The sequence below is a fragment of the Castanea sativa genome, chromosome 11 (assembly GCF_040712315.1).
Source record: "Castanea sativa cultivar Marrone di Chiusa Pesio chromosome 11, ASM4071231v1".
Classification (NCBI taxonomy): domain Eukaryota; kingdom Viridiplantae; phylum Streptophyta; class Magnoliopsida; order Fagales; family Fagaceae; genus Castanea; species Castanea sativa.
In genome coordinates, this window is record NC_134023.1 from 16,032,866 (window position 1) to 16,093,813 (window position 60,948).

Below are 60,948 nucleotides of genomic sequence, written 5' to 3' on the forward strand. Positions count from 1 at the left end.
AAACACTGTTCATTCCAAAAGTTACTGTTCATTGGCCTAAAATCACTGTTCATGGCCAATGAACAGTAACAAACACGCGTTGAAAAAAAAAACAAAACAAAACTTGGACGTGGACGCACGTTTGGGCTATCCAAATGCCCTCTACATAGCGTAACATGGGATAGTCTATTCGAGTAAGTTACGTTATTGGGATGGTTTTGTTATCAACTTGGGAAAAACTGAGATTGGGAAAAGGTAAAACCATCTCAATTCTTATCGTTCAATCTAAGCTTTTGTATATTATTTACATTTTATTTTTCAACTTCCCATTTTCTTGTTAGATTTTTAACTGCATTATGATTTGTTTTTTTAGATATGGAATTGCATACACTTGATTCTCAAGGACATTCTAAACAAAAGTGGACTTCCGTTGAATATTTGAAACTAGTGGAGGCTTTGGTAGAATATCACGATGAAATTGAAGGTAAACCTAAAAATAAGTTTAAAACCGGATATTTAAAAGTCTTGGAAGGAAAGCTTTCCACCAAATCACCTAATGCTAGGTTAAGAGCAAAACTAGATATTGAATTAAGATCGAAGACTTTAAAAAGATTGAGTATTTTACTATTATTCAAGTAAGATTGTATATTGTTGGTCAAATTTTATAATTGTGGGACACTTGATTGAAGACCCACAATATTTTTTGAAAGACCAATTGATTACTAATGTAGCTACTTCTAAATTTAATATAATAAAATGAGAGCAATTTTATTTGTGGGTTTGTTGGAGGCACTTCATTCAAGATTTGGTTCATTAATCTAATCCTTATCGGAAGTGAATTTGTAATTTTATAATAATGGTATTTTAGAAAATTTGATTTAAAATGCTTTTATTTTATTGTTTTCAAAGTTCTAATATTGTGTTATTACTAAACAAATAAATAGTAATAAGCCTCTGTTTGGGAAGCGCGCAACGTTGCGTTTTTTGTGTAGGTTCTATGTACTATTCATAGGACCCACAAACTACTTTTTTTTTTTTTTTCAAAAAATCAACTTTAAAACTGGGTCTCACGGTACTATTCACATATTTAAAAATTATTTTACTACAGTGTTTTCAGCTTTCAATTTTCAACAATAAGCTGTATACAAACAAACCCTATGTATTATATGACATCATCTTATATTTTTTATAATGCATATTTCTAACCCTAAATATACTTTTTGTTTTCTAAATTGCCATCACTAAGTGCACCTTGAGCATTTTCATTAAGAATTGTAAAAAAATTAGCATTTAACATCTCAAAAAATTACTTTATTCATTTTAACATCTCACTTTACAGTACACCCAACATCAAAGGTTTTATTATTTTACCATTTTATTTAAATATTCTTTTTTTATTCTTTCTTTGTGTTTTCATATAACTACCATTCATACAATATTTTCTGTACTCAACAACTACTATTAAACAAATAATTATTATTTTTTTACAATCTTGCTAGATTGCAAAATTAATAAAATTTACAATTTTTGATAAAGTTACAAATTTAATTTAAAATTTAGCATTTATAACATTTACAATTCTTAGAGCACTTGCAGCAGTAGAGCTAAAATAGCTATATAGCTATTTTAGCTCCACCAAAACACCAAAAAGAAGCAAGCAGCAGTGGAGCTAAATCTATATTTTTTTAGCTCATTGCTACAGTGCACATCTATAGATAGATGTGCACTGTTCATGAGAGCTAAAAAAAAATTAATTTTTTATTTTGTGTTCACATTACCTTTTTATTGTGGTGTTTTTATTGTAGTGAGATGTATTATTTTATTGTGGTAGATATATTATTTTATTGTGATATTTATATTATTTTATTGTGTTGAAAGCTAAAATAGATCTACTGCTGTAGTATGTGTGTAGGTAAAATAGATAAAGTAACTTTTAATAGAGTTAAATTGCTAAATTTTTAACTTCACTGCTGTAGATGCTCTTAACTACAATGATCTTAACCATGCATTGTGCCGTCAAAGCTGTACATGTATATAATATGTGATACCAAATGCATGTTTGTCACGTGTTCTAATCCCCTCAAATTATTGTGCCTAACTGTGGACAAGACAAGAGGCCTACTGTACGAACTGCCCGAATCCACACATTAAATTGGTTTTTTTTTTTTTTTTAAATTATAACATCTTACTTAAATTTTAAAAAGTAAACGAAGTTCAAAGAACCTACTAACCTAATAATAAACTAATAATGACATTTTTTGTACTATGTCATCAACGTGATTGGAAGTTTGAATTCCACCCGCTCTCCTCTAGTTTTTTCTATCTATAAAAAATAATTTTAAAAAAGCTAAAATTATTTTAAATTTTACTTAAAAAAACTTACCAATAATGATAAGAGTATTGTGGGGAGTAAAAAGACCCAGATGGAGATGTGGGTCTTTGGGCCATGCTAAAGAAGGTCGACCTGCTCTTGGGTTTAGAACTTGTTAGTACTACGGGTCGGCCCATACGCCGAGGATCCGAGGATCCAGCCGAGGGTGAATTTCTCTTCGGACGGACACCGGAGAACCCGGGACTTCATGGTAAAGGTTAGGGAACGACACGGTCAAGACCAATGGTTAAAGGGGGTAAACCCTTAAATGTCCTAGAAGCACCGATGTTAGAAAAATACCAAAGATAAAGGCTGCCACCTCCACATTAAAGACCCTGCACCTACCACCCTGGCCGCATTAATGGGGAAGTGACACCTGAACAGTGGAAGGGAAACTTCTGGTTACTATTCAAAGGCACTGAGAAAAGAAATATCTAGGCTAAGGGGGAGTTGGGGCAACACGTGTACAAAGTATCAAAAAGAGGAGTATTTAAGGAGCAACTTAAAACAGAAAGAGAGGCTCCCTTCTTTGTAATCTAAAAAGAAAAAGAAAAAAAGAGAAAGAGGGAATATAAGAACATCTCTCGGCTTACGTCCGAGCAGGTTGATTTACAATATTCCTTGTTGTTTTCAAGTGTTTGCAATCTTTGACTTGTCATTTAATCCTCAAACACTTCTAACCTGAGTTTCAAGCCCACACTCTACAAATTCATATTGTTTAAGGTTCATTGGACCTGAGCCCGTAACTGTTCTTGGGGCCAGGTGCAATTGTGCACTTACAAGTATGATTTTTTTTTTTTTGAAAAGATGATAAGAGTATGATTGGTGTCATTTAAACATGACAATAAATTAAGAGTAATGTTAAAAATACTATAAATTTTACAACACAGAAATTACAAACTGATATATTACTAATAAAAAAACAATTCAAATATCATTTATTAGATCGTTGAAGCCTAGTAATAAAATATAATGCAACATCAATATGTAAGTTTTTTACTTTTTATATAAAAAATTATAATTCAAAAGTTTTGGAGCATAAATTTGAACCTTAAATGATTTTGTTGAAAACACTTGAAAATATTAGTTGAACTAAAAGTCTATAAAGCTCTCGATAGTTTATAAGTTTTACATTATATAAGAACAAAGTTTAGTTACAATATTTGTCGTAACCTAAAGTTATAACCTTACTCAATATCATAAACATTACTACATATTTCAAAAATCTAACTGTTGGATTGTATGTTCTTTACGCTCTTAATATACATGTCAAATTTTGTGTTAATCAGATATTATTTACTATACGATTTATCATATTATATTCTATATATAATTTTAAACTACAAAAATTTACAGTTTAAATAAGTTATAGATCACGTAACTATTGATCTTTAATTTTTTTAGAAATTTTGCAAATATAAAAGATATAATAAGAAAATTTAATCTAATAATGGATTTGTAAAAGTTCACCTTCAATAAAAAAAAATATTGAGTAAGATTGTAATTTTAGGTTATAACAAATTCTGTAACTAAATTTTGTCCATTTTATAATACCTTTAACATTTTTCATAAATGATATTTTAATTGTTTATAACAAGTAACATGTCAATTTATTATAGGATTTTCTTAAAGGATGTTCTTAAAACATTTGTTAATGAACCATTTTAGGAAACTTTTAATCTCATTTTTATGAGAAATATAAAAAATTGTTTAAAAAATTAGTTATTTTTCTTCTTCTTTTTTTTTTAAAAAAAAATTTAAACTAATATCCTTAGGGTATTACTTAACTTTCCCATTTATTTCATAATAAATTATATAGTATTTCTAACACTATTTATAAAAGAGTAAGGAGTAAATAGTATTTACTTGCCTATTTAAAAATTTGAGCAAAAGCCATAAATACCAACATCCTCCAGCCCAGATTCCCATTAATGAGTATGAAACACACATACATGGTATTTCATTAAATGTTCTCCATACATGTGCTCTCTCTCTCTCTCTCTTTCTCACAAATCGTGGATTGCATCAATAATCTGAAAATCAACCTCAGATTCTACATCACAATCCAATCCAATGGCTTCCAAGAGACAACCTCAGAGCTCTTACCATGAAGCTCCCCACAAGTTACACACATCCCACTCCACTCTCTTCCCCATATATAATATATATAAAGTGATTTTTTTTTTTTTTTTTCATTTGATGCATTAAAATATATGCACCAGGTTTACTTTACTTTACCACAATTTTAATGTAGTATTTTAATATGCAAACTTGGCTTTCATGGGTTTCTATGTCAACAACCACTGTTGATGTGTTACCTAGTACATACAACGCAAGCTGCCAATTCCTGCAGAAGAAAAGAAACAAAGATGTTCTTCAAAGTTTGCACCTTCAACATTGCTTGCTGGTCAGTGAGTTTTTTCGATTCTTTTATTACTCTTCTCTCTATTTGCTTCACTATGTATATATGTATATTTTTATGCATGTGTTAACTTTTTTGAGTGCTTGTATGAGTGAAAGTATGCTTTTTGCTTTCTGGTTTTGCTTTTTCTCTAGTATTCTTCTTCTGGGGTCTCTCATGAACAGCTTGTTAACCATCGGCTATGTGATTTTTTTTTACCTTCCTTTTGGTTTTTTTGGAGATACCCAGTTTGAGATTAAGGCTTATCTTTTGGATAAAAGTTGTAGAAATTTTTTAAAACACTGGTGTGGAAAAAAGATTGTATATTTTCATTAAATACAGAATACAAAATGAAGAGCCGAAGGGATAGCACTTGGTTTGTGATTGGTCTGTTTTGTTGCCGAGAAATCTTAGGAAAATGTAAGATATGTGAGACATATGGTTTGCTATATTGGCTTTGATTTGAACTGCAAAATGCTGGGTGAATGTGAGTTTTATAAGCTATAAAGTAGAAGATGTAAGGTTTTAGATTGATTCTTTTTCAGATTCTTTCGTCAGATTTCTCAATTACCAAACAAGTTGGGGCGCATTATTATGTCTTTTCAGGTTACTTTGCTTAATTATTTTTTTATTTTATTTTTCCAATTAGATAGTGCATAAAGTTGCCATTTTTGGTCTTAAAGCATACTTTCTCTTTATTTTCAGTGGAAGACATCATTATTATGGAACTTTTAAGGTGTTTTATTCCTGTTGTTAGTGTGGGAGGATGTTTAGTAAATTCATTTACTGTTTTAAGATTTCACCTTTGAGGAACCCTTAGTGATTTTACTGTCACTTTTGATGGATTCTCGTATCTCTAGTGTGTACTTACTATTAGGTATTGCAATCCCAATCTGCCCATCGTGTCGGATGCCAAATTGGATTTTGTTTTCATTTCTGACAAGAACCAAAATGTATGGTGTTTTTATCCACTTCTCCTTTTTCTACTTTAAGGCACTGGCGGTAGTTTTAAATGCAGATATATGCGAAAGTTGTGTGAAATGAATTGCAGTGTTGAAACTTCTGCATGCCATAAAACTTGAGATATGTCACATTTGTGTTAAATTATTTGGAATACATCCTAAAAAGGTAAATTGAGAATTATTGTTGTAGTGGGATAAATGCATGTGGTAGCTGTTCAACTTTTACTAAATCCCACGAATTTGGGTAATACACCCTGAAGTCTGAACTCAAAGATCATGTATGATTGGGAATCAACTTCTAGTAATTTGAGGTGAAATTTGTTAAAATGGTTTGCAGGTGCTATTGGTAGCTTCTTTTTGACATCGACTCCTCTGATGTTTCCTTTGCCCTTCATTTTATTTTTCTTAACCTTCTTTTCTTCTGTAATTGAAAAATAAGTTTTGTTTTTGTTCTTTCTTTGAAGAGCCTATATAATTCTCAGCTTTGTTTTCATTTTGAGTGCATTGGCTGATGCCTGGAGTTAATGTTTTGTTCCTATAATTCCACTTATTCTGTTGAGTCTATTTTATAATTTTGTAGTCCATATTCAAGCTTCAATATTCCGTCTAGAATTATTCTTATTTAAGCCGTTCTTTATGTATGTATCGAGCAAGAGAATCAAAATTTTCTTTGCTGCCATTGTGCACCTCTCATTTTTTCTTTTAATTTTTTCTGTTTTTATCTTTTCTGCCTGATTTTCACCTTTAGATTTTAGATTCTTATATCATCATACCTCAACTTTGGTTTCTTTCACTGTTCATCATATTTTTCTAGGTAAACTAAAATATGGACCGGACTAGACATAATATGAGGCTTCGTTGCTCTGGTTCAACGCCATCAGAGGAATCAGCTCTGGATCTTGAAAGAAACGGTTGCAGTCATTCTAATATGCCTTCATTAAGTCCGCCAACACTCCAACCCTTTGCATCAGCTGGACAGCACTGTGAGAGCAGTGCTGCTTACTTCTCATGGCCTACTTCAAGCCGATTAAATGATTTTGCTGAAGAGAGGGCAAACTATTTTGCTAATCTGCAGAAAGGGGTGCTACCTGAAATTCTTGGCCAGTTGCCCAAAGGGCAGCAGGCGACAACATTGCTTGAACTCATGACTATAAGGGCATTTCATAGCAAGATCTTGCGTTGTTACAGTCTTGGCACAGCAATTGGATTTCGTATTCGACGGGGTGTGTTAACCGACATACCAGCTATTCTTGTTTTTGTTTCCAGGAAAGTTCACAAGCAATGGCTCAGCCCCATCCAGTGTCTCCCTACTGCCCTAGAGGTCAGGAAATGACGTTCATTTCACATTGCTGATCAAATCCTTTTATTTAGTTATTATTTTTCTTAAAACTGTTTTTGTTTCCTCTTTTTTTTTTTGGTGGGGTGAGTGGTTGATAATCTGTGTGCCTGCTTGACCTGAGTTTACTTTTAAACTAGCAGTTATTAAGGCTTTTGAATCTTTAAATCAGGGACCTGGTGGTGTATGGTGTGATGTGGATGTTGTAGAATTCTCCTATTTTGGTGCACCTGAGCCTGCTCCAAAAGAACAATTGTACACTGAGATTGTAGATGACTTGCGTGGTGGTGATCCGTGTATTGGTTCAGGTTCCCAGGTATTCTTATTTTCCCAAGCAAGCATACACTTTTTTCCATGTAGCATCTAGACAGAAACTACTAGTCCTATCTTTGTATACAAGTTGCCCAATCAGTTTTTTATGGGCTAATTACCACATAAAGTGAGGTTACTTGGTAATGTCCACCTCTATCAAGGTTTTTTGTTCTGTATTCTTTGAAGTAAAGAAATTACTTTCTGAGCAATATTGGCAATCTAGCAAGGCAAAATCAGTAGCCTGCTGGGCTTGTGCAGAGTCATGAGCTTGTGAATAGTAAGTCTTAATTCAAAAAACACTTACGTTTAGGTGCTTGGATCTCTATGCTTTTGCTTGGCTTATTGGCCAAGACTGGATTTATATGGTGCATTAACTTTGTTTGACATTCTTCATATGTACTTTTGCACAACATCCAAATGTCTAATCTCTGTTGGTCTCTTCTGACATTAAATTTATGTACTCCTTGTTCTGATGAAAAACCAGAAATAACTGCATGAAATTCTGTGCTTTCACTGCTATCAAGACATACAACTAGCAGAACTTATATCGGCCCTGTCTGACTAACTGCATTTTGATATTTTATTTTATATTTTCCCCAATTTTCAGAAGTTAAAGGCTGTGCATGCGCCTGGACAAGTTATACCCCTTTTGTTATATTATTTTTAAGCTATGCCAGCATTATTGGTAACAGCATAAAGTTCATGACCCAATCCATGAAACATAAAATCTTTTAGGTTTTAGTGTTGACCCATTCCATGACTTTGTTTGTACTAAATTCAAAGTTTGTTGGTAAATTTTAATCATTATAAGTTTGGTTATATTCTGGTTTGAAAGATGCTTGAAGGCTTGTTGATTGAAGCAGCTCACTAGAACGAGACTGCAGCTCACTCAACCAAAATGGAAGAGGGTGCTCAAGTGAAAATAGAATCTGCTCAAGTGGGTTACTAAAGTATAAATGCTGACCCTACCTAAATGCCTGCTTGAGTGAGTCGAGGAAATCAGATTATCAGATCTATTTTTATCCCTAGTTTCAGCCATCACATAAATCCTACTTTGAGCACCTATAAAAAGGACCTTGTGCATGATTTTTTTTTTCACAGATTGAGTGGCTGAAAATTTAGAGCTATTGAGAGAAAAATCTATGCCTTTCTTCCTTGAGCTTTATAAGAAAACCATGTTGGTTTTTCATCCATACTTGTGATCCAAAGTGCTTGAGAGTTTGAAACCATAGAGTTTGCTCTTCTAGTGAGGAAATATAGAGAAATCTTCAAGGAGGTGCCTTGGAGTGCACCAAAGGTTTTGTTTCGTGAAGGGATTCATATAGAAGAAGTACAAAGGTTCTGAAGCTGCTGTGGTGGCATTAGTGAGTTGTCTACTGAGTCATAGAGTCTAGTCACAAAGGTTTTGTGAATAGTCTGTAAAACTCCTTATATAGTGAATTGCCTTGTTGGGGTATGTTATCCTTGGAGTGGTTTTTCCTTTGGAGACATTTTTCATTGGTTTTCTGCTTTGTCACCAAGTCCTGTATTTTCTGCTATTTTTTTCTTGCTTTATGATTTCGTATGTGCTGAACTGTGATGAATAATATTGTGGATCACTTAATTGAGGTAATTCAATAATTAATTAATAATTCTGCTGTGTTTTTAACAAGGGTCAAAACTAGAATTTTCAAAATCAATTATGATGTTCACTACCTTAAGCATCATCTAGTTTCATATGAAGGAGTTTTAGTTCTCACCTTTTTTCCCCTGTTTTTTTATTCAAATATTCCTTTGTTATTTTGAGGGCAATTTCAAGTAAGTGTTGAAAGGTCATTTAAATGTTTGAATAGTCTTATTAATAAATCATTGAAGAAACAATCCTAGGAACATGAAACCAGTAGCTTCGTATAACTTTCATGCTCAAAAACTAAATACATCTAGTGTAACTTTGACAAAAATGTGAGACTGAAATGGAAACTTTTTATTCTCTCTTGTTCTCTATTTTTCTTGCCAATATTATGGTTGCTTATTTCGGCATAAAATTGGTTGAATAAATAAAATTTATTGGAACGTTTCTTCTAGCTGTTTTGAAATTTGCATCCACACTAACTGGTTTTGGTTGTTTTGGGTTAACATCAACTTCAGCTCTTATAAATAATCCTACAAGCCAGCAAATGTGATCTGGAACAGAGCATATCAATTCCTTGTATTCTGAGTACATGCCTCATTGAACAAAATTTAATAGGTCCATGTACCTTTAATCTAGAAAAACCTCCTAGGTAAAACTTTGGTTGAAGAGAATAAGTTCCCTAAAAACACAGGGAAAAGAAACATGTTTATGTTTTGGTCACTATCACACACACCGAGTGCTATTGTACAAGCCGGAGACAGTACAAGGGCAAGAGCATGCCTGGAAACAATGAAATCAAGGTTGTGAGAAAACATATTTAGAGCCTAAGTCTTAAAATGGAGAAGTGGCTCTAGATATAGTAGATGACCAAAAAGAAATCATCTACCTGACTCTAAGAATCTTGAATAGAGCATATTTGATCTGTGACTTCAATTCAATAATATTTGTGGTTTCTAAGTAAAATGTGGTGTAAAATATTTGCATTGCTGGTCAATTAATATAGCTTCATAGTAATTTAAGCCTTCGAGCTTTCATCACAACAGAATTTCAGTCTCTTCACCAAGGAATCATGAAAAGCAAGAATTGCAAGAAATGCAGTTCTATAATGGGAGTCTCACAAATGTCAAAGATTCCAGCATTTTGTGCTCCAGATTATCCTGTGATGGTGTTTTGTACTTGTATGTCTATATAGCCATTTCGGACATCATGGAATGTGGAACAGAAAATCAAAGAGATTGAGTTCATATATGTTGGCAGCGTCTATACATTTAGTAGCATCTATCAGCTTATAGATGTTACTCCATGTTTTGAATTCTATCCCTTTTTTTTCCAATTGATTTGTGCTTAGCTATATCTCTAACACTGCCTGTTATATTTTTGTATTTCATTCTATCGACAAGAAGAGCCACCTTAAGGGAAGCTTAAAATTTGATCTGAAAACAATAGAGCATAAATCAAGCATTGTCACAAATTAAAATAAATACTAAAGCTGATATACTGCTAGTCTGGTACTTCGGTGGTAGTAACTTTGTTTTAGTTACTTTCATTTTCTATATTAAATATTCTCTTCAGGTGGTTCCTTAAATTATCTTGCCTTCCATTTAATATAATGCTGACAATTACACCATCTATTTTGCTTATTTTAGGTGGCTAGCCAGGAAACATATGGAACCTTGGGTGCTATTGTGAGGAGCCAAACAGGCAATCGACAAGTTGGTTTCCTTACAAATCGTCATGTTGCAGTTGACTTGGATTACCCAAATCAGAAGATGTTTCATCCTCTGCCTCCAACACTTGGACCTGGGGTATATCTTGGTGCAGTGGAGAGAGCTACATCATTCATCACTGATGAGCTTTGGTATGGTATCTTTGCTGGAATAAACCCAGGTAATGAGGATCCAGTACTAATCTGATTAATGTAAGTTGTGTAGCTACACAGTCCCAGACTCTATGGACCTACATACATACCACCTTGATTTGGATTTTATATCTGAGATTTTTTTAATAGTCCACTAAACTAGGGTCAAGGTGTTATCTAATTAGCCTGCATCATGGCATGCATGTCTATTTGTATCCATGTGAGAAAGGAGAAAATTATGGTGTAACCTAATAAGAGTAAGATCCTGCCTAAATTTTGTTGAGTTTCCACCATCCTGCTTCAACTTAAGCTAACCTGATGGTAATGTGCCATCTTGCCCAGCACTACATTCAGCAACCATTTTGCTTTCTTTTATTGTACTTATCACAGCTTGGCATTATGCTTGTTCAAAAAACTGAGCTTTGTATTAGATTTGTTCCCATTATTTAGTCATCTCATCTAAACTCCATTGATCGACACTTGAACCAACTTGGTAGTTGCTCCTCAAAACTGCTTGCCTAGCCTTGTTATTATAAATGTAGAGAGAGAAACTTTAAGCCTTAGTAGCTTCAACTTGAGTCAGTATTATCTCAATTTCTGTTCCATATAATTTGTGACTCATCCCTTAAAAACATTTTTCTCCTCTATGTTGGATTCTTTTTCCTCCTTAGATACATCTCTTAGAGCCCTTAATTTTTCTTTTATTCCTTTTGGTTGCAGCTCTTAAATATTTCTCTCTTTTTTTTTTTTAATAGAAATTTTCTCCCTTTGTTGTTACATTATCTTACTACAGATATCTCATTAATTTAATAACCTTATCGTATCCTGATGCCTACAAATATTCACATTGCTATTTGGTGCCTCTGCAGAGACATTCGTAAGAGCAGATGGCTCATTTATTCCATTTGCTGATGATTTTGATATGTCCACTGTTACTACATCAGTTAAAGGTGTAGGAGAAATTGGTGATGTCAAAATTATAGACTTGCAGTCTCCAATCAGTAGCCTTATTGGGCAGCAGGTGATGAAGGTTGGAAGAAGTTCTGGCTTGACGGCAGGAACTGTATTGGCCTATGCTCTCGAGTACAATGATGAGAAAGGTATATGTTTCTTAACCGACTTTCTTGTTGTGGGTGAGAACCAACAAACATTTGACCTTGAAGGAGATAGTGGGAGTCTCATCATGTTCAAGAGTGAGAAGCCACGGCCAATCGGAATCATATGGGGTGGAACTGCTAACCGGGGCCGACTTAAACTAAAAGTAGGCCAACCTCCCGAAAATTGGACAAGTGGGGTCGATCTTGGGCGCCTTCTCAATCTCCTTGAACTTGATCTAATCATATCTGATGAAGGACTTAAAGGTTTGTGCCCTGACAGATGCATATTTTGTTGGTACCAACATGTTTATTTTGTATCTGATCTGTCTGACTATGGATTTATAATTATTGGACATAACTATTCTAATTTTCGTCATTCTTGCCCCTACCATCAAAAGCTGCTAGTGAACTTCTATGCAAATCAGAAAAACTAAGATATGCTTTCATTAGTGAGGATTTCATTATTTAAAGTTAACAGAGTTGTTTTAGGGGAGGTCAATGTGATTGTGTTTTGGTATTTTAGAAAAATTGGAAAGAAAGCTTCATCTAAGAATATAAGCGTACTTCATTTGGCTCATAAAGAAACAAATCCAGTGTAGTAGCAGAAACATAATTGTGGAATCATTAATAAAAAATAGAAAAAAATACATAACTGTAGGATATACATGAAAATCCCCATTAGGAGTGCAGCCTAGTAGTTGGAGGCTTGAGATGAGCTGTAAACCCAAACATCCTAGGTTTGACTCCTATTAGGGGTTCTCTTGAATTACCTAATACACGATTTTGGCAGATGGGGTCATGTATCTGTGGTTTACTCCCCAAGGGGTGAGTTCAAAGGGCAATGCCTTGATGTGATTCCACATCATCTAAAAAAAAGAAGGATATATATGTATATCCTCCTAATCCTAGCTACAAATAAAAAACACACACGTGCACATGCACACACGCAAACGGATGTACATAATTTAAGGATAAATGAAAAACCAGAAATATTTCAGGCATAAATAGAATATTGAACTGGTTTATAAATTTTTGTAAGAATATAGACAAATGCCTCCTTTATATTACCCTATAATGATTCCATGGGTGTGCTTTTGTTATTTAAAGCGGCAGTGCAAGAACAAAGAGCTATGTCAGCGACAGCAATTGGATCTACTGTTGGAGACTCCTCAACTCTGGATGGAATGCTGCCAAAGGACAAACCTGAGGACAAATTCGAACCACTGGGTCTTCAGATTCAGCACCTCCCTCTAGAAGTCGAACGCAGCAGCCCAACAATGAACCCATCACTATTGGAAACAGAGTTTCATCTGGAAGATGGGATCAAGGTGGCTCCTAGTGTTGAACATCAATTCATTCCAAGCTTCACCAGACAGTCCCCACTACATCAAAATATTATACAGGTTAGGGCCATCTCGGAGAATCTCTCTTCATTGAGGAATGGCTGTGACGAAGATATTTGTGTTTCATTACATTTGGGTGACAATGAAGCCAAGAGAAGGCGTTCAGATGCTTCAACTAGTTCAGAAGAACCTAAGTGAATCAAATTTTGCACGCGGATTGTATAATGTTGAAACTTTCTAACCATTGATCATACTTATGTTTTTATAAGTAAAAATTTCAGCTCAAACAACAGAAATCTGGAGGTGAGCTTCCAAATTAACCGTTGTAATGATGTTCTTGAAAGATTTGTGATTCCAGATTCCCTTTGTTGAGCTCTTAAAGTAGAAGATTGGCCATATCTTTCCTCTCATTAAATAACATCAAATCCCCACCTCTTTCCTTAACACATCTTCCATGGACATTCCCTAAAAACCTTGTCCTGTTCATAACACTTCCATGCAAAGTGTAGTTTTGCAAGTTAGTGAACTTGGCTAAGAAAATTTTTTTTGGAGAGAAATAAATAAACTTTTACTGTGAATATCAATTAGAACTTTCATTCAAGGAATACATTAAACCATATTTTAATATTTTTATTCTTATTGCTGCAATAACTTCTGCTGTTGTCAGTTGTTCAAAACCTTTCTTTTTTTTTTAATAAAAAAAATTTCCCCCTAATTTAGTTGTCCCCTTCACATTTCTTTGAGAGGGTCCTTCCTCGCATTCAAGATGAAGCTTCAGTTGTTAATATATTTTCTTTCTACTTATCAAAGATTAATTGATATTACTTACCGTTAAGTTGTGAATCTTTGTATTGTTTTAGTTGGTTTGATTCCGTGTCAATTTTCTTTTCTATTTTTGATAGGTTATTCCGTGTCAATTTGATTGTAATTTCAGCATTTTTTCCCCTGATTCTTGTGGGATTTAATGTACATGGGTTTAGTCTAGAGTTGGTGAAGAATTGTACAAGGATTGTGATTATGTACTTTTAAATCAACAATTGATTACTGTTAGTAATTATTGACATGGCCATTAATTAATTTGGTTTCCAAATAAATTAATCATGACAGATTAGAAGAAAAAGTACTGAAAAAAATGGTGCTAAAGGTTGAAAAACTATATAGAGAGGGAGGGAGAGGGAGAGAAATCTGGCGTCACATAAGAGAGAGGGAGAGAAATCTGTTCGATTTAAAAATAATAATAATATTAATTGAGCTAAGGTACAAGGCCTCAATAGATCAAGGCTAGGTACTGTAGCTTTCATACAATTTGATGAGCTATTGGCGAGTTCGTTGGAGGCATGGCTTTGGGTCTGTCTAGCGAAATCTTGAAAAGTGAAGCTTTTGGAGAGGCCGTTGCTTATAAATTATTGTTATTTATTTATGTTTTTTGGAATTTGTTTTAGCATAATATCCAACTTTTTCTATTTTATATTCTCGCTTTCTAAAACACCCCAAAGATTATCTATTTCATTCTCAAGATACTTAAAAAATAATAATCAAAATGAATAATATCAGAATAAATTTACATGATATGATCTGATGTTGGTGAATTTTGAGTTTAATTAGCTAAAATGTGGCCATTTTTCTATTACAAAAATGCTAATGCGAGTGCTCTCAGCTCAAGGTCTCCAAGGCATATTTCCAAAAAGACAAGATGCAAATACGGCATTGGAGGAGAAGATCGTGATGCAACATACTAACGCATAACTTCTTGAAAAAGAGAGGAGACATATCCAGACATTCTTTTGAATTATATACCATGATGTGATGTAACCATACAACCAACTGTGTTGTACACCAATCATATTGTTACCCATCTCTTACACAAATTCATTCTACCTTGCAACAAACAGGGCTAAAGTCAAAATGTCATAAAGTGTTTCAACATTAATTCTCTCAAAAATTTTCAACTAGATCATTGAAATAGAACAAATCATCTCAAAATCCCACTCTTTACCCCCATACATACAGAGGAAGAATGTAACAGGGCTCATCAACAAATTCTGCCCAATCACAAGAATGTCATCAATTAAAAAGGAAGCATCCAAAACAAGGGCAATTAACAAAATCTCATATACTTCAATTCCTGCATTTTTTCAAAAGTTGAAATATTTCTTCATTTCTTTTCTTTTCTTTTTTTCCTATTCAAAAAAGAGAAGCCTACACAATAAAAAGGAATTTATTTACACCCTGTTGGGCTTCTTCACACCCCCTTCTTTCTTAACACCCTCTGCACCTTTTTTCTTATCCTTTCTCTCCCTCTTCTTTAAAGCTGTCATGTGGGCCTTGAGGATAGTTGCGTAAGAAGCTTGGAAGCGCTGATGATCCTTTGCTCCAACCTTTTCCAATGAAAACCAATTAATATTGTTAGCCAAGCACAGAAAGAAAGACATCTTCCACCAAAAATGTTAGAAAATAAATTGAAATTAATCTCACACCTAAGTGAAATTGATCTTAAGAGAAAAACTGAAAGATGAATAAAAAAGTGAAACCTAGGAAATAGGCAGTCACAACTAAGTTTCCGAAGCAATTATACTTGCAAGGGAGAAGGAGGAGGCTTGAGGATCGTTGCATAAGAACACCCTTAGAAGAAGCTTGGAAGCATTCTCAGAAATATGTACACTTCATTAACCTATAATATACATACACACACACAACTGCACAACCATTTCTTTTGCTGGTGCATTCACTAGTGCAATCAAGAATCATGGCTACATCAACAAGGAAATTATGGTACGTTGAACGTCCTTAACTCAGAGCTACTTCCATTTAATCAAGCAAAAGAGGCAAGCAACCTTCTTCTTTTTGATAAGTCAAGAGGCAAAAGACTTTTTGGGATGACTTCTTCATGTTGTCAAATATCTAACCAAGAAAGAAAAGGGCATCAAGATGATTGCCATATCTGCTACAACGGGATACCATTCCCACTGACATATTTTAATAATATGGTTTCAATTTTAGGACACTTGATATTATGTGCCTAAGCAGGTTCTCAAATGTTTTTTTTTTGTTGATAAGTAAGCAGGTTCTCAAATGTTGATGAGGCCAGATTTAATTTTGGCAAAGTCAATTGTTGATAGTCTAGCTATGCTGAAGCTCAAACTTGGCATGGTGCCCCACTGTACCAGTTGGCACACAATATGAGGATAACATTGGTACAAGTAAATCTTACCTTCTTTTTTCTCTTTTTAATAAGCTATTTTTGGCCCCAAGGGAAGAAGGGGAGACAAACTAGAGACCTACACTTAATGAGTTGTGATGCCTAATTGGTTGTGCTTCCCCTTGGGATGACATCTGAATCCTAGCTTATTTTAATCTTAATCTAATCATGTATCCAATCAAAGCTTCTTCCAAATATAAACTAAAGAATGGACCCCAATGGACTCTCAAAGCTTTAAGTAGAAAAACCATCTAGTCCAACAAAATATTTGGGACTCAGCATGGGTTCAAGGTCTAAATAAATTTAGACTTAAGTTGCAGACCGCACAAAATGACCTCAACTCCATTCTCCCAAAGAGATGGATGACACAAAAAGGAAACTGCAATTGAAGCACAAACGGAGTGGTGGAACAATAATGACAATCATGATAGTGGGCTTTATAGCCTCCTACATATTTGGTTTTTTCATTAGTTAACCAAGCCATCTCAGCTATCCCTTACTTAGTTGTGTTTTGTATGGCTCTCTGGTCTGAATAACTGTTGTCTTGCTTAAGTATGTGGAACTTCATATGTGTGTTCGAAGAGCTTACCACAGTTCCTGACTTCCTGTATCACATCCAAAACATCCATAGCCAAAGACTCGTGTATATTCCTCTCATCAATCAACCAATTGATAGATCAAGAAGTATATGTTCTATCTAACTAATTCTTATGACTCTCCATTTAACATCTTGAACCATCTCCCAAAACTTTCTACTTCTCAAAGTAAGGCAGAAAAATTACCACCAAAGTTGCTCTCAATTGATGTGCTCCACCATAATGCTAATTTTTTCCCAAAAATTTGATGTTTCAAACAAAAGTCTCAACAAATAAAAAGGTCCTACCACTACCAATCCTAAGGTACCAAAAATTTCAATTGCCAGTGTAACAAACATAGAAGGTTGGATCATCGAATCACATGAAACAATAAATGAGGCATATTCATCATTCAGATCTCAGATCTAAACGTATGCTCAATTCCAACAACAGAACTCTGTGAATCCGTCGAAAAAAAAAACCACAATGCTCAAAGCCACACAACAAATGCCCATTTGTGTACGACCAAAAAACAAACAAATAAACCATACATTACCCAGTTCAAAAACATGCCCAGCTCTTAACTATATAACTTAAATAATTAAGCTAAAGAACAGAAGGGGATGCAATGAGTATAAGGGGCCAAAAGACACATACCGAAGTAGAAATGGTCTTTTTCCCATCAGTAGCACGGATAAGGCATCTATACTCAATCGCATCACCAGCAGTTGTCATTTTATTCTTCTGTACCTTAGACTTTAAAGATGCTAAAACATTGCAAGAATGAAAATCGCAGATCAGAATACTAGACATAACACCACAAAATCCATCAGCCCTATTGGAAAAAGAAACAAAGAGAAAAACAATGGGATGCAGATTATACATACATCGTTTAAGAGTAACCCAGACAGAGCCCTTCTCAGTGCTGTGCTCAAACATGCTGGTGAGTTCATTAAGAAACGGGTCTAGCTGCAATAGAACCTGATAAAAAAAATTTGGGGCATTATATCTCCAACACATAATACAGAGAATTTTTTATAGACACAATAGGATTTGAAACTTAAGGAATTCACTCCATGATGAACAAAATGTTTTTACAGATACAATAGGATACATCATACTAATGAACAAAAAATATTCCAAATATAAAATAGGACTTCTTCAACCACCCTCTACAGCGGTATGTAATTGCTCACAAGCTACTACATGTATTCATGTCCTCACATCAAATCTATTACAAGGGCCAATACTTAGCCAGAAGCTTGGTACATTTGTGATAAGAGAAATATGAGCAATAAAGCAATGAAAGTCAGTCCTATGATCCAAAGAAGGTCGTCTGGGAAAACCATAGCTATCATCAATATGAACCCCAAAAAAAGTAGCAGCAGATCCAAACCTGCCCAAAATTGTGTTAGCACTTAGGAGATTTGTGCTAAGTGTCACAGCGGCCGTGAGACAAACAAAAGCCACTAAATTTGCAACCAAAACACTATCATATAGGATTCTGCTTCCGACCCTAGATGATGGCCCATTAAAATGGAAGGCAACAACAGCAGCAGATGTTTGTTCGACGACACTTAAGTAATTCATTAGCACTCAGACTTGATATCTGGCTACTAGCACTCAGCTCTTCATCCGTGAAGCCAATTCTCCTCTTCTACTTCCATTTCCACACATCAAATGTTCAACAAAGTTGGGGCATTATATCTCCAACACATAATACAGAGAATTTTTTATAGACACATTATGATTTCTCCTTACAATTAGGCCAAGACACCAATAGGGGTTTTTTTTTTTTGAATCCGAACCCGCATCCTTTACTTGATGAAATAAACTTTACCAGAAGAAACCCACTTGTAATACATAGAATTAATTGTGGAACAAGCACTTAATTTACTCAAATCCCTAGTTTACAATCCATAGAACCAGTTTATTTTATAATGAATCACAAAACAATATCAACAACTATTTTCCAAATTGGTCAATGCAGAATTCGAAATGCAATGACATGCATATATGCATACACTTTGTGCATTATAGAAATTGAACCACAAAAACTTAAAAAGCACTCAGATTTTGATTTGAGCAACGAAACCCGTGCATACATATAGAATAAATATATACACAAAACAAAACAACAGGATCACCCAAAAAATCTTGAATAAAGAAAAATTCAACTTGAAATCAAAAAGTTCCGTACACTGCAAGAGAGAGGAAAGAGAATTTACCATGACGAAAGCTGTGGATGAGACCTTGATTGAGAGAAGAAAACCGAAGAGGCCCAAGAGACGAAAGAGAGAGAGAGAGCGTTTGTCTGAGACTTTGATTGAGTGAAGAGAAGAAAGAAACCGAGAGGTCAAGAAAAGAGAGAGAGAGAGATAGAGAGAGTGCAAGAGAAGTGTTTTTGGAATTCCACCAACAAAAAGTTCGTAGATTTGGCTTCTGGAGACATTGGATTGGTGACACGAGTCTAAGACTGGACAAGTGTCGCCAATTCAACGTATCTAGTGGGACTGGCCACTAGACAGAAGCTTAACTCAAAGTTTGTGGCCTCGTTACAACTCTCCCTCTCACTTAAAGAATTAGAAAAAATAATAATAATAATAATAATAATAATAATGAGTGCCGACATTGATTTAATAATTTTTTATGAAATTTTTTTAATAAAATTATTAATATTTTTTATAAAATTTTTTTATATTTTTCATAAAAGTGGTATTAAAATTTTCCTAACATTATTCGTTAACAAATATCATAAGGACACCTGTCAACCGAACCCAAAATATTAAAATAATTACATATTTTAAAAATCTAACTACTGGATTGTATGCTTTTTATGTTTTTAAAGCACATATAAAATTTTGTGTTAATTGGCTTTTATTTACTATTTGATTTATAAAACTTATTTTTTATGCACAATTTTAGACTTACGCTCTGTTTGTTTCAGCATCAACATTTTCTGGAAAATTGTTCATTTTCCAAATAGCATTTTCTAGAAAACTATATCATTTTTCAGTATTTGGTAATGACCTTGAAAATGAGCTTGAGAATGTTTTCTGGTGTTTGATATGCAAATTTTTATTTTTATTTTTTATATTTCTTGTTTAATTTAAAACATGTGTATTATGTAAACTAACTAATTTAATCAATATTAAAAAAAAAAAAACCAAGGATGAATTCGGTTTTCATACTAAAATTTTGACAATAGATGCAATAAAAATTAGTTGTCAAATTTTCATGATCTCTACCACTCATTTTACTTATATATATGGACAGGAACGTCCACACACACACACACATTTATATATATATATATATATATATATATATATATTAACCATTTGTCTATATACATAAAATTGACAGGAGAATACATCTTTAATAAGTACAAAATAACAATAATTTTTCATTGTCTACTCTTTTTGCTAGTACACTAATTGTCTACTATGGTCAACCAGAAGTCTTTAATATTACTCAAAATTATGTATTTATATAATGTATCTACATAATATATACATAATGTATCTATCAACAAAAAAGATTATGTTATGTAAAAGTAATTTAGAGCCATATAGGCATTATGTTTAAAATTTTCGTCTTTTACTTCATTCTTTCTTCTTTTTTATTTTTTATATATATTTTTTTAGCACTTTTATGTGCAACAACAAAAAAAAAAAAACTTATACATGGAATCCATCAAACCAAAAGTTTCTTAGAGAAAAAAATAAAATAAAGTTTGAAATTCAAAGTAAAGAATTGAGATTTTGGTAGAGAGGAATGAATAATTACCGCTGCAAATATGTTATCTTTTGCAAGTTGGTAGAGAGGAATAAAATAATTACTGAGCAATGAGGGAAAAAAATCTACTCAAAGAACTGTGTTATAAAGGGGAAGAGAAATATGGAGAGAGAGTGAGGGAGAGAGATCTATGGAAGAGGAGAGATCAGAGTGAGTGATAGTGAGGGTGTGAGGAAAGAAAAAGAAAAGGGAAAACAGAAAGAGTGAGAGTGAGAGAGCGCACTGTGAGGTAGAGATTGTTTTCTAAAAATTTTTTTTGGAAAACAAGCTATAAAAAACAAGCCTTATTTTTATTAGAATTTTCCATTGACTAAAAATAGTTTTCCGTTGACCAGTTTTTTTTTTTGTGCTACCAAACACTAAAAAATGTGAAAAACTATCTTTACAGAAAGTTTTACACCAAAACAAACAGAGCGTTAATAACTTGAAATTTAAACATTCAATTGATGACATAACTATTGATTTTTACTTTTCTCGAAATTTTACAAATATAAGAAGATATAAGAAGAAGATGTAATCTAATTGTAGATTTATCAAAATTCACATCCAATAAAAAGTTATTAAGTGGAGGCTACAACCAAGTTTGTTGCCAAACTTTGTTCCTATAAAAAACAACCTTTAAAAAATTCTACCATGTATTTTATAAAAAATTTAATTGATATTTAAATTTACATAATTTATAAAAAGAAAAAAAAAGGTTAGTAATGTAATAAAAAAAAACTGCAGTCTTACACTATGAAAAAAAGTAATAGAAATAAATAAATAAAAAGTCAATTGGTGTCTTGAGTTAATAGTAATCAACATTGAGCAGATATTATAAATTCAAATCCTATTATGTTTTATGAAAAAGAGACGAGTCAGGTTGAGTTTTGTGAATTTAATTAATTTAGTTTTTGAGTTGTTCTAAGTTCTAAAAAAAACGTTAATATGCATATTTTGACTATATAAAATATATTATAGCTTTTGGATTTACAAGGCTATGTTCGGCTGTTGATAATTTCATAATTTGGTAGTTGTAAATTCTTGAGAGTTCAAACTCACAATAATTGATGAGGATAATTATGATGCATCACCTCAGTTTAGGATGAGGCCGAGGCTGTAATGTTCAAGAGATAACCTCTAAATGGTAACCTTAAAAACTATTTCTCCTAAGTATCCTTTGAAAGGCTTGAGTACTAGCATAAGTATTGGAAGGTTCTCCATTGATTAGGGGATATTTGCCATTTAGCATAATTTTAGAGACTATTTCATTAGTAAGCACTTTTTAAAAATATTTAGGAAACTAACATCTTGAGTCTTTGAGACTCGAGTTCGGTGACAAATTCGAGTCATTAAAGCTCGAGTTTTAGTGCTGGCGTGGAACAATTTATCCACATGGAAGTCCTTCAAGCCAAATTGGTTTGGATTAATGGGGTTTGAAAAATACAAACTCAAAACCAAACTAACATCTTGAGGGAAAAAAAAACCCTCCCAACCTAGTCCAACTCTACAACCCTTGAAAAACCAAACTCCTGAAAAATCAATCCATTGCCTTCATAGTTCATAATGGATTAAGTGGTTAGATTAATTGGATTATTGGGTTTCATGCACACTACGGGAGTCAACTACTCATTGATTCATTTGGATTAAGTTCTTTGAACGATGTCAACCTTACCTCTTCCATCTTAGTTTCCTCTCACTCAATGTGTATCCATGCTTATATGTGCTTGTGTCCTTACTCTATACAAATAACATATAATTCACCCAATTTTGTGCCTTGATTTTGCTTATGAAGTTTGGAGAGTAATCTTCAATATTTGAACGAGTTAGAAATTCTCCTTGATTATTGAGTTAATTGTTCCAAATGAGACTACATAACTAATATATTAAGTTTGAGGCCATTTAATGCATATGTTTGTAAGATGAGAATTAAAAAAAAAAAAAGAAAAAAGAAAAAAAGAAAAAGCAAACCATTCTATCAAAATTATTGATTATTATTAATTTTTTAGCATATAGGTTGGGTATGGGTCAAAATATTTCAAATATGGCCCAACCCCAAGCCCATAGATAAAGCACACTGCCCAGTGCACACGAGCCATTACAAAAAGACTTTATTACCCCTATCAATCAATTTCTTTCTCTCTCTCTCTGGGGTTTATCTAGGGTTCGACCTCTCTGTCTCTCTCTCTCTCTCGCTCTGTCACTCAACTCACTCTCAAACCCAATCAACGCCCATGGCGAAGCCAAGCCGAGGAGGCCGCCGGTCGCCGCCGTCAGGGTCCGCGTCGGGCTCGTCCTCTCGCTCCCGGTCCTACTCCGGCTCCGACTCTCGCTCTCGCTCCAGCTCTCGCTCGCGCTCCGTCTCTCGCTCGCGCTCTCTCTCTCGCTCTAGATCTCGCTCCAGGTCCTTCTCCTCCTCTTCCTCTCCCTCTCGGAGCGCCAGTTCTCGCAGCCCTAGCGCCCCTCCTCCCAAGAAAAGGTACTCTTACTGTTCCTCGTTTTCGAATATGATCTGCTACGGTTTTCGGCTTCTCTGTTGTTTGGTTGCTAAGAAAGTGTTAAAGAAAATTACTAAATCTTGATTCTTTGAACGCACAATTTTTTGGAAATTTGCTGAAATAATTTTAAATTTTTGTTATTTTTATGGCTATTGATAGGTTTTGTAGTCATCAAAGTAGCAAAAATTGATAATTTGATCTTCTATGGTTTTCGGTTTCTGTGTTGTTTGGTTGCCAAGAAAGTGTAAGAACATTACTAAACCTAGATTCTTTGCAAGCAAAACTTTTTAAATTTGCTGAAATCAGTTATTGAAGTTGTTTTTATTCAGCTATTTTTTAGTTTCCTCTACATACAAACGTGGTCTAATATGAAGGAATTTAAAATTTGTTATTTTTATGCCTATTGATAGGTTTTGTAGACATCAAAGTAACAGAAAGTTGATAATTTGTATGGTTTGTAGAATTAGTATTTTGCCATTGTAGATGGAGAGTGAGGTCGTTGGTTTAAGACCCACCTGGTGCGTGATTATCATTAAAAATGGACATTCGCTCCATTTGTTTGCTGAGGAATTGTATGAAGGTTGGATTTTTAAGTTATGATATGAATATTTGAGTTTTTGAAAGCAGACAGCATAAGTTTAATGTCACAATGTATAGTAAAGGTGGGAAGCATGTTTGGGGTTAGTGGCAAGAACTAAAATTACAAAGTAGGTGAGTGGTTGATTGCTGGAAAAGGAGAGTTTGGGTCTCTAGTTTACAGGGGTTTTGCCTGAAATTTTATGAAGCAATGCAGATAGTTTTTCCATCACATTGATTTTTATGAACTTTTGTTTATTTTAGTTGTAAGGAAAACACATTTCTGTGTTTTTTTTTGTTGTTGTTATTTTAATGTTACTTTGTTCTTGCGTTTTCATCTTCACAGTCCTGCTGAAGTAGCTAGGAGAGGTCGCACTCCACCTTCACAATCTAAAAGAACTTCTCCACCCCCAAGGTGAAAATTACTTTGAACTTTTTATTTTTATTAAACTTATTTTAAAAATCGAATTTGGTTGAATGTATGTCTTTTGGTTGGAACTTGCCAACTAATTTTTTGTTTCACTTTTTTAATGCTTTGGCTGTTACCTTAAAGAGTTGATTTATACTGAAGATATCAAGGGAATGAATTTGAAATCTAGCATAATCTGTTGATAAAGAACAAGATGTTTTCATTAGAGAGTGCAAACATGTATTTATTTATATGATGAAACTTAGTACAATTAGGAGTATCAACTCAATGCATACCCGTTCTGTAGGAAGAAAAATTTCTTACTTTTTTTTTTTTTGGTGGTTCATTTAATTTTTGGGCATACTTGTGAGGGATTTATTCTGCATAATAAAAGGTTTCAGTAAATGAAGCTAGAGTTGGCATAATATATTGATGAGGGTGAAGATGTTTTTATCTGTGAGCGACTGAATCTTCATATATATGATGGTATCTAGTAAATACCAGAACTTCGATGCAGAGCATACTCCAGCTATGGAAAGATAAATATTTTTATGTTAAAATATTAAACAAATCTTCTGATCATCATTTTATACATTCATTTTTTTTACCCAGGGATATTCATGCCAAGTTAATATTCTTTAGTATCTTATGCCCATGTGTCTGATGTTTTTTTCCCATTTTTTTGTTTCCTTCCCTATGTGTGTCTCCATGAAATCCTTTGCATATTAGATTTTCAAATTTAGCATACTTCATTTTCATCCGGTGCTGTTTGACCTATAACTTTTACGTGTGCTGGTTAGAGTGATATTGTTAATATTCTGGAATATAGCAACCATTTTGTAATGGACCTTTCCTTGTAAGAATATGACGTTCATCGAGATCTAGGGAGCTGTTCAGGGTTTGAAGGGTTTTGTAATGTGCAAAGTTCAGTCAGAGTGCTGGGTGTTGGTCAAAATTAAAATTTTAACATGAAAGATTTGGCCTATCCGTTTTGGGTAGGGTTAGTATAAGGTTGGGTGAAAGGAAGCTCCCTCAGTCATGTTTGTATATATAGTTATAAGAAAAATTTGGATACAGTTCTTTAGGTGCAATACATTAGGTTCCCCATTTAAATTCAAACAAATAGCTGCATTGACCAATACAAAATAAATACGGTTAACTTTCCCAAGGAGAATTAAATTCAATGCAGTTTTGTGTTTGAATTTAAGTAACCTAATAAATTGCACTTAAAGAATTGAACCTAAGTTTATCTATAGTTATTGCATGTGTTAGGCTCAGTTCTTTTTAGTAAATACTAGTGTGTTTTGTGCTTGTGTTAATTTCTAATTTTTGATTTCAGGAAAGCTTCTCCTATTCGAGAGTCGCTTGTTCTTCACATTGAGAAACTAAGCAGGAATGTGAATGAAGGCCATTTAAAAGAAATATTCAGTAAGTTTATTACTTGTTTGATGATGACTATCACCTGTCAGTTTTAGCTGCAAAATTCACATATCTAAAGCTATGAAGTTTATAGAGTTATAAATAGAGTCTGCATGGAAAAATAATGTCTGCAAACATCACTTTTTTTGGTTTTTTTTTTTACAACACTAGTCATTTTCTGATTTGGAATTCTAAAAATCTATGCGTCTAGTAGTTTAACATGATGTTAAAGGCATTGTAATTGATTTCTGTTGTGCTAAGCTTTCATATGACAATGAAGGCATAAAATTCTCCATTTTTTCCCTATTAATTTTAGCTTTATATGTCCAGTCACTAGTATGCTGTCATGGAAGTGGATAGCATCTTAATCTTTTTTGATAAATGTGTCAGTGAACTCACTTGAGTACAAGTTTTGATAATTCTTGGAGTTGCTATCAAAGAACTTTTACTTAAGAACGATGAAAATATAGATTGCTTAGTGGGTTCTGTGAAGCCATACAGCTAGATGATCAAAATGACCAGCTAGGTGCAAAATGGTAGTTTTAGAGCAAGTTTGTCAACTATGATAGTTGCCCCTAGGTTTTACTGGCTAGTGGCAAGTTCAAAGGGCTTTTCTTTAAAAAAAGTTCCCTACTTTATCAATAAAGAAGAGAGTGGATGGAAGATTAGAATTCCGATAGGAAGAGAGTGAGAAGGGGATGGAAATGAGATTCCGTGTTCAAAAATTTCAAAACAAACTCGTCTTTCAAATTCATTTGTCATTACCAATAGATTGGAAGTTACATACTTCTATGGCCAAGATTTCTTCCCATGGCTGTTCTCAGAGTTCTATCAAAAACTCCTGGGATAGCTAATAAGTTATTTTAAATGCATCAGCTGCAATCTAGAAACAGCTGTTTTTCTTCAATATTACGTTGCTTCATGGCTGAGTATTGTCCTGAGTAGCTAGCTCCTGATTGACATAAATCTAGGAAAGTATTGTGATGAAATCATACGGTAATAAAACTAATAAAATATTCTACAGCACTCTGTAATTTTTGGTTGATTCTTAGCTAATAATTAAACTGACAAAAAATTATGAAAAACCCTGTTAAGTTTGATTTTCTGGGTAAAATCTTAAAAACAGGCTGTTGCATCACTAACCTGAATATCTTAAAACCCTTCTTGATATGTTTAACAAGTGCTTCCATCATCACTTCAATGTGCAAGCAGGTTACTGGTCAAATGTTGTAAAAAATATTGAATAAGTGAAGAAAATATCAATCAATATATTTATAAAAGCAAAGACTTCACGCGAGAGAGTATGAGGTTCTGCCATGTGGCACACTTTATGAAGAGAATTGAAATATCCTTCAGCCACATTAGAGATAAGAACAAATTTAAAAGTAAAGACTCTTTATTTCCTTTGGTTCAATGTTTCAAGACTATTTTTGTTACATTATTATTCAATGTTTTAAGACTACTATTTTTTTTATTTGGTTCAATGTTTCAAGACTTTTCATCTCACACACACACAAAAAACTCTTTGCATTTCCATTCACCCTTTTCACTTCTACTCCTTTATATACACCTGTCCATAGCCTTTCATACCATCCCATTTCAAATACGCTTAGACAAAAAACAATGTCATTTACTTTCAACCTTTTAATGACACCTACATAACTCCAACGTTGTAGTATCATTTGATTGTAATCTGTATGAGTACGCTCTGACCAAGGAAGGGGGCTTGCATTTTTTATTCAGTGATGGTAGCTTACAATTTTGATTTTTGTGAAGATTATGATTCACTTGGAGTGTCTTTGGATGTTTGAGATTTTGGTTTGGGAAAGTTATAAATGTATTTTTTTAGAACTAAAGAAAAAGAAAAAGAAACATTCTAATTGATTATTTATGAAGTTAGCTTCTTCTTTTTTTTTTTTTTTTTTTAGAATTCATAATTTGTGGGTTTCTTTGTAAGTTTATTTTACTGCAATTTTGTGCGGTATGAGCCATAGTGATAAAAACAAAAATCAAAGGTGATTTAAAAGTGTTTTTCGGGTTTTTTTTTAAGGATACGAAAGCCCAACTAAAGAATGATTGAATCTTGATAAATGAATGTGTTTTTAGAAAATTTCTCTTTGTTTAATCACATTCTCTTTATGTTGATACTTACAAATGATTTCCTCAATTTCATTGAGATAATTAATTGGGTGTTTGTGATCAAAGTCTCTATGTTTGGTTGTGAGAATAAAGTGGTTGAGAAAGTGTTTGATAGGTTGCTAAAATTTATGTAATTTTAGGGTATAAAAGTATTATATACTTTAAATTCTTATTTGTAGATTTCAAAATCATTTATTCAGTTTGAAAAATAAAATCTATTTTAATAGTAAATATTATAATATATTATAATCTTATAGTGTTATACAATTTTTTTAAAGAAAATATGAATTAAGAAAATCAAGTTTCAAAATTAACAATATTGTGGGCAAACACAAATATTATACAAAAAAATAAGTATTAAGTATTATATGTAGATTTTAATATACATAAAAATGATTTCAAATAAAATTGTAAAATAGTCCGCGCATCGCGCGGGATATCATCTAGTTTAAATAATTGACCAACTGATTTTTGGTCATTGAAAATGTAATTTAAAGAGCTTCACATGAATAAGTAATTATTGAACAAGGAACTTGTTACTTATTGGCTGTAAGGTATTTTATAAGCTAAGGTTTCCATGTGTTGATTTTCTAATTAGTGCTTCTTAATATTCTTGCCTGTGAATTGTACTCTGTAGGTAACTATGGTGAAGTTGTAAATGTGGAGCTAGCAATGGATCGCGCTGTAAGTTCATTATAGATGTCATATCATGGTCTTGGGGTCATCTGGCAAGGTATAGGGATTTGAAGCTTGTTTCATGTTTGCAGGTCAATATTCCAAGAGGATATGGATATGTGGAGTTCAAGACAAGAGTGGATGCTGAAAAAGCACAACTATTCATGGATGGTGTAGGTTTTTTTCTTATTGGTGGGGGGTGGGGGGTGGGGATGGGTTTGTAAAACCATAAAATAGAATGTAGTGTTGGAGTGGAATTCTTTGCTATGATGAAAACAAATCATGTTGGGAAATCAATGTTTCTTATTTTCTTCTGCAGGCACAAATTGATGGGAATGTGGTTCAAGCGAGGTTCACGTTACCTCCAAGACAGAAGCTGTCGCCTCCCCTAAAAGCCATTGCCAGTGCACCAAAAAGAGATGTGCCCAAAACTGATAATGTTAATGCTGATGGTGAGAAGGATGGACCAAAGCGACAAAGAGAACGTATATCCCTTACACTTGTTTCATGGAGTGGTACATTATACATTTTGTGCTGTATTTTCTAATAGAGTTTATATTTTTAATGACATTAGTTTCTCCCCGTCGGAAGCCTGCTACCTCACCTCGAAGGAGATCCCCTATTACTCGAAGGGGTGTATCTCCTAGACGACCACCAGATTCTCCTCCACGTCGTCGTCCAGATTCTCCTGTTCGTCGTAGATTGGATTCTCCTTATCGCCGCGGTGATACACCTCCGAGGAGGAGGCCAACATCTCCTGGCCGTGGTCGTTCCTCAACTTCACCAAGACGCAATAGATCCCCTGCAAGGTTCACTAAAAATAACTACTTTTCTGGTTTGATGTCTTTTCTGATTTTGATAGCATTCAACTGATTACCATATGGCCTCCTTCAGAAGGATGCGTGGCAGTCCTGTTCGCAGACGTTCTCCACTTCCTCCAAGGCGCCGGTATTTATACTTCTAAATTATATTTAAATGCTTTGTTTTGAGTGATGGTACCCCATGATGAGGTGTAACACTGTGAATGAAATTTTGGTGTTCCTGGAATTGATAGAACTATTCATAGTATTTTAGCAGCTGTGAGCACATTCTGTACTGCCCATGTAGACAATGTCATTGATTACATTGTTAGGCTAATTATGATCTGAGTATTCATTGCTGTAGTCTAATCTATATAGCTTCTTGGTGGTTTCTCATTATTGGAGGTGCTAAGGTTGTCAATTCAAAACCCTTTGGGTGCGTAACTTACCAATAATAAAAGGGAGTTTTGTAATTCTTTAGACTCCTTTTATGTTCATTCCCATGTACATGAAGTAGTCTTTGCTTCAATAAAATCTTTATCTACTTATCAAACAAATAATGTAAAAAAGGGGGGGGGGGGGGAGAGAGAGAGGATAGGGATTGTGTCCATAACCTCAACTTCCACACATTGTTAAATGGGTGAAGGAGATTTCACTCAGTCCCTTGATTTCTTCTAGAATATATTTTTCTTAACTAAATTAGTAATTGCGCAAAAATAATATAAACTTACAGTTTAGATATATAATTTGTAATTTAAAAAAATTTCGTGCCAGTGTAGCGGGGAGGGGGTGGTTCACCTTCTGATTCATTGTACGGAAGCTTATCAATTGTGGTCCTTTGTTTTTTGATCTTTTGGAATCTCGTGTCCTACAAAAGAGAGTGATAGATCTTTGTTTGGGTGGTGGAATTGGATGGGGAAAGCATTTGTTGGGACCTTGGAATTTGGTTCCGTTGTGTTTGATGTGGATTATTTGGCGAGAGAGGAATAGACATACGTTTGAGGATTGGAGAAGACAAGGGACCAGCCATTAGTTTATTTTTTTGGCACCTTGTTTGATTGGGCACGTGCTTGGGGACTCACGAATAGAGATTTCATTCCTATGTTTATTGAGTCTATTTCTTTGTACATAGTCTTTTGCATTTTTGTAAAAAAGAAATCTTATTATTATTTCTTATTATTTTTGAGATGAAATCAAAACAAATCTTATTAAGATAGTTAATACTAGCCTTGAAATAAATAATTAGTTTTTTATGTTTAGATTACTTCCCTAGCAAGAATTGCCTTGTGGATGCTTGTCTGTCCCCATGTTTGATGCATACACTCAACCTTTACTTGACATAATGTGCATCTTTCCCTTTTTGTTAGAGATCTTTTTTACAATTAATATTTTTTGTCTTCATGCTTTTATAAAGCTCTTCTTTAGGGTTAGGGTTTTAATTTATATTAGAAGCTATGGGAAGCATTGTATGAGACTTATTACATTTGATTATCTGCTATATTTTCCTTTGGCTTTTCTGGGGCCCTTCAAAACACTAGGGAGTTATTCATATACTAATTTTCTGATACATGCATTCTTGACACATCTGTTTATATGTTTATCTTCTTGCAACTTGAATATGACCTTTGTTTTCGTTCAGTTCACCTCCAAGACGAGCTCGTAGTCCTCTTAGAAGGTCTCCTATTGGTCGTAGGCGTACTCCTCCTATTCGTAGAACTGCTCGCTCACGTTCACGATCAGCTTCTCCACGGAGGTACCTTTTCTAAATTGTTTCTAATCCTAAGCATGATTTGATCTGGTTTTCTAGTTGTCTGAATTGTGTCAGTTCTCTTTTATTTGCTTTATATACATGTTGGATTTATTTCAGTTGGATGGGAATAAGGTTTATGATTTTGTTTTAATATGGGTCTCAAAGTTGCAGAGCTCTGATGTTACTTGTAGAATTGCTTCATTTGAGTGCATGCCAGCAAATTTCTTTGTATGCGTACATGAGAAGTAGTGGGGATGTGCATGTGGTTGATACCTAGATGGGTGGTGTACTTGTGGGTTGTAGCGGGGGACATTTTTTGTAGAAATTGTAGTATTGCTATATGGAATGCTGTTCAATATGGGTTGTGAGGTGCCTTGTCAACATCACTGTTCATTGTGGGTTGAAATAATTTTTTTAAGCCCTTTATGTGGCTTGGGTGACAGATAGAAGGTATTGGATGTGTATAGGTTTTAACATAGCCGTGAAATGTTCATTATCTTGTTTGACAATACTGGTATTTCCAAGGGCAAGACTCTACAACTCCACCTGTCTTCAATTTAGTGTTGTTTAGAAGTTCTATAATGCCTGTTGTTCTCATGATGTCACCTTGATTTATGCATCTTACATAAAGACTGTAGGTTCTGAACTCGAGTTGCAATATTATGTTGGCTTCAATTTCATTCCACCCCCTCTTTTTCTTCAAATTTTTAATAGGCTCAGTATGTTGTTGAGTTTTGCAAAAATGCTATTTCCCTTTGTTAATTCGATTTGTGCTGTTAGTTTGTATTACTTTTTAACTTAAGCATGCCTCTCTCTGTGGGGTTGGTGTTTACAATAGAGGTCGAGCACCAGTCGGAAGACGTGGGCGATCATCATCCTACTCTGGATCACCTAGTCCACGCAAGGTTAGAGTCTGTTATTTTTTGTTTTAAAAGAGAATTCCTCCTACTAGATCCCTTACATTGCTTATTCTTTCTAATTATAATAGTTACCTCGGAGATCAAGGAGTCGTAGCCCGAGAAGGTAATTTCTATCAGTGAATGGTTTCACTTCTATTCATCTAAGTACATTTTATTTCTTTTCTAATGGGGTTTTAGCTCGGATGGCTCTTCCTTTGCCCCTGGGATGGAGGGTGAGATCATAGATTCTAAACTCACTCGCCATGTGTAACTTTGCAATGAAGAAAAATAAATTTACTACTTACTTTTATGGGGAGATAAGAGGATATGGGTTTGTGGTCATAACATAATTCTATATATTTGGCCACTCTCCTTTCCTCTCCTCTCCCCACATCTCTTTATCCAAACATGGGATTTCAACATGATGAATTTCATTCTTCTACGCAAGGTATATGAGCTTGCAAGATGACATTCCTTCAATTTTCACGTGATGAGTCAAAGATGAAAATGTCTTTGATGTGTACCCCATCCCCGATGAAATTATCATTTTCAGCAACATCTATGTTTAAGTTCACATCAATATTTATACTCCACAACTATTGAAAAGTACCTGCGCGTGTATTGTCTTGATGGTGGAAGTTAAACTCCAAACTATTAAATGCTTTTTCCATTGAGAATTTTGATTTCCAAATGGGACTCTCAATGTGATATGGAGAAGGTAAAATATTTTGGTGGTTGCACTTGGGAAAAATATTTAAGAGGGAGTTTTTTCTGGTATATAACATTAAGTTGTGAAATTTATAGAATTCAAAGAAATGGATATCACTGGATAAAAGGAGCTCAATGGAAATTTCCTACTACTAAAGAGGTAGTTTTAAATTCTGTAAAATACACACTGGGGAGCAAGCTATTGCTTTCCATGAGGAGATGGAAGTTGAGTTGGTGTTTGAGTTTCAAAAATGGATTAGAGGATATTTTAGGCGATAAGGCTGGCTTTAAATTTTGGTTTGTTCCAAAGTCAATAAATAAGCACTAATGATTATGATGATAACATGAACAGGCTACAACTTGGGGAACTTCAGGCTGGTTAATTCATGGTTTACTGCTTCTGCAGTGTTATGTTGTCATCATCTTGGTTTGAGTTGAGTTAACTGGCATTTTCAATATATAACCTTCGCTACTAAATCATAATGTCTGTTCTACCATTTCTTGTGGACTGCATAACTTGCATGAATCCAGAGTGCTTCGCTAGACTATTTGGAATTTTGTGGATATATCATAGGGCATTGACTCCCTTGGTCTCATCTTATTGGCCAAACTATGTGTATTATTTATCCAAAATAAAAATCATAAATCTCTGCACATTTGTAGTTTCTCTTCTTGGTGTGGAGATGTTTTCCCTTTTCCATTATCCCCAAATTAATGGAAGATAGTAGAAGTCTATTTCATCTCAACTTTTGAGGATATAGGGTCTGTTTGGATATTGCTTATTGTTAAAAACTGAAAACATTGTAGCAAAATAATTTTTTAAATGTGTGAATAGTGCCGTGAGACCTAGTTTAGAAGTTATATTTGCTGAAAGAGGTACTTGTGAGTTCCGTAAACAGTGCATGGGACCCACCCACGAAAACGCAGACTTGGATAGCAATGCAAACGCGTTGCTATCCAAACCCAGCCATAGTTGTATAGACAATAATTTAGATTTGGATTTTTATTATTTCAAGTTATTTATATCTCCCACTTTCCAAGATTTTCTTGGCAGTGGGATCTTGTTAGGACCAAAAATTGTGGAGAAGGGAATTAGCAACTCAAATAAATTTAAAGTGTGTTTTGGTTAGGATGAAAAATGAAAATTATTTCACTATTTAGCTTATTTTTGCTACTATTCATAGGCCTCATTGTACTTTTTGACACTATTCATGGCCTCACTGTACTATTTCAACTAACTTTTACCTTTATCTACAGTACTTTTAGTAATTATTTTTCAGTTTCAGCAAAATAAGCAGTATCCAAACACACCCATAATAAAGAAATTTTGTGAGTCATGGTACTCACACGTGGTGCATGCCAAACCTCTAGTTAGTTAATAGACCATTTATCAAAAAAAAGTTAGTTAATAGACTAACAATTTCCTAACTAGGTTCTCTCCTCTATTGACTTTGCCTGAAGTGTGAACTTGATTCCTTTAACAGATATCATATTAGGTTCCTTGTTGATATATATATATTGTAGTTCTTGGCCTGTGAAGATACGTTGTTAGGTGCTCCGTTTTATTTTCCCATTGAGGCCGAACCTAAACTAGTGCTCAAGAGATAACTGTCTATATACTGATAAAGGATGTATGGATTCTCGAGAAGAGAGGAGCTATGGTGGTCCCTTCTAGACTTCCTGGATCCCACGATTGAATAGAAAGTTGGATATATATATATATATATATATAGTTTTAGTACTTGTGTTTGCAGCTTTAAATGTTTTCATGGTTTCATTTATATTTGGGTTTGTTCTGATGGAAGCTTGCTTATGTGTAGGCCCATTAAAGGAAGAAGCAGTAGCAACAGCAGCCGCAGTAGTTCGCCACTGCTGCCTCGTAAACCATAGGTAAGCACTGCTTCTCTATATCCCCAAAACCCCCTTGCCCACCTGTCCCCAACCCTCCCCTGCCTTCCCTCCTCCCAACCCCCTAAAAAAGAATCTGAGTTATGTATGATGTAATGTCGAGGTGTTATTGACTATGAGAACAAGATATTGTGGCTGTAATATGCTCTCTGATGGTAGCATTTAGATTTGTCCAGTTATGTTGACCACTAGGTTTGTCTCAGTTATGTTGGAGGCGATGTTAAGCACTGGTTATTTGCTGTTTATTTTTTCAAAAATTATTTAAGCTAAACATTCTGATGGAAGAAACAATATGCAAAAGCTGTAATCTTGCTTTTATGAATGCTACATGTACAGTTTGTATGATTAATATTGTTAGTAAGTGTGCGGAAACATGCAGATCCTTTATTCAAAAATGAGCTGATGATCTTTGATTGCCCATTCTCTCTAGCTGTTTGAAGAATCAAAAATCATACTGGAGCTTGTCCCAGACAAAGGCCAGGTTCTTGTATGACTTGTTTAATTAGTTGATTGTTCATCCATGGGGTTTTCAACAAGAGGGAATATAGAGGGCGTTTGGATAGCACAAACGTGCGTCCACGTCCAGTTTTTTTTTTTTTTTTTTTTTTTTTATGCGTGTTTGTTACTGTTCATTGGCTATGAACAGTGATTTTATGCCAATGAACAGTAACTTTTGGCATGAACAGTGTTTTTAACTGTTTAAAAATTATTTTGCTACAGTGTTTTCAGTTTTCAGCAATAAGTTCTATCCAAACGGACTCATAGTGTCTCATATAGTTCATTGGTGTTGCTGTTGGATGTTCAAAATATAAGGTGATGTTGGTTCAATCCAGTTCAGCCATCTAGTTTATAGGTTTTCCTTAAAAGCCCTGGGGTTTCACTGGTTTAGTTGGGTTAGATGCATTCCTGGTATTTTCAACTCCATTGGTCATATCCATTAGTATGGCCAAGGTTGTTAAAACGGGATCTTATGTAAGATCAATGGAAGGGTTCAAGAATTGTATTGTAGGATCAAATCGGGAATCATAAGTTTGTTACTTTTTGTTGAAGAATAATAAAAAGACAATAAAATTCTCTGTATGTTGAATAAATCATTTGAATTAGAAATTATCCATGAAAAAAAAGTTCTAGTTTAATAGTGTAATTAGACCTACATTAGTGCATCTATAACAAATTCTTCATTTAAGAATTGCTATATATAAAAAATAAAGTCCATTTGTGCATTGGGGATTTTATTATTTCTGGAGAAGAAAGGCAAGATGAAGTTTATGGAAAAGGTTTGGCTCCAACTAGGAATATGATATGTATTGTCATGTGCAATATACAAGACTCATTTGGTTGGTTGAGTTGAGTGAATCATGTGCAATGCACATGATGATATGGATTAATGTCATCTTTTTATTGGTGGGTGGAGCACAGACACCAACTATGCTTGAAGCCAATTTTTGTTCAAATTTTATTAGGACAATGAGATTAGATATAGAAAGAAAGATCTGCAGAGAACTTTTCCTTCTAGACAAGCAGATCATTACCTTCCTTAGCTCTTCCTGCTAAAGCATGCGTGTCCTTTTGGATTATACAGACTTGAGTTTCGCTAATGATTATGTTGCCATATAGTGTAGAACATAGTGGCAGTTTTCTTAATTTCATGACTTTTAACATCTGAATCGCCTTCAAACTCCACAGGATCAACACCAATCTCCGTAGCAAAAATAACCGCTCATTTGGCAGCATTGCCCCAATTGGTAAATGAAGTGTTAATCGCTATTTTAGTGCCTACTAGCAGCTACCCAATAAAATTCTTGAGCCAAACAAAAATGGCTAGGACAGCAAAGAATATATAAAAAAACCCAACTGTATGCCCTCCTATTCTTTCACTTAGTAACCGTTCTCCTTTGAACAAAGCAAAGCTTCAGTGCTGTAATGCAGTGACATAAAAAGTGAAAAACAAGGTGGGGTTTCCCAATACCTATTCAAGTTGTGTTGACTAAAAGCAATCCAGGGTGAAACGAAAAAGTGAGCTCCTTTTTCTCTGATGATGTTGCCGATATCTATATGCTTAAAAAAAAAAAGTTTAGTTACAAAACTGGTTGTAATCTAAGGTTATAACATTACTTAATAAAACAAACATTAACTACAAAATTAGTTGTGACTTAAGGCTATAACTTCCTCTAATAAAATTAACATTATTACTTATTTTAAAAATCTAACTATCGAATTGTATGTTTTTTTATACTTTTAATACATAAATCAAATTATGTGTCAATCATATATCATTTACTATATATATATATATGTTTAAGTTTATATTTTATGTATAATTTTAAACTAAATAACTTGTAATTTAAACAATTTATTGATGACATAGCTATTGATTTTTAATTTTCTAGAAAATTTTCAAGTATAGAAGATATAAGAAGAAAATGTAATCCAATTGTGGATTTGTCAAACCTCTAATAAAAGATATTGAATAAGGTTGCTATTACCAATTTTGTAGGTAAACGTTGTCCACCGTTGAATTGCATGTTATTTATGCTTTTAATACACATGTTAAAATTTGTGTCAATCGGATATTATTTACTATATAGTTTATAAGCTTATATATAATGCATAATTTCAAACTACAAAAACTTGCAATTTAAACAATTTATTGATGATATAACTATTAATCTTTAATTTTCTAGAAATTTTGCAAACATGAAGGATATAAGAAGGAGATGTAATCTAATGGTGAATTTATCAAAATGCACCTCAAACAAAAAATTACAATTTAAACAATTTATTGATGATATAACTATTAATCTTTAATTTTCTAGAAATTTTGCAAACATGAATGATATAAGAAGGAGATGTAATCTAATGGTGAATTTATCAAAATGCACCTCAAATAAAAAGATATTGAGTTAAGTTATAACCTAAGACTACAACTAGTTTTGTAGCCAAACTTTGTCCCAAAATCTATTTAGCTTGCTTTGAGAAAAATTGAACATTTTGCTTAGCGAGGAGGCTTCGATAGATGCTCTATAAAATATTAATCAAAGAATTTTCAGTTTAGACTTTGTAGATACTCATTTTTTTGTGAAAGCCCAGCAGGAGGAAATTCCCAAAAGCATGGGCAGAAGAGAGTGATATGGAAATACTATTAAGCTAAGTGATAGGAATAATGGATAATGGGTCTATAAAGCAAATAAATGGACCCTGAAGAAGTAAGTGGGCCTAAAAGAGTCCGGAAGAAAGAAATAACAAACCTATGGACTGTATGGATGTAGAAAAGTGAGAATGGGCCACGGTTGTCACAACAGGTCCAAGGCAATGTAAGTAAAGAAAGTAAGAGGCAATGGAGAACCCATGAGCCCCAAGGAAAAGGTAAGAAGTACTTGGGCAAAGGAAGCCCAAGGAGTTAGTAAAAGCCCATGGAAAACATAGAATTGGAAAGGGCCAAGGATGCCCCAAGAAAGTAAATGGGCCAAGGATGCCCCAAGAAAGTAAATGGGCCAAGGATGCCCAAAGGAAAGTAGGTGGGAGGAGGGAGCCCGCAGATGGTAAAGGGCCCAATGAGTTTATTGGGCCTCCAGAGAAAGAATGCATAGAAAAACCTGGAGAGGCCCAGTAGACTTGGGTCAAGCAAACCTCATGGCCAGCAAAGTAGAATGATGCGGCAGGAAACAAACAACAAGGGCTGGAAGCATAAGAACAGCCTACAATCAGGCAAGGCCTAGCCCTAGAAAAGCAAATCATAAATGTAAAGCTAGAGAAAGCAGCTCACGCCATAAGAAGCCAAGGATGAACGGCAGGTAGGGAAAGTTGACTTTCAAACCGCGGTAGACACATGAGCAGCGAGCAGAACTTGAATGAGCATGAGGCAAGGCACGCACAAGGCCCAGGCACCACCAGCCTGTACCTAGCCAATACAGGAAAAGGGTGAGGTCATGGGTTAGAGGTAAGGGGGTATGATCTGGCGGTGGGGAGGGGGAAAAATCCATTTTCGTATTTCCTGCTGAAGTCCTTTTGGAGGCAATGTCTTGTTGGGATGGCATACCGCTGAAAAGAGGCAAAGCTGAGTTGGAACCACTAAGTGCATGCCATGAAGGACGGAGAGAAGAAGAATACTTACAACCGTGGCAGGTAAGAGTGCCATGGCAGGCAAGCAAACAAAAGAGCTTTCTTTGTCTGGTGAAATAGAATGGCACGACCAGCACAGGTAAGTTGCGTTGGCTGGGTGACTGACCAGTTAGTAATGGTCGACAAGAGTACCCACACCAAACAAAAACGGTTAAAGGGCAAAATGGTAAAAAATCGCTGCGGCTGGCCCTATATAAAGGACCTTTGCTGTGCACAACAGGGGAAAGGGAACCTCTGGGATATAATCACTAGAATCACAAAAAAGATAAACAATGAGAGTAAAACCAAAAAGAAAGGGGAGAAAGAATCTGGGAGAAATAGAAAGGGAGAGTAAGAAAAATGAAAAGAAAGAAAGGAAAGAATTAAAGAATAGAGGGAAGGGTAAAAAGAAAACAAAGAGAACTGAGTGGTAGACATGCACCAAATGGGTCAATCTCTCTCTCCCTTTTCAACCCATGCTCTTTGGTAACGGGAAAAGGATCTCGCAAAATACAATTCATTTAGGCCCACCCCTTCAAAGCAGCTAATTTCCCATTTCATAAGAGATTAGTCGCATTGAGGAGGTGGTTCACCTTCTTGACTTAGACTTGGCAGTAACTTAATGCAGGCTAACATTTATTTCTTTTAATAAGTTTGCTGTTGTTTATTCAATACTTGTTATTTTGTTGCCATTTTTGTAAAACGTGCACTCCTTATCAAAGCCCACTGTTTATTTTATCTGAATTCTAAAGGAACTTCCATTATAGTCCTTATTGTATCTGTCTGCCGTAGTTAATATAACAACTTTGCCTACCATGGATATGTAATCAAAGCCTGGCCAACAAGGGGCATTATTTGTGTACAAGTCGGACCAAGAAGGTTTACTCTTGGACCGGTCCCAACTCTCTGATCCAGAAATCTTTGGGCCCAGTGTTGCAGCAGGCGGCTCAACCCAATACTTGCAAAAAAGGCCCACACAGACTTTAGACTCAATCTTTTAGAAGAAAGGATTGGTTTAGGATCGTAGGATCTCGTGATTTTATCGATCCCAAACCATCCTACAAGCAATTCTAAGCTTTATACCATTCTAATTCGATCCTAATTGTTTTGAGGAAGTAGGACAGTTCAATTCAAAAAACAATCTTGGAACTTGGATATGAATGGCTATTGGTATGGTCCAATTCAAATAAAGTAGTTGGTTCTGAATTCTAATGAATATGCTCACCTTTGAGCCAATTTTTTCTGCCTCTAGCATAATTGGTCATGTCAGATAGGAAGTTCCATATTTCATTTTCTTGCTTATTATATAGACTTTGACCAAGTTCGCTGCTTTTGATTAGTATCTTTTTATTATTATTTTTTTATTTTTTTTTTTACATTGGGTTTGACACATCAAACCTGTTTGATTGAAGGTCAATTTTACCAATTTATCCACTATTTTTAATTATATTCTAATTATTGATGACTTTTTTGGTATCTAGTTATATATTTATATACACTAGTAAGTTGTTCGTGCTATGCATGGATAATACTATAATGTTTTATGTAAGATGGTTTTGAAAAATGTTGTACATATATCATAGTATAATTGTCATAAAACTTTATTAGTAATGAGTTTATCATAAGAAGTAACTATTATAAATTGCACACATTTCAAGTTACAAATGATGAAATAAAGTTGAAAAAAAAAAAAACCTTCATGAACCTATAGATGCTCATTTTTTTTTTAGAAGCCTAGTAGGAGGAAAGTGAAGGAAAAATTCTGGTTTTGTATCTCATACAAAACACATAGCGGAAGCAACGAACAAGGATCTATTTCATTCATGATTGATAACGTGTACTATGTAAATTTCAGAATTTAAGAACAAGAGAGCGTACCTTGGTGTGGAGAAATTCAAAACAAAGATTAGAAGCACTTGGAAACACTTTTAATCTTTACTCCAATTCCACTTTACGCCCAAGATGTGTGGTCTCTCAATCAGTTTTCAAGGGAGAACGAAAATGTGTCTCACACTCTCTAACACACCGTTTCTTATTTCTCTTTTTCTTTTTTCTAATAAAAATTCTGTATGTTTCTCCCTTTATAACTAACTGATTATCTAATTGGGCTGGTCTATTGGGCATTTCCAATTGGGCTTTAGTGTGTGGCTTGGAGTGGGACCAGAAGGGACCAATAAGACACTAACTCCAATGGGCCTTAGGCTTTTCCGTCAACTCTTGACAAGTCCAAAGTTACCATTAATTATATTTAATACCACTATATAAATATAATTGCACTCTAGGCCTTATTAATAAATTATATTTCAAGACTTTATTATACATGCAACCCCTTCATAAAATATTCGTAGTAACACAAAGTCATAAATTTAGACTGTCACTTTGTAAATTACTATATCTTATCCTTGAGTACCCGGTTTAATCCTTTAAAGTTATTCATTATATATTTATGAAATCCAATTTCATAAATATATACTTTAGTAATTTCTTACTAAAGTGGTTAGGCCCAACTCTCTGAATAACTGAAACCATTAAACTTATCTCAAGGGAATATTTTATATCTCCATCAAGAGACTATGAATTCCATCTTGAGAATATATGTTCCATCAACACTAAATGTGGCTGCCCAACATACTGAGGTTTTGACCGTCACTTCAGATCTCACTCCTGATATATCAAAGCAACCTACACTTCATGATCAGGTCCATTATTCTCTCAGAATTAAGAGTTCATGTAAATAGAAGTCGTGAGATTTATTATTCATTTGACAGTCATTAGGAGAATAATAAATCTCATAGCGGTCCTGTTCAATATATTTTAACTCTTAAAACATATCAACTAGAAGTCTCCACTTCCATGATCAAGACAAATCATCTTAGTTGACACGTTATAGTCTTCGCGGATGAAATGCCCAATTTCATCACCGACTACGAACTATAAATTCTGAGTTTACAAATAACTTGTGATTTACATCTTTTGTGACTTTTCACATAAATCACATACAATGCATCTCATGGACTATATGATAATGTCTCATATTCATGTTACCATTATTTTAAATAATAATAAAATAACTTTATCAATCACAATATTAAGTCATACATCATGTCATACATAATATCATACATAGCATCATACAATAGGATTTAAGGGCACTAATCCTAACAGAAAGGCCCAAAGACATGGGCAGAATAGAGCGGGATAGAAATATTATTAAAGCCCAAGTGACAGGAATAATGGATAATGGGTCCGTAAAGCAAGCAAATGGACCCTGAAGAAGTAAATGAGCCTAAGACGGTCCAGAAGAAAGAAATAGTAAACTCATAGGCAGTGTAGACGTAGAAAAATGAGAATGGGCTGCAGTTGTCACGGCAGGCCGAAAGCAATGTAAGTAAAGAGAGTAAGGGGCAATGGAGAATCCATAAGCCCTAAAGATAAAGTATGAAGTACTTGGGCCAAGGAAGCCCAAGGAGTTAGCAAAAGCCCATGGAAAGTATAGAATTGGAAAGGGCCGTGGATGCTCCAAGAAAAATAAAAGGGCCAAGGAGACTCAAAGGAAAGTAGGCGAGATGAGGGAGCCCGCAAGTGGTAAAAGGGCCCAATGAGTTTATTGAGCCACCAGAGAGGGAATGAACAGTAAAGTCCAAAGAGGCCCAGCAACCCTAGGATAAGCAAACCTCACAGCAGGTATAACAGAAGGATATGGCAAGAAACAAATAACAAGGGCTGAGAATAAAAGCATGGAACAACTCACAATCGGGCCAGGCCCAGCCCTTAAAAGAAGCAAGCCATAAATGAGAAGTCAGAGAAAGTAGCCCACGCCATAAGAAGTCAAAGATGAACGGCAGACTGGGCAGATTGACCTTCAAGTCGCGGCAGACACATGAGCAACGAGCAGAACTTGGATGAACATGGAGGTAAGACACGCGTAAAGGCACAGATACCACCAACCTGTACCAAGCCAATACAGGAAGCGGTGAGGTCATGGGTTAGAGGTAAGAGGACACGGTCTGGCGGTGGGGAGGGGCAAAAACCCATTTTCGTGTTTCTTGCTCAGCTTTTTTGGAGGCAATGTCCTGCTGGGATGACATACCACCCAAAAGAGGCAAAGTTGAGTTGGAACCACTAGATGCATGTCATGAGGGACGGAGAGAAGGAGAGTACCTACACTGTGGCAGGTAGGAATGCCACGGCAAACAAACAAACGAAAGAGCCTGCTTTGTCAGGTGAAGCGAAATGGCACGGCCAGCACAGGTAAGTGGCGTTGGCTGGGTGACTGACTAGTCAGTAATGGTCGGCAAGGATACCCACACCAGACAAAAACGGTTAATGGCTAAAATGGTAAAAGCCAATCACGGCTAGCACTATATAAGGGGCCTTTGCTGTGCACGACAAGCGAGGATGGCAACTTCTGGGATATAATCGCTAGAATCACAAAGACAGGGAGGGTAAAAAAAAAACCAAGAAGAAAGGAGAGAAAGAATTAGAGAAAATATAAAGGAGAGTAAAAATGAAAAGAAAGAAAGGAAAGAATTAAGGAATAGAGAGAAGGGTAAAAGAAAACAGAGAGAACAAAGTGGTAGGCATGCATCAAATGGGTCAATCTCCCTCTCCAAACCATGTTCTCTGGTAACGTAGAAAGACATCGCTGGACACAAGTCACTCAGTCCTACCCCTTCAAAGCAGTTAATTTCTCCTTCAGAGAGGTTAATCGCGTTGAAGATGTGATTCCCTTTTTGACTTAGACTTGGCAACCTGTCTTGATGCAACAGACTGATATTTATTTTAATAAGCTTATTGTTCATTCAATACCTGTTCTCTTGTTGTTGTTTTCATGAAACGGGCATTCCTTATCAAAGCCCATTATTCACTTTTGCTTGAATCGTAAAAGAATTTTCATTATTATCTTTATTGTATCTTTCTGCCGTAGTTAATGTAACAGTTCTGCCTGCTATGGGCATGTGATCAAAGCCTGATGAACAGGAGCATCGTTTGCGCACAAGCCAGACCAAGGAAGGTTGCTCTTGGACCGATCCCAACTTCCTGATCCAGAAATCTTTGGGCCTAGTGTAGCAGCAAGCGGCTCAGTCCAACATTTGCAAAAAAGGCCCACACAGAACCCAACATTAAAATCCTCTATCCATTCGTTATTCAAATTCATGGAAAAGAAAGCGCACACAACATATAGATCATTATACAGTCACCATTAAACTGAAACTAAAAAAAAAAAAAACTGTTAAACCAAAACTCAATTTACTATAGGAAAAAAGTCAATATGTATTTCTTTATTGAAATATCAAGAGACTCACTTAAGAAATAAGCTTGGAGTCTAAAAAATGCTGATTGAATAGTTGTCTGTGTGTGTGTGTGTGTGTTTTTTTTTTTTTTTTTTTTTTTTCTTGCAAATTCAATTGCCATTGACTGAATCCCCTCCAACCAAGCCGATACATGCTTGAACCCTATAATCCGAATTTAAGATTTACAGTAGGTTTAGTTTTTGTTTATTTTGAAAAGACCTATTTGCTCAAGCCATATGTTAAGATTAAACAAACTTGAAAAGGACATTGACAATGAAACTTTTACACTAAAATAAACAATTATCGACTTCTCAGTTCTAGACTTTTGGCATCTTTTGGAAATCGATAAACATAATAACACAACCTATAAAAGAAAATAGCAAAACAAATAATCTCACAATCTTAACCCTGCTGATTGTAAGTGAAGAACTTAATTTTTGAAAGTAGCAAAAGATAGCTTGAACTCATACATATCATGGTCACTTAACGTGCGATGGACAGCCACTACTAGCTACAACAAAAGATTACAAGAGCAACATGTTTCTTCTATTGGCCAGGTGTTTTAAAAAATTGTGAGCATGCAAATAAAATTTGAGAATAGGAATAGTTTCCAGAAATTTAACTATAAAAGGGTTTTTTTAGAGAAAGAAAGAGAATGGAGACATAAATTCGAAGTTGAGAGGGGAAGGCAAAGCGTGAGAGAGAGGTTGGGGAGTAAAAGGTTTAGGAAATATTACATTAATCATTATAGCAGAATGTTGATAATGTACATTATGTGCAAACAAAAAGGCAAAAACTAAAACATCATTTTGGAGGAAAGCTGTGACTAATGCATCTACACAGTTACAAAGGCAGAAACTTTTTTAAATAACCAACGTAAAAACTTGCCTTACCCAAAAAAAAAAAATATTAATAGAGGAGGGAGACTCTGTTTATGAGATGTGAGTATGTAACTATATCACCATAAAATAATAATGGTTCACATAAATAAAATAAAATAATAATGATTATAGTAAAAAAAGGATATGGATTTGTGTAATTGAGGCACTAGAAATGCTAAAAGACCATCTATCTTAATCTCATTAGTCATTAGTCCCTCAAAAAAAAAAAAAAAATTTGAAACGGCTGGTATACTAAAAGACATGAAGAAGAGAGAGAGTCATGGTGTAAATTTAAGCAATTAATGAGAGAGTTTGATGATTGTAGAGAAACTTCATAGGATGTGCCACTTGGCAAAAATGTAGATTCTCACACAATGAGGTCTTTGATTTTATATATACTAGCCATAGATCCATGCGATGTGTGAAAATATAAATATTATATAATAAGGTGTAATATAAAAAAAAGTAACAATTACTTTAAGTATTTTAAAAAAAAATTTACAAGTAATTTTTTTTAATCTTTTTATCTCTACAAATATATCATTTTATTATTTTTATTTTTGTGTTTGATTAATATTTTTTAGAGGTGAACCATATTCTTCTAACTTCTATTGTAGTGTATTATATTGATCTAATAACAACTAAAATTTATAAGTTTCAAATTTATTATTCAAACTTCTTATCTCTTTAGGAATAAGGAAATTATCATAATAATCAAAACTCATTACACAATTACAACGTTATCTTTGCCAAAATTATAATAAAACTAAATGAATAAAAAAAATAGACTTTATAATAATTTATTACTCAAACAATTGGTAGGCATATTCAAATTCCTATTTTCAAAAGAAACTAAATATTAACCCAAGCCAAAATTCAACCAAAAGCTATAAAAGGGAAAGAGAAGACTTTCTAATGGGAAATTAGAAAGGAAAAAAAAAAAAAAACCAAAACACATATTAAAAAAAGATAAGAAAAAAGAACCAACAACCTTAATTAGAGGTATAAGAAAGAACAAAAATCCACAGAGAGAGAGAGAGTACTCACAGTTTTGTGGGGGGGAAAAATATGGATTGAATGAGGAAAATGATATCAAATTTATACAAAATGAAATTGAGAGAAAATGAGTCAAAATATAAGAATGAGGAAAATGATATCAAATTTATACAAAATGAAATTGGGAGAAAAGAAGTCAAAATATAAGAATGAGGAAGAAAGTGTAACCATAAAGTTGAGAGTAGTGGGGGACATAAAGAGAAAAAAAAGAAGGGAACAAGTTGTAAAAAATGTAACAGTAGGTGTGAATTAATGGGGAGAAGAAGAGTTTATTTTTTTAATTTTTTTTGAGAATAGGGGAGAAGAAAAGTTTAATTAGAGAAAAATAAGTATAGAAAATTAGTGGAAGACGTGGCTGCTGATGTGGCTCAACGGGAGTGTAGTAACAATAAATGTTATGCTTTAACTTTTATATATAAATAAATAAATATCTTGATTTTATAAAATAAGAGAATTGTAAATAGGTTATCCGTGCTAGGTAAACATGTAAACTTGACTACATGACCTATTTATTAAATGGGTTATGTTAGGTCTTGCCAACCCTAATACATGTTTATTAAACGGGTTATGTAAATCGTATCGTGTCAACTTGTTTAATAAATAGGTCATGTTAGGGTTGAGAGGTTGTGACTTGATTAATAAACGCTTATGAGTTAACATGACATGAACACGACATGTGAACACAAATGATCACCCCTAGAATTGAATGTTGTTTTCTTTGATTGTTTGAGGAGCTTGCACACAAGTGGCTTCAATGCCTTGAGATTTTTATTTATTTTGAGAAACAGACACACACAAAGAAGAGAGAAATTGGGTCTAAAACAAAGGCACATCATTAACTCCATTTAGAAGTTATGGTAACTAGCTTCTATAATGATCTCTTATAACATGTCTTGGGATTGAACTTATAATATCTGTATAGTGTATACTCAGTGTGGTTTTCTTCTGTTTTAAATCTAAAGATTTTTAATAGGGGGAAGAGAGAGAAGCTCCTAAGTACCAATGTTCTTAGTTAAAGTTTGTGAAGTATGTAGAGCCCTTCGGTCTTTCAGAGAGGGAGAAGAGAGTGACAAAAGGCATCAAATGTTAAAGAAACTGGACGTAAACAACAGAGAAGAAAACAGTCTGTAATTTTTTGATGTAGGGAAATTTCTTCAAAGTCACGCTTCATTGAAGTTTTTTTTTTTTTTTGATACCATTCAAAAAAGGCATTAGCCATAAGTAGGATTTACATCATGTTCCATAGTCGGCCAGCAGCAGTAAGTTGGCTCTTTTTTAGCTAAAACAGCTATCGACCATACATAGTTAAGTATAACCTTAGAAACAAAAATCAGCCTGCAATCTAATCCCATCTGCTGTAGGGAGGACATGTCTGCCTTGAGAGTTCTCTTTCCAATCTGGGGCTCGCTTCTTGTCCACTACTTGAACTAGCTTTTTGCAATTACTTCAACATCAAAATTTGTTGATATCCAAGGTTCTTAGCTTTGACTGCTGCCTCCACTATCACCTCCTGAACTGCACCTGCAACAGATCCAGTAGCACAGCTCCTAATACCACAAAACACCACTTCTCCTTGTAGATTTCTGGCCTCATATGCATAAGCATTTCTTTTAGCTCTCTTTCTTTTTGCACCTGCTAACTTTACGATCAGCTGCCACTGCCCACCAATTGAAATTTGGTCTGCATTTTGCTGATGCCTCTGTGTGTGCCCAGTGAATCAGCCTCGTTAAAGATTTCATGGTACCTGCAAGACAAATTTTGAGCAGTTAAGAGCACTTCTATTGGGTTAGGTTGCTTATCTTCATGAACCACCAGATTCCTATGGTTCCATATTGACCACAAGACAGTAAACAGAGTTTGCAGGTATTTCATTGACTCCTGATCCATCCTTGTCTTATCAGCAAGGACCCAACCCACCCTTGGACAGAAACATTGTTTAGCTCAGAAGTATGAATACCCAATGATGAACCATGCCAAATGGCTCTAGCAAAAGGGCAGTAGAGGAAAAGATGAGTGGAGCTTTCATCCTCAGAATTGCAGAGAGGGCATGTACTATGGACATTGATCCCTCTATTACACAAATTCAGAAATGTAGGAATACTGTCATGCATGACTTTCCACACAAAGATTCCAATTTTCAGAGGGATTTTTACCTTCCAAATAAGGTTCCAAACCTCCTGCGGAATGCTATTGTGAGCATGGTGATCCTGCCTTGAGGCCTGGTAGTCTTCCTGAAGTATAGAATAGGCATTGTGTACCTGAAATGAAACCCATCATTTACAAAGAATAAGACAAAACGCACATCTGGTCTTCCCAAGGCTAAGTCGGTACATTTGTTGTATCCATTGGAAGCATCACTTATATTTCTCTTCAAGAGAACAGAAGGAAATCTATAGGCAGTGAACACTAAGGTCTAAGGGCCTCAGTCTATGATAATTACTAGTGCTAAAGCTATGCCACCATAGCCTAGTAAACATTGATAAAAAATTTTAACTGGCATTTATTGAACAGTCATTTATGCATAAATAAAAAAAGATAAATGTATTGTGTATGTCTTGTGTTATTGGATTATGATCTATATATAGTTCGTGGTTCTGTAAATTTAGTTGTAGCAAGCTTGAAGCCCCCCACTTTGATTGTAAGAATGAACTAGTTGGGGGCAAAAAAAATGTATTGGTCCCCTGTAAGAGTAGAATTAATGTGATATGCTTCCATTTTTTCTTTGGAAAACCAAACACGTAACATGTTGAAACATTCAAACCCAGTACATCATTGTTCAACCGTTCAAAAAAAATAATAATGGGACCTCTTCTATCCAAGTTACATAATCTTCAATATTATGTGCACATCTTGCCAAAATGAGTATCTAGTAAAACTAGCTTCCCATTGCTGAACATGTTAACGTTGCAGATGAAATTTAGCTTCCTTCACAGCGTTAGCCCACCAAAACTTGTAGTTTCCGGGTTCCTGAAGTTTTGCTATATATAATCCCCCACTAAAACTCTTCCCCTCTGTATGCCAACATCACGAGCACTTCCTGAGTTGCAGATTGCTTGAAATTCCTGCCAAAATTCTATAGCCTCACCTGCTATGACACTTGGCAGTTTTGTAGACTGCTCAAAGACCCACTTATTCCTTGCCTCCCAAATCATCCAGGACAGTATCAGGAATTGCTTCACAGTGTTCTCACAGCCCTCCTCCAATACAGGCCGAAATATTCTAACAAAGTCTAGTAATTCATGCTCTAATTACCTCTTTTCTGCAGCACCAAATTCTTTGTGCCTCTTCACAATTCCATAATTCATGCATCATTTCATCCTCATTTAATTTGCAGCTTGGACATCATGGCTACGTTAGAACCCTTCTGTTCACTAGATTGGCACATGCAGGTAGAATGTTATGACATGCTCTCCATGCAAACACCTAAACTTTATTAGGGACCTTTGCTTTCCAAATTGAGCACCAAACCATCTCCACTGCAATTTTACTGGAGCTTCCAATTCCTATTGAGCACATCCCATCTTTTACATTTTATTTATTTTTTCATACCAAACTAGAAATTCAGACCTATTAGAAATTTCAGCAATCCAACCTTTACTTAATGTAATGAAGATAGGAACATTGAAAAGCAAACTCATTAGAACCATTGGTTTATACCCATAACATTATTAGGGACTACAATACCTAGTACCACAACAATAATAAAAATCTATACAAACTCACAAGATTTTCATGTTTGTTAAGGATATTTAAGGAATCACATATCCTAGATACAAACAAGTGAACAACAATATTCAAATCACAAACCCGACATATATGGTGTGTTGAACTATTAGAGACAATTAAGGGATTCCCAATCAGCTTAATTAAGGGGATTCCAGTCAGCTGTAACTATGGGATTTGGCAACTGTTAATTTTTTGTCTAGGTTCATTGTAACATCATCTATATATTCAGACCAATGTAAAAGTTCTATACACACAAAATCCAATCCAAATTGGTTCAACCTTATCATATTCGATCCCATGACCAAATTGCTGACATTTTTACCAAACCTTTGAGTAAGGATTCTTTTCATCATCTTATCAGCAAGCTGGGTGTTACTCATGTACACGCTCCACCTTGAGGGGGAGTATTAGAGACAATTAGGGGATTCCCAATCAGCTCAATTAAGGGTTTTCCAATCAGCTATAATTATGGGATTTGGTAGCTGTTACTATTCTGTCTAGCTGCAATTATGGGATTAGGCTGTCAAAATTTTTGTCTAGGTTCATTGTAACAACATCTATAAATTCAGACCAACGTAAAAGTTCTATACACAGAAAATATAATTCAGACAAATCTTTGTCCTCCAATCTTATTTTACATGAACATATTCAATTATTGTTCATCAGAAAAAACTCAATTATTTGTCTTTTCCAACCTCACTGTGCAAAGATGAATCATGTATGGCTCTGTTTTGCAACTCTACTCAACCTTGCCTCCTAGCTCTAAAGCTTAGCATTGAATTATCTCTTGAATTTGATGCAAAAAGTGTGAAAGATTAAAGAGACACAAATAGAGAGAGAGAGAGAGAGAGAGAGAGAGAGAGAGGTGTATGTGTCACTTATAGAACGGAATTAGGACTGTAGAATTCTGGAGCTAATTAAGTGCCCTTGATGGACTTCTTGAGTTCCCAATTAAACCAACAGAAGATTCATCTAGCTTAAGAATGTCAATGGAAGACAATATAAAAAATTGAGCTGCCGTGGCATACTGTAGGCACATCAATTACTGCATTTGAAAAAACTGGCTACTGAGAATAAACCCCAAAGAGAACTCATAGAAAGAGAACCCACTGAGTTGAATCTTCACAAGTTTTCTTGGGCTCAACATGTTGATTAGGAGCTTTCTCACATGTTTCTTGTTCATTGTTCTCAACTTTTCAATTAGATCTCTCCACCCAACATCTTTCCCCTACTTTCTTCTAAAAGAAAACTGGAGTAGCACTTGAGCTTTGTTGATAAACAACACTATATGTAGAAAATAAATCATTCTATGAGACAAAGGGTCTCATTAAAAAGCCTTAGCAATATGGAAATATCTTCACAAAGAGTGGAAACCGAATTTTGCTAGAGGATAGGAAATAGCAACCTCATATGTCAGATAATGCATAAAGCTATCAATAAATTTGAGCACGCTAAGACATAGCAGTGAAGATCTAAGACATTACAATTCCTTGCATATTAAGGGCACAAACTCCTTTCAAAATTATATTGGAACTAAATTAAAAGAGCATGAGGTGTGTTATATGCAAGGAGGTGAGAATAAAAATCAAATGTTACTTTGTCTTATCTATAGAAAATGGACATTGTATCTAATAATAAAAACTATAGATATCTATTTAACAAAATTATAAGAATAAAATAAAATAAAAAGATAAAAGAAAGAACCAAAATGATGGAGCTTATTCTAATAAAGGACAAGAAAGTTTCTTCTGAATCATAGAAAGAGAAAAAAAATCAGTTATTACAATAAGCCAAAAGTCATGGTTAATAGGAATTGAGTTCCCATTTACTACCAGCCGTTTAGCTTCTATGAGAGTAGATAATCCCCTTTTTTTGGATAAACAAACATTTTCATTAAAAATCAAGTAAATTGCTACCCCAGTACACAGGCTTGACTCAAGTACAATTTTCTTTTCACTCCTTATTTCACATGAAATCTTCCTAGAAGGTAGTCTGAATCTGCACCCAAACTCTGCTTCAAGATTTGGTAGTAATATCTTTTTGATTTCCATGGGTTGGTAAGTAGTCAATCAAAAATATAATTGCAAGGTTTGATGCATCACACACACACACACAAACAGTTTTTAAAAGCTTTTTTGTCATTTAATATGTAATGAAAATTTTTTATGAAGTGAATTTGGGCTTAACAGTTTAAAAAAGCTTTTTTTGTCTTTTAATATGTAATGAAAAGGTTTTTATGAAGCGAATTTGGGCTTTTGGAGTAAGTGAATGACCTGCCTAGTTTAAAACCAGAATTGGGGCGTACCTCATGACATATTGTTTTCAAGGTTTTGAGAAGACCTTAATAACAAACGAATTTCTCTCAGGCATGTTTAGTTAACTTTATTGTTTGTGAAATCCCTCAAACTAGTTTGAATGATGTTAAGAAAGTTTCTTAGTCCACAGCTCCTTAACAGCCCCCCTCCCCACAAACCCCAGCAAAAAAAAAAGGAGAAACAAAAAGCTTTAAAGAATTACTTTTCACCTATCAAAATCAATTCTTAAAATGCACCCACATCCAGTTTATAAGGGAAAAAAAATTTAAGATTAATCCTAATCTGAATACGATATCAAATGAGTCCTGAACCCAGATTGTTTATCTACATGGTTCTGAAGCTTCCCCTTTCTCTAGTATGAGATTCAGGAACAGTGGTTGTGGTATTGGGGTATTTATGCAAGAATACCACACATTATATGAATCTTGAAAAAAAAATTTATTGCCAAGACAATCAATCTTTTTTTTTCCCATCACTGAATAAGAGTATTGGGATAGGTACTAGCAGTTTTCTTACAATCAATCCTTGTTTCTCTAAGTTGTGAAGAATGTTTATGTCCATATATTTTTGGCGGCTTGAGAAGTTAAGCAACATATAGTGCCAACCTGAATCACAGATAAAGTTCATTACAAAAACCTTGGCTACAGCCTACAGGTAAATTGGAACCTTTGCATTGGATTACAGAAGGTATACTTCTTTTCCTCATCAAATACGCTGTGTAAGCAGATAGTGTAATTGAGGTGAGTTCTTAAATGGACAAATGTCTATGGATATTATATACCTGAGAACATTCATTTAGAGAGCCCATCTTCAGTTCACAGTATGCCATGAAGTTTAAGATGCTTAGCTCATAACCTTCTGCAGAATTCAGAGGCGAGTTAAACTATTAAATGTTGATTTTCATTTTCCAACTATCCTTTCTACATCATAAAACTGACTTGAAATTGGAGGTTTTCTATTAATGCTTGTCTTGTATTCCATTGACAACAATGTGACTCAAAACTACTCTAAAATTTTAGTTTGAGTTATAGAAAATTGGCTAAAAAACATGGACAGAGGATCCTAAAGAATAGAAAGATCAATTCCAAAAACATAAGGAATAAAGCAGTTATATCAGCAACTACAGTTGCTATCCCAACAATAATGAAGTTGTGGCCCAGCCATCCTCACTATAATTCAAATATTCCTAAGTAACAGAAAAAGAACAAAAAATAATAAAGACCTATGCTTTTAGATTATATTATTGAAAAATAGCTCTTCTGCCAATCAACAAACAATATCGTTTCAGAGATCCTAACCAAAGGCATTAAAATGTCAAGCCATTTTAACTTTTGGACAGCATGTCCTGCTTTTAAATGGTCAGCTAACCTAGGAAACTATCATAGACTAGTAAGGTGCAATGCTACAAAGCGAATCATTCATGATTCTCATCTCAAATAATCTTGTACACAGCCAAACAAATGTAGTGTAGCTTTTAAAAGTCAAAATGATACACATTTTTCTAAAAAATTCAAGATTCTATGTGTTTGGTACACATCAATTTTTAAAATAAGAAACCATTTGATTAAAAAGAATGACTGGAACTAGGAAATTAACTGTTGCAGGATTATTCTTGACTACAATGAGTACACATGCTTGATAAGGTAAGCAGAAAATATGCATCTTAAGTAGACCAATCAGATCAATAAAATATACATATGAAAACCTACTGTCCAATAATGAAAACTAGACTGACCTCCCATCCAAGGTGGAGGAAATTTTGGGCCTAATACTAACTCCAACTCCAACTATCACAATTAACTGCATCAGAAAAATAAAAATCAATTAAAACAAAATAAATACTTGAGTAATTGAAAAGTCTATGTTAACAATCCAACTATGGATGAGCCTCTTAATTTTGAGAGAGAGAGAGAGAGAGGGAGAAGAGAGTGACAAAAGGCATCAAATGATTAAGAAATTGGATGGAAACAATAAAGGAGTAAACAATCTCAATGTAATTTTTTGATTGAGGCCTATTTCTTCAAAGTTCAATCAAAATGTCCTTTTTTTCGTTGATGGCAGAAAGAAATTGAATTTGGAGTCATAATTTACAAAGTCATGTTCCATTGAAGTTGAAACCAAATGAAACCCATCATTTACAAAGGTTAAGACAAAACACATATTTGGCCTGCCCAAGGCTAAGTTGGATCCATTGGAATCCTCACTTGTTTTTCTTCTCAAGAGAGCAAAAGGAAATCTCTAGGTAGGCGGGCACTAAGGTCTAAGGGCCTCAGTCTATAATTACCAGTGCTAAAGGTATTCCACCATAGCCTATTAAACATTGATAAAAAAAATAATAATAATTTGGCATCTATTGAACAGTAATTTATGCATAAATAAAAAAAGACATCCATACAAAGTAGTATAGTCTCACAAGCTAACATCGAAATGTCTAAAATTATCAATAACAAAAAAATGAAATTGTCTAAACTGATTAAGTAAATTAATGAGTATTATTGACAGGGTTAATATTCACATGCAAAATTAACATTACACAAGCTTGATATTTTAAACCAATCATTGATTACGATATGAAAAATTTTTTTTTGATGAATCAATCAATTTTATTAAATACAAACTAGAGTAGACAGAGCCTTAAAGGAAACTACACCAGACAGAGGAGCCATTTGTATGCACAAAAAATACAAGCACAACAGTGTCACCTCAAATCAGGCCAACAGACTAAGTCTGCCTATCCTTAAAAAAATAATAATAAACCTACATAGCCAATAGAAATACAACAAAGGGATGATCCTTGTAAACAAACCAACAGTTGTGACTACATCAAGACACCAGAATGCACCATTTTGCAGAAGACTAGAAACAACAGCCATCATCATAACCATATTATGTCTTCTTAAATAGCATACAAGTATTCAAGCCCCATTTGCCGCATACTATCCATGGCATCTAAATTACACCCAAAGAAATTAAATAAGAAGGTAAATCCATAAGATATCCAAGATACATAACTATAATTCAAAGGGACAAAAAAAAAAATTCACAGTTGCTAATAATATAGAAACTTTTATGTTTTCAAGTATAGAGATTCATTCTATAGTCTCAAAGATAAGAACATCACATACCATAGAAACAGCTATCTTCTTCCACCACGTTTTTGGGCATTCTTCTTCAATCTTCTGATCATGATATGCTGCTCTAATTTGACCATCCTCACAAGGCACTTTGGTTTTCCAGTTTTAAACATAAGATATCCCATAAACATTCCGAATATTGTTCCACATGCATAACCTATGGATACAGCTTGCCAACCAAACCCATTTTCATGCTCTAAATTTTCATCTTGTTGCAAGGTAGGTGGTGGTGGTTGCTTTGCCTCGTGGTTGTTGCATGTTCTTGACAATGGAAACCCACACAATCCTGAGTTGTTGGTGTACGAATCATTGTTGAAGGTATTGAATTGATTTCCTGAAGGTATGTGTCCTGCGAGTTGGTTATGTGATAGCTTTAAGACTGCAAGCGATGTTAGATCTGTCAATTGACTAGGAATCTCCCCACTGAGCTTGTTGAAAGAGAGGTCTAACCATTCAAGATTGGTCAAATTTCCAATTGATGATGGAATATAACCTGTAAGGTTATTGTAAGAAAAGTTGAGCCCTTGAGTGATTTAAGGCTTCCAATTATATTTGGCATCTCTCCTTTGAAACCATTGCTTGAAAAATCAATGCTTGTTAAGACGGTTAGGACCCTCTCCATCTCAATATACTGCCCTTTCATAATGATATTCAATGAATCATGATAATAATCATCTCCCATATATTTCAGTGCCTCACTTTCATTCACATTCATCATGGCTTTCAAATATTTGAAATATTTAATTGGCAAAAGACCATTAAACTGATTGTTAGAGATGTCTATGATTCTCAAATTTGGGAAAGGAATTTTGGTTTTAGGATTGCCAATACGACCTTGAAATCTATTCGATCTTATGACAAGAACCTGCAATTTCTGAAGACTTCCCAACCAATAAGGGAAGGTTCCATTTATCTTATTATTTCCAATATCTAGAACTTCCAAGTCCCTACAATTTGCCAAAGATGGTGGCAATGGCCCTTCCAATTGATTGCCATTAAGGTTAATATTCCTAAAATTGTTTCTGATGGCAAATGTTGCAGGGATGGTACCATGAAGGCTATTCATTCGTAAATCCAACACCGAGAGGGAAGTAGAGTTTACCAAACACTTCGGAATCATGCCACTTAGGTTATTATGAGACAAGTCTAGAACTGCAAGGGAAGTAGAGTTTACCAAACACTTTGGAATCATTCCGCTCAAGTTGTTATGAGACAAGTCTAGAACTTGAAGGTAAATTGCATTGCAAATAAAAGAAGGGATTTCTCCAGTTAATTTGTTATTGGAGAAAAACACAAACCGCAGATCGGAAGAATTTAGAATGGGAAATGGTCCTTGTAGCAAGTTGTTACGAAGATCAACATAATATAATGAATTATTCCCCACATCCCCCAACCATCTTGGAACTTGACCATAAATTCGGTTATTGGAAAGGTCTAAGAATTGTAAATTTGTTGTCAGTCTTAAAAAATTGGGAATTCACTGATATTGGAGTAAGCCAAGTTCAATAATTGAAGATTGGGCAGGGCATAGGTAGCATTATTATTGATGCTAACTGAGTTATTTGACAAATCAAGAACCTCAAGATTTTTGAGCTTTGAAAACATCTCTAACCCCAACATAATACTCAAGTTATTTGATGAGAGATATAGGTCAACAAGGTTCACAAGTCTAGATACAGACGTAGGTATAGAGCCATGTAGTTTATTATAACTCAAATTAAGATACTTCAATGAATTGAACTTGAATTCACCAATCTCACCAACGAATTGATTACGGTCAAGATATAAAGTCTCCAAAGATGGCATACTGAACAACCAACAAGGCAGTGTTCCATTTAGGAAATTTGAACTTAAAGAGATAACAATCAGATTCAAACCACTTACGTGACTAGGAAGGGGACCAACAAGTTGATTGTTCCCAAGGTATAAAGTTGAGAGAGTCGGCAAGTTGAATAGTGATGACGGCAACAGACCTATTAAAAATATTCACCAATAATTAAAAAATTGTTAGTTTGATGCGTCAGCCAAAAAAATCTAAAATTTAAAAGTGGTAATAGAATCTCACCGCTAAAACTATTAGATGTTAGACCCAAAAATGTAAGTTTTGTAAGGTTCCCTAGCCATTCTGGAATTGACCCCGTAAAATTGGAATAAGAGAGATCCAAATGCTTCAAGAACTTCAGATAGCCGATAAAACTAGGTAATTCTCCCGAAAGGCTTGTCCGAGAGAGATCCAAATGCTTTAAGGACTTCAGATTGCCGATAAAACTAGGTAATTCTCCCGAAAGGCTTATCCGAGAGAGATCCAAATGCTTCAAGGACTTCAGATTGCCGATAAAACTAGGTAATTCTCCTAAAAAGCTTGACGAAGAGAGACCCAAATGCTCCAAGGACTTCAGATTGCCGATAGAAATAGATAATTCTCTTGAAAAGTTTATCGGAGAGAGTTCCAAATGCTCCAAGGAGTTCAAATTGCCGATAGAATTAAGGAATTCTTTCGAAAACATTCTCCCAGAGAGACCTAAGAACTTTAGGGAACTACAGCTCCAATTAGACTTTAAAAGAGAACCTTCAAGGTTCGAATTACCCGATAGATCAAGGGTTTGTATACTGGGAAGGCAGAGGATGTTATTTTCAAGTTTTCCCCGCAAGTCACAGTCATGGAGACTAAGAGTTGTCAAAGAGGAGGATAGATTCATCAAAGAATTAGGTCTAATTGAGGACATATTTATCCTATCCAGAAGAAGTTCCCTTAATTGAGTTAGGTTGCCAATGACTCTTTTCCATACTGGAGCTTTGACTAATAGATCATTCTTAGAAAGATCAAGTGAAACCAGTGAAGACAACTGAGAGATTTCAAACGGGATTTGGCCAGAAAATACGGAATAAGAAAGGTTGAGATGAGTCAAACTCTTAAAGTTGCCAAACTCAGAAGGAATTAGGGAGCGATTGAAGTTATTGTCAGCGAGGTTCAACCTCCTGAGATTGGGAAGAAAAAACAGGGTACTGTTGGAAAGAAAGTTGCCATAAAGCCAGCTGGAAGTAAGGTCCAGGCCAACCACAAGGCTTGTGTTTTTGTCACACTCGACCCCATCCCAAGTGCAACAGTGCTTATCCTCCTGCCAACTGGCTGTTTTAGGATAAGAAGGATGATAGACAGAAGCAGATTTTTTAAGAGAAAAAGACTTACTAAAATGGAGTAGAGCAGAGCATGGTGGCATTGAAGAGAAGGAAGTAGAGAGAGACGATGGAAAGGGAAGTTGAGAATGCAAGATCAAACAGAACAAAAAGAAGACTTGATACTTCCAAGTTGAACGCCCCATTTGATACCCAATTCAACAAAAACAAAACTCTGAAAATGGAGTAGTATTTCTGATGATGTTATAAGGAAGGTATGGGTGGAATGAATATTATTTATAGCTGCCAAGTCAACAGAAGTCTTACACCTTTCTTTTATTAAAAAAATAAGTTAATTTCACGTCACGTGAAATTGTACAACTTGCACATGTTCTCATACTCTACACTTTCTAGGAACCTCCATATATCTCATCAGATTAATTAAAATATTTTAATAATTGCTAATTGAGTCCAGAAATTGGCAATTAATTTGAAATATTGGGACCACAAAATTGCATTAGATTGCTCTTCTTTTAAGAAAATAATTCTTTTAAAAATCGTTGGAGTGCTAAATATTCCATTTGAAATTGAAGTAGTTTTATTTAGCTGATTAAATATTATTATTGTGTACTAAAATTTAGAATTAATTTGGACAAGTTACTGGTAGAGTCAAAAATTTATTTTTAAGGGGTTATATATAATTTTTTTTTGTGAAATTTAAAATAGTAATGTACAATATTCTCATTTGTTAATAAATAAATGGTATTTTCAAGAATCATTCATTAGCCGAAGTCTAATAAAGATGCGGTGGTCACCATCAATTCTTGTTAGGAAATTGATAGAAATTAAAGTGGTCTAAGCATTTATTTTTATTTTTATTTTTTGAGAAGAGTCTAAGAGTTTAAATTGGTGGAAGGTATGAAGTTTGTGTTCACACTTAAAAGTTTGATTTTATAGTCTTGCACAGTTTTTTCTCCGTGCCATTTTTTTTTTTTTTTTTAAGTTCACTTTGAAATCTTTACCTTTTGAAATCTTTTTAAAGGTCTTGCACAGTTTTTTCTCCGTGCCAATTTTTTTTTTTTTTTAAGTTCACTTTGAAATCTTTTTAAAGGTGTGTGTGTGTGGGATTGGGTTCAAGTTACGCTATGTACTACTTTAACAAATATTACATCACTTAATAACTTATTATGAGATGTGAATTTTGACAAATTTACCGTTAGATTACATTATATTAGTATACTTCCCATGCTTAAAATTTCAAGGTCATCAAATATCAATAGTCATGTTATCAACAATTATTTAAATTCAAGTTTTTGTAATTTAAAATAATACATAAAAGATGAGTTTATAGATCAGATGATAAATAACATCCGATTGACATGAAAATTGGCATGCATATTAAGGACATATAAAACATATAATTCAATTGAGGAATTTTTAAAATATGAATTCAATAACGAGTTATTAGATTGTGTAACGTTACTATATATATATATATATAAATATGTATTAGTAATAACTTCATAATGGTACATCAAAATAGGTTGGTACAGAAATATTCTGTTCCAATGGACAAACCAAAACAAGGTTCGAAATAGTATTTAAAACATAGGTTATGAAAGGTAGAAAACTACACTAATAGTGCGGTTTTATTATTCAACCATGAGTTGTACGTGGTCTTGATCAAATATTCTCATTCATAAAAATAAAGTAAAAAAAATTTCCAAGAATGATTCATTGGTTAGTGAGTATTACCTATTGATACCAACATCTGGGTGCCCTAGTTCGTAAGATACCGGGCCGGCAAGTCTTAGAACTTGGGTTTGAGCCTTAACAACTAGTTATGTATTGGTGTTCCTTATATCTCATTTCTATTTCAAATGGTTCAAAAGTGAGTTTCTCACAGACCGAGAGTATGGGGTCTAGCCCAAGAGCGGATAGGATGCTACTATGATCATACCTAAGTAGGGCCCGCTACCTTTTTTTCTTTTTTAACAAAAAAAAGAAGAAGAGTATTACCTATTAATGAAAGTGGGCCTAAACAATTAAGTGCATTTAGATTTCAAACTCTCAGTGAGTATTACTCACACTGCTTGCTTTTTTTTTTTTTTTGGGTCTAGCCACATACACCATCAATCTTGTTAGTTGCTATGCACATCTCCAACGCCATCACATAGAAAGTTAACAGAAATTGCAATTACTGAGCATTACATTTCCCCCTTTTTCAGTGTTTTCATATATTGTTGCTATGATTTTTTTTGTTTTTACTTTTGCCAAAGACGAGGAAGTCTACAGAAAACATGTATATTTATGAAAATAGGATTTTTTTTTTTTTTTGAGAACCATGAGATTATGATTTTAGCTAGCTAGTTCTAAAGCTTCCTTAAGGCATACTGTAATATCAACATCATAAGAAAGTGTAGAAAAGTCCCATAAGGTTCATGTTTAATGGTTACAAATAATTATGAAAACAAGAATTAAGATTGGTAACATTAATGTTGGTTACAAATATAATAAAAAAGAAAAAGAGCAACATGGTTACAAATAAATAAAAGAAGGAGAAGGAGGAGGTGGGAAATTGTGCGTAAAGCTTGGGGCAATTTTCTAAAAGGTAAATTAGACCTTAGCGTGTAATTGGTAATTGGCTAAATGCAAGGCATGAAGTTTGTGTTCAAACTTATAAAGTTTGACTCTACAAACTTGCACATCCTTTTTTATTTT

At 34.4% G+C, this 60,948-nt stretch overlaps 3 protein-coding genes and 1 pseudogene across 7 annotated transcripts; 2 read left to right on the forward strand and 2 right to left on the reverse strand.

Annotated features, from left to right (window-relative positions):
* Positions 1–4,296: 4,296 nt before the first annotated feature.
* Positions 4,297–13,658, forward strand: LOC142617660 (protein NARROW LEAF 1). Of its 4 annotated transcripts, none has more exons than XM_075790613.1 (6): positions 4,297–4,761; positions 6,528–7,034; positions 7,222–7,365; positions 10,620–10,860; positions 11,701–12,192; positions 13,036–13,658. In XM_075790613.1, the coding sequence occupies exons 2-6, from the start codon at positions 6,540–6,542 to the stop codon at positions 13,467–13,469; spliced, it is 1,806 nt and encodes a 601-aa protein (XP_075646728.1). In that variant the 5' UTR covers positions 4,297–4,761; positions 6,528–6,539; the 3' UTR covers positions 13,470–13,658. The 4 variants fall into 4 exon arrangements, with proteins under 4 accessions (XP_075646728.1, XP_075646730.1, XP_075646727.1 ...); XM_075790615.1 differs by having other exon boundaries at positions 4,297–4,757; positions 11,776–12,192; XM_075790612.1 differs by having other exon boundaries at positions 4,298–4,757.
* Positions 13,659–15,169: 1,511 nt separating this feature from the next.
* LOC142614645 (signal recognition particle 14 kDa protein-like) lies at positions 15,170–19,547 on the reverse strand. The gene is made up of 4 exons (XM_075787207.1): positions 19,274–19,547; positions 17,933–18,026; positions 17,703–17,812; positions 15,170–15,649 (listed from the first exon to the last, which is right to left on the reverse strand). Exons 1-4 carry the CDS (start codon positions 19,274–19,276, stop codon positions 15,494–15,496), a joined length of 363 nt encoding a protein of 120 aa, XP_075643322.1. The 5' UTR covers positions 19,277–19,547; the 3' UTR covers positions 15,170–15,493.
* A 3,414-nt stretch (positions 19,548–22,961) lies between these two features.
* Positions 22,962–34,952, forward strand: LOC142615818 (uncharacterized). 2 transcript variants are annotated; one of them, XM_075788664.1, is made up of 12 exons: positions 22,962–23,301; positions 24,243–24,311; positions 25,645–25,733; positions 28,501–28,547; positions 28,631–28,711; positions 28,858–29,023; positions 29,113–29,347; positions 29,433–29,486; positions 30,978–31,091; positions 31,927–31,993; positions 32,077–32,111; positions 34,516–34,952. In XM_075788664.1, exons 1-12 carry the CDS (start codon positions 23,057–23,059, stop codon positions 34,583–34,585), a joined length of 1,272 nt encoding a protein of 423 aa, XP_075644779.1. In that variant the 5' UTR covers positions 22,962–23,056; the 3' UTR covers positions 34,586–34,952. The 2 variants fall into 2 exon arrangements, with proteins under 2 accessions (XP_075644779.1, XP_075644780.1); XM_075788665.1 differs by having other exon boundaries at positions 29,436–29,486.
* Positions 34,953–47,082: 12,130 nt separating this feature from the next.
* On the reverse strand, positions 47,083–58,477 carry LOC142614514 (receptor-like protein 6; annotated as a pseudogene).
* Positions 58,478–60,948: the final 2,471 nt, after the last annotated feature.

Excerpts from the sequence above, each read along its gene's own strand:
- LOC142617660 (XM_075790613.1), top strand. The coding sequence starts at position 6,540 with ATGGACCGGACTAGACATAATATGAGGCTTCGTTGCTCTGGTTCAACG. Across the intron at positions 7,035-7,221 it reads GTCTCCCTACTGCCCTAGAG|GGACCTGGTGGTGTATGGTG; the intron begins GTCAGGAAATGA and ends TCTTTAAATCAG. Across the intron at positions 10,861-11,700 it reads CTTTGCTGGAATAAACCCAG|AGACATTCGTAAGAGCAGAT; the intron begins GTAATGAGGATC and ends GTGCCTCTGCAG.
- LOC142614645 (XM_075787207.1), bottom strand. Across the intron at positions 17,813-17,932 it reads CTGGGTTACTCTTAAACGAT|CATCTTTAAAGTCTAAGGTA; the intron begins GTATGTATAATC and ends GCAATGTTTTAG. Across the intron at positions 15,650-17,702 it reads AAAAGACCATTTCTACTTCG|GTTGGAGCAAAGGATCATCA; the intron begins GTATGTGTCTTT and ends TCATTGGAAAAG.
- LOC142615818 (XM_075788664.1), top strand. The coding sequence starts at position 23,057 with ATGGCGAAGCCAAGCCGAGGAGGCCGCCGGTCGCCGCCGTCAGGGTCC. Across the intron at positions 31,092-31,926 it reads CGATCAGCTTCTCCACGGAG|AGGTCGAGCACCAGTCGGAA; the intron begins GTACCTTTTCTA and ends TGTTTACAATAG. Across the intron at positions 31,994-32,076 it reads GATCACCTAGTCCACGCAAG|TTACCTCGGAGATCAAGGAG; the intron begins GTTAGAGTCTGT and ends TAATTATAATAG.